General features: G+C 32.5%; 6 protein-coding genes across 7 annotated transcripts; 5 read left to right on the plus strand and 1 right to left on the minus strand.

Annotated features, from left to right (window-relative positions):
• The first annotated feature begins 3,900 nt into the window (after positions 1 to 3,900).
• On the plus strand, positions 3,901 to 6,164 carry LOC133670948 (transcription factor MYB16). Its single transcript, XM_062091547.1, has 3 exons — positions 3,901 to 4,172; positions 4,321 to 4,450; positions 5,096 to 6,164. The coding sequence occupies exons 1-3, from the start codon at positions 4,040 to 4,042 to the stop codon at positions 6,042 to 6,044; spliced, it is 1,212 nt and encodes a 403-aa protein (XP_061947531.1). The 5' UTR covers positions 3,901 to 4,039; the 3' UTR covers positions 6,045 to 6,164.
• A 27,956-nt stretch (positions 6,165 to 34,120) lies between these two features.
• On the plus strand, positions 34,121 to 38,485 carry LOC133671008 (cystathionine gamma-synthase 1, chloroplastic). The gene is made up of 11 exons (XM_062091625.1): positions 34,121 to 34,678; positions 34,762 to 34,865; positions 35,029 to 35,102; positions 35,202 to 35,370; positions 35,822 to 35,881; positions 35,986 to 36,189; positions 36,292 to 36,378; positions 36,502 to 36,609; positions 37,430 to 37,525; positions 37,628 to 37,746; positions 38,143 to 38,485. Exons 1-11 carry the CDS (start codon positions 34,186 to 34,188, stop codon positions 38,273 to 38,275), a joined length of 1,647 nt encoding a protein of 548 aa, XP_061947609.1. The 5' UTR covers positions 34,121 to 34,185; the 3' UTR covers positions 38,276 to 38,485.
• A 1,233-nt stretch (positions 38,486 to 39,718) lies between these two features.
• LOC133671191 (SPX domain-containing protein 4) lies at positions 39,719 to 43,028 on the plus strand. The gene is made up of 3 exons (XM_062091852.1): positions 39,719 to 40,196; positions 42,024 to 42,189; positions 42,328 to 43,028. Exons 1-3 carry the CDS (start codon positions 39,882 to 39,884, stop codon positions 42,810 to 42,812), a joined length of 966 nt encoding a protein of 321 aa, XP_061947836.1. The 5' UTR covers positions 39,719 to 39,881; the 3' UTR covers positions 42,813 to 43,028.
• A 385-nt stretch (positions 43,029 to 43,413) lies between these two features.
• On the minus strand, positions 43,414 to 49,158 carry LOC133671190 (phosphate transporter PHO1 homolog 9). 2 transcript variants are annotated; one of them, XM_062091851.1, is made up of 13 exons: positions 48,428 to 49,147; positions 47,831 to 48,170; positions 47,686 to 47,734; positions 47,537 to 47,608; positions 47,311 to 47,440; positions 46,972 to 47,092; positions 46,557 to 46,815; positions 46,311 to 46,415; positions 46,186 to 46,230; positions 45,800 to 45,949; positions 45,341 to 45,655; positions 45,111 to 45,250; positions 43,414 to 43,816 (listed from the first exon to the last, which is right to left on the minus strand). In XM_062091851.1, exons 1-13 carry the CDS (start codon positions 49,005 to 49,007, stop codon positions 43,726 to 43,728), a joined length of 2,397 nt encoding a protein of 798 aa, XP_061947835.1. In that variant the 5' UTR covers positions 49,008 to 49,147; the 3' UTR covers positions 43,414 to 43,725. The 2 variants fall into 2 exon arrangements, 1 of the variants encoding a protein (XP_061947835.1); XR_009834222.1 differs by lacking the exon at positions 43,414 to 43,816 and having other exon boundaries at positions 45,341 to 45,480; positions 48,428 to 49,158.
• A 5,435-nt stretch (positions 49,159 to 54,593) lies between these two features.
• Positions 54,594 to 57,616, plus strand: LOC133670442 (transmembrane emp24 domain-containing protein p24delta9-like). Its single transcript, XM_062090938.1, has 4 exons — positions 54,594 to 55,025; positions 55,356 to 55,565; positions 56,573 to 56,649; positions 57,010 to 57,616. Exons 1-4 carry the CDS (start codon positions 54,822 to 54,824, stop codon positions 57,152 to 57,154), a joined length of 636 nt encoding a protein of 211 aa, XP_061946922.1. The 5' UTR covers positions 54,594 to 54,821; the 3' UTR covers positions 57,155 to 57,616.
• A 135-nt stretch (positions 57,617 to 57,751) lies between these two features.
• LOC133670441 (pentatricopeptide repeat-containing protein At5g66520-like) lies at positions 57,752 to 60,023 on the plus strand. Its single transcript, XM_062090937.1, has one exon. It carries the CDS (start codon positions 57,927 to 57,929, stop codon positions 59,316 to 59,318), a length of 1,392 nt encoding a protein of 463 aa, XP_061946921.1. The 5' UTR covers positions 57,752 to 57,926; the 3' UTR covers positions 59,319 to 60,023.
• Positions 60,024 to 69,575: the final 9,552 nt, after the last annotated feature.

Genomic DNA, 69,575 nt, shown 5'->3' on the forward strand with positions numbered 1-69,575 from the left:
CATGAGTCATCACTAGTATTATGATCACTACATTATTAATGCAACAAGTAATTTAGTTTCCCTTTCTTAGTACTACATTAATGCAACATTTCATTAATATATAATAATAATAATAATAAAATATAAATACACATGTTTTAAAATATAATTAAATGCACATGATAATTTATGACTAAGAAAATTCCATATAAATATTGTTGACATTTTTTTTTGTAACCCGGGGAGTCCGGGCCAGCTTACGCGCACCACAACTAATCACCGGGCCCACTGAACATCCTGCAAGCCCAGTGAGCATGTAAAACACCGCGAGGTGACAGACGTGCACAGTGAAACTCGAACCCTGGTGCAAAGAAAGGGAACAAGCCCCTTCCACTGCTGGGCCACAACTTCAAGTGTAATATTAGTATTGATAACACCATTATTTTGTTATCGACAAAAATACAATTGAAATCACCATATTCTAGTCACCATTGTGTCTGATGTTATTATCAGCAACATTGCCTTTCCATTAACCATTTGTTTCATATTTTTAACAAATAAATATCTAATTAAAAGACAATAAGGGTATATATAAAAAATTTAATTTAATTCATGTGCAATAATAAATTTTTCAATGACTTTAGGGATTTTAAGATAGATTAACCCCATATTTTATACTTTTCGGTTATTTTTTCTTAGTTTGAACTTAATATAAAGCTTATAACATGATCTTTAATTTGATTTAAGAAAAAATAATTAACAAATATATTGTAAAAATATATCACTCAAAGAATTTCATTAAAAAAACAAGTAATTTAAATTTTTTTTATTAATATGGATGTCCGGGTTAGTTTGCGTGCACCTCGACTAATAACACGGGCTCTGAAGTTAACGATCATATAAATCTCCAGTGACCATCACATTAACAACCACAAAACTCAAATTTAATTTCTCTTTCTTAATACTACATTAATGCATCAATTCATTATAATATATAACTAATAAAATACAAACACACATTTTTAAAATTAAATTAAATACACATGATAATTTGTTTTCCAAGAAAATTCCACATAAATATTGTACACTTGTTATTATCAGTCATTGTCGGGATCGTCTCTATTAACATCACTATTTTGCTAATACCATTGAAATCACTATCTAGTCTCATTGTGTCTGATGTCAATACCAACTACAATATTGCCTTTCCATTAACCTTTTGCTTTTCATATTTTTCATAAAAAAATTAAAAGAAAATAATGGTATATATAAAAATCTAAATTTTAATTCATGTGCAATAACAAATGTTTCAATAACTTCAAGGGTTTTGAGATAGATTAACCCCATATTTAATACCTTTCAATTATTTTTTTTATTAGTTTGAACTTAATAAAATAACATGCAATACAAATTTTAATATAAAGCTGACAACTGATTTAAGAAAAAATAATTAACAAATATATATTGTAAAGAAATTCAGTCTGAGATTTTGATTAAAAAACAAGTCATTTAGTTTCTCTTTCTTAAATTATGCTCTCTTCCTTGACGTTTTAAGTTCAAATTCTGATATCAACAATAAAGAAAAATTAGTAAAAATTTTAAAATGCAGAAGGGGAATTAACTTAATTGATGTTGAAATTAACTCAAGAATACCTCTTATTGTCCATTGAAAAATCTGCCACATTCAACATCATATGGCATATAGTAAGTTGTTTATAAGCAAGAAAATGAAATACAAGAAACTAATAGAATAATGTAGTCATTTTTGTATCATAAGCAATGATGTTCTAAGTATCCAAAATATTAACAAAAAAATATACTCATATAATATTATCTATTTTTGTGTAGGATGAATTATTATTATTTCTATATTACTACAAGAAGTATGAAACTCATTGTTCATGTGAACACTTAACTCTTTTTTTTATTCAGTCAAATCAACTAGGTTATATCAGAGACAACTTCTACATGGTTTAATTTTAAATCCAGGTTAGCCAAGAAGTTTGGTCAAGATGTATTTTTTATGTTAATTTCATTATTGTTTCTCAGTTTTTTCCTTATAAGTTTTTTAGTGGTTGCTTGGGATGTCTTTAAACCAACCAAATCAATTGAGTCATATTGAAAAAACTTCTACACGATTTAATTCTAAACTTAAACTAAGCAAAGAGTAAATTTTAATGTTGACTCACTAAGCTAATTATAATAAAAATATCAAATAATTCTCTATATTTTGTATATATTTAATTATATTATTTTTTTAATCTAATCTGTAATATAGTGCAAGCTTGTAAATTAGTTTTAACAAAGTTATAAGTAAAACAAAATGGAAAAATCCATCGGTATGTATTTTTATAATAGAGATAGTTTATAATACAAAAATCAAGTTAAAAAAACCCTAAGTTTTTACTCAAGTCTCCAATAAATCATTCTATTGGTGATATTTATTAAATTTAACAATATATGAAGAAAACATTATTAATACCCCTTGCCTACATTAATGAACAAAAAAAGCACATGAAATATGAAAAAAATCTTAAAAACACTAAAATTAATTACGAGAAAATAGATCTTAGAAAAAATTTGGAAAATAAATCCAAAACTTCAAAAGAAGGAATTTGGTTAAAAGTTCCTTAAATCATCACGCAAAATCAAAATAGTTAAATATATATAAAGTTGGACTCAAATTATGAAAGGGGTTTAAAAAAAGAAATTGAATATATATATATATATATATATATGGAATTTAAGTTTCATTCTTTTTATTTTGAAAATAGTTTTATGATTGTTTTGTACAACCCGTTTTTCCTTTTTATCTGTTTCTAACATTTTTTTTAAAAAAAATCTCACGTGGCAACTAGTTTTCGAGACTTATTTTAACTTTGAATTCAAATTTTTGGGATCTTTTTGTTATCAATTTATGTCTATGGTCTTTTGAACATTTTAATAACAAATTTTTTGGATTTAATAAATATTACTAATGGTAGAATTTAGAGACTTCAGTAAACTCTAAGTTATATATATATATAACTAATATATTTGTTTAACCCCAAATATTCTTCTTTATTCCCCCCGAAGAATTGGAGTCATTTTTCTCGATCTTGATTTCTCCTCCGATACTTTGGACTTTTCATCGTCATCAATCTCTGCAATTTATACAATTTTTTGCATATAATTATATAGTTTTTCCTTGTATTTAATTAAGCTTTGACACTTGAACCTCATTAAATTGTGCTATTAGATTTTAATTGGAGGGGGGATTGTTGGCATGATTGGAATACATAGTCACTTGAAGAAGCTTCAGTACCATATTTAAATAAATAAAAAAAACCCAACAACTTAATTAATCCTTAATCCAGACTGTTAAGGAAGGTCTAAAATAAATTTTTATATTAAATTAACTAAGAAAATAACTTATAAGTGCATATATATACTCCTTTATTATTACATAAGATTCGAGTCTTTAGAAAGGTTATATATAAGAATTTCTTCTTTTTATTATTTAAATGCAATATTTTGGACGTAAGAATATAAATGACTTTCTTAAAATTCAGCAAAATTACTTAGTTTTTATACGTCAAATATTTTAACCTAAAAATACCATTTTCTTTGTAAAAAAAAACTATGAAAAAATTATACAATTGTTTGCATATAATTATTATCCATTTTCTTTATATAAAAAAAAATATATGAAAAATTACATCTAATAGAACCCTAAAATCATTAATTACTACGTAGGGCGGCCTATAAAACAAGTAAAGGTACGGAGTACCAAATGGACAAAAGCTAGCTAGTAGCTACCGTATATGTAGCTTGAATTTAAGGGTATCCTGCTGTCATGTGGCTTGTACACATAATACTCTGATCAAATTAATTTTTTTTTTTTATGTCATTTATTTCGCTGACCTTTCTTCTATGCCCATATATCTTCCTTCACATACAACAAAATCCTCCTCTCTCACACCCAGCTACTCTCAACAAGTCGAATTCATTTCTTGTGCTATATAAAGAGCCTAAAGAACTACCCTCCTTCTTTGCTGATCATTTCACTAAGCAAGTTACTATGGGTCGATCACCATGCTGTGACAAGGTGGGCTTGAAGAAAGGGCCATGGACACCCGAGGAAGATCAAAAACTCCTAGCTTATATTGAAGAACACGGTCATGGAAGCTGGCGTGCCTTGCCCGCTAAAGCAGGTGATTTATATACTCTAGCTAGCTGGCTTCTTATAGGCTTGCTCGCCTTAGATTTAATTAAGAGATGAAGGGTGTAAGCCCAACAAGTTCAATGAGAGTGTATAGACATGTGTATGTGTGTAACTTTTTAGTCTCTGATGGTTTTTAGGTCTTCAAAGATGTGGAAAGAGCTGCAGGCTTAGATGGACTAACTATCTCAGGCCAGATATTAAGAGAGGAAAGTTCAGCTTGCAAGAAGAACAAACTATCATTCAACTCCATGCCCTCTTGGGGAACAGGTATATCTACTATATCTGCTGTCACATGCTTTCTTTTCATGTGATGTTACTGTTGTTATTCTTTTATTCACGGTTTTTGAATTTTCCACGCGCATGATTTTCCAAGAACTCATTTGTTCACATGAATTCTGGTCTCATCAAACGCGACTAATTGCTACTGTGAAGTTTCTTGAACTTTGTGTTTCTTTGTTTCCATAGTCTTTGGTTCACAAATATTTGCTGACTGGAACAACCACTCTCTTCAACTGTAACCTGTTTCCGATGTAATAGCCTCTCTTAATCACTCTCAACTACCCACTAGCTCTAAGTCTATAACCTACCATCTTGACAAATCCTCTTGACCAACATTTTGAACAGTAGTCTCTGCTTTACTGTTTTCGCCATTCAATCAAAGTATCATTATTGGTTGCCATTAAATGCTGGGTGCATGTATATCTTTAATTTTCTTTTCAGCAGCATGACAGGGAAAATGAGATTGATTTCTTTTTTTCTTTTTCATTTGGCTTTCCAAGTTACTTTATTTGTCCATACTGATCCGTTGAATATTTTAGAGCACAGAAATGCTTGTAGTAGACGATGGTAATTTCTAGGTTTTGTTTTGTTTTTTTTTTTTTAAGGTCTGTCTCTATGTTGTCTTGTCTTCAGGTGGTCGGCTATAGCCACTCACTTGCCTAAGAGGACAGATAATGAGATCAAGAATTACTGGAATACACATCTTAAGAAAAGGTTAGCCAAAATGGGGATTGATCCGGTAACTCACAAGTCGAAAAATGATGCTTTACTTTCCATTGACGGTCAATCCAAGAATGCAGCAAATCTTAGCCACATGGCTCAATGGGAAAGTGCCCGGCTCGAAGCTGAAGCTAGATTGGTCAGGGAATCCAAACTACGTTCACATTCAATTCAACACCAACTTAGCAGTACTACTCCAGGTTACTTTCCCGGTTCAGGTTCAAGTCCAGGCTCAACTTCATCAACTTTGGCTCAACCGCCGCGGTCTCTTGATGTGCTAAAAGCTTGGAGTGATGGTTGGTCAAAATCAAGTGAAGGTAACGGTGGTGGTCTAAACATGGGAATTGGAGATGTCCTTGAGTCTCCAACATCTACTCTAACTTTCTCAGAAAATGCACCACCGGTCATGAATTCAGGTGCAGTTGGAGAGAATTCAATTTCAATGATTGAGTTTGTTGGGACTTCAGGGTCAACAGAGACTGGAATTATCAAAGAAGAAGGTGAACATGATTGGAAAAGCCTTTCAAATTCAAGCCATTTGCCCGATAATTCAGTATCCCTTACATCAACCCTTCATGACATGACAATTTCTATGGAAGCACCATGGAATCCAGATTCTTTAAGGGCAAATTGTGACAATGTTCATGTTGGAAAAAATGTCATGGAAGAAGGGTTCACTCATCTTTTGCTTAGTGATTCTGCTGAGAGGAGTTTGTCAGACGATGGCAAGGACTCTGACCATAGTGGTGGCAGTGGCAGTGGCAGTGGCAGTGGTAGCAATTATTACGAAGACAATAAGAATTACTGGAACAGCATTCTCAATTTGGTGAATTCTTCCCCATCTAATTCACCCATGTTCTAATGCAATAAGATTCTCTAAATTATTGTAATTAGAAAGTGATTCAAGAGCTTTATATTATTTAAGTATTCTCCCCCCATTTCTCAACCTAGCTAATGTCAAGTTCCCTTGATTTTTTTCCAATGATTCTCATTGTTATTAGAATATCACCACACAAACATACCCACAGGAAAATTCTGGTTGCCTGCACAGATTTCAAATCCTAACCAGTTTGAAATTAGATGCTCCAATAGTGTTGTTGTGGGAGTCACAAATGAAACGTGAAATAGCTAGGCTGATTCCACTCTGATCAGCTAATATGTTACAGTGGAACAGAATTGATCAGCTTGTATGTCAAGTTAACGACATATATAATTGGCATGCCTTCTTTTGTTCCTATTATCTCTATGCTAACATCTAGATCTAAGTTCTCAATCCATGAGATATATGCAGAGTCCAAAATGTAAGAAATTGATTCTGAATGGGCGTGAGTGAATGATTAGCACCCAAAAATCTTTTCTCCCCGTAATGCTCTATACTACAGACAGCATATTGCGGACTTGGACTTGTTCAATAAGCTAGAGGGTATTTATGAGTCTTTATTGCTGTTAGTTTCATGTCACATTCTGCTTACTAGACTGAAAGTTATTTTGCTTAGTTGCCGTGATAGTAAATGAATTAAGAATAAGGAAAGGAAATGAATTTCCTTTTCTCGTTTTTTGGGATTAAAAAAAAAAGATTAAACGTGACATACCGGAAGCTTAATGCCTTCATAAGGAGGATTCTCCATTTTTGAGTCAAAGAAAAATTAAACGTGACAGCTTTACAGCAAGCATCAAAAGCATTTCTCATCATCAATCACCTGTAACCGTTTTCATTCCAAAATTCTTACCTCTGTGCTTCTCTTGAATTACTCTCACCTTCAATCTAGTTTGCTCTATCTTGAAAAGTAATTTCCCATGGGCCAAAAGGAAAACCCTGGCATCAAAACACTCTTAAATTGTGAAGCAAGATTTGTCAAAGTGTAAAGAGTAGCTCGGGAAACTGTGGAAATATTAATTGATGGACTCCAACATGAGGTACGATGATAACATCTTTTGAAGATGTATACGACTGAATGCTCATAATTTGAAGGGTACCTATCTAACACACTTCTATTTAGGCTATAAATGTTCTTGATCTTTGATTAACAATTTTATTTATGCGACGTCCTTTTCGGCAAACCTACTGCATTTTTCTTCAAAACACTTAACATAGCATCATTTAGGTGGAGCTTTCGCTGCTATCGATTAGAGCTTGGTGCCTGCATGTGTATCTAATTAATGTCTTGCAGTGGGGGAGATCAAATTGATCCATATAATCCTCTAATTAAGCCATATTTGATGAAAGCATTTTGTTAGTTTCGGGAAAAAAGAAGATGGACCATGATCCTCCTATCAAATCGTGTATACAGACAGTGAACTATATATATTTAGTGTAATCTATCCTAGCAAAAAAAATATATCTTTCCTAGTATTGTCAAGGCCAGTTATTCCTTTGGCAATAAAACACCAGGAAGGTAGCTTGCATCAAGATGGCTAGTATCATACCTGACAATCTAATTAAATACGTTCATAAGGTATTAATTATGACTTCTAAGTAATTGAACATCTTTTTAATAAATTCCTGTCTTCTGAATAATATTTCTATTTAATATGTATAATCAAATTTCTTTTTTTGAACTATTTTAAAGATGGACATGAAACTAGTGTATTAAAAAATAAAATTTCTCGAGATACTAACAATGCGCTCGGGAAAAAAAATATTTTTTAACCCATCAACTTAATTCTTTAAGGTTATTGAACACATTTTTATATTGAAAATATTTCATTAAGGAGTCACTTGGACCTACACATATTAGAGCTTAGATATATCAATGAACTGCATCTTTAATTAAAAAAATTAAATAACTTATATTTCATTCTTATTTATGAGCTATTTACTTTTCGTGTTCTTTAAGTTAAATTTTTCATAACTCACATTTGCATATCTGATATACCTCAACAATCTCCTTCTCATATTTGAGTTTCATTCACATTGAATACACTCTTCCAACACAAGCATCATCAATATCATTGGTGCAATAAGCACCACCTAAATATTATATTGTTATCAAGAACTTAATTATCACTTGAGAATGAGCAAACCACCACACTATTAGAGGTGAAGAGATATTTTATTTATAGAGAAGTACATAATTGTACATGAAAAGAAAATAAGGTACAAATGGAAACAAATCATGCAATGAATAATATATCTCTGCAATCATGAGTTAACTGCTACAATCATAAAGAGAATTGCTCAATATCAGGAGAGGATTCTTGAGTATCCTTAACATCCCCCGACAAGCTTAACATGGGATTAGATCATACACGAAGCTTGGAACAAAAAAAAAAGCAACCGAGAGACACTTTTTTTAAAAAAAACATTAGCAATTCGCAAAGAAAAGGGAACATGCTGAGAGCATACGATACCAACAACAATGAGTTCATGAAGAAAGTGATAATCCAAAACGATGTGCTTGGATTACTTGTGAGAGACAGGGTTACAATTGAGAGAAAGAGCATTCTTGTTATCATAAAGGGGAAGTGGTAGAGTAGGGGTAGTGATATGAAGATCACGAAAAAATATTGCAACCAAAAGATCTCAACGGTAGTGGTGGCAAGGGCACAACAGATTCAAAGCTAGACCTAGAGATTATGGGCTACTGTTTTTTACTCTAGGACATAAAATTATCACTAAGGTAGATGGAATAATCGGTGATGGAGCAGTGAGTATCTAAGTAACTAGCCCAATTAGCATCAGAACAGGCAATAATAATGATAGAGAAAGAAGCTATAAATGTGAGGCCAAAGTGAAGATTACCCTTGATATAATGAAGTATAATTTTGATTAGGGGTGAACATTTTTGGTTCGATCCGGTTTCACAAAAAAAACCAAACCAATTTTTTTAAAAATTAAAATCAAAACCAGTTCAAACCAACTAGTTTCGGTTCGGTTCGGTTAATTGAAAGGAAAAACCAGAAAAAACCAATTTCATCTTGACCAGGCATATCGAATAGGTTTTTTCTAAAATTGAAAATAAAAAAGCCAGAAAGAACAAGTGTCAGGTGAAGATTTGGAAAAAATAATTCTCACAACATCTATGACAGTAGTCGCAACATAAGCATACTATGGCAAACCAGCAACCTTGTAAATAAATATAGGAAATGAATATATAATATATCTATAGAAATCAGAAGAAAAGTTAGTAATTGCTTTGAGCAATCTAATAAGTCTCCTTCTTGTTAAGATGAATCTCTAAGAACCCGTGCATCTAATAGTGAGTGGCTACATATGTCAGTTTGATTTAAATAAAGTGACAAAAAGATTGAGAGATGAGAGATGAAGATTGAATAGAGGGCTCCAGGGTTGCTGTTTGGTTGTTTAATCCATGGGCTCTCCTCTTCAGCAGTCGGCTGTGCTTAAAGAAAAGGATAAAAAGATTGAGAGATGAGAGATGAAGATTAAATAGGGGGCTTCAGGGCTGCTGTTTTGTTGTTTAATCCATGGGCTCTCCTCTTCAGTAGTCGGTTGTACAAGAGGGGCATCTAGAGTTTAAAAAGTAAATGGGGGAAAGGTATTTATAATACCTCTGATTTTTTTATTTCTATTTGAACCGGTTCGGTTTAGTCTAGTTTATTTTGTTTTAGCCTTTTAAAACCGAAACCAAACTAAACCAAATTATTTTTTAAGTTTTTCTAATCGGTTTTATCAGTTTATTTTTTCACGATTTGGTTTTATCAGTTATTTTTTTTGATTTTCTTGGTTTTTTGGTTTTTTTGCTCACCTTTAATTTTGACAGCATAAAAATGTATCTCAATAGGAGTATGCAAGAACTGACTGATATAATTGATAGAGTGAGTAAGATTAGGCTTGGTGATAGTCAGATACTGTAATGCACCAACAAAAAAGTGATAAAGAGTAATTTTAGAGAAAGGAGGACCAACAAAGAAGAAGTGTTGTTCAACTACCATGGGAATAGTGACAAGTTTACAATCTAAGAGCTGAGCCTGAAAAAAGAATGTCTTAGGCATACTTGATTTGATTGTGAAAAGGATTGTTCGAAAAGCAAAGTGGAGGCTACAAATGTAGGTTATGAAATTCAGCACCATCATCACTTTAAAAAGTTTCAATTTCATAAGAGTACTGATTTTCAACAAATTCTTGAAATTGAAGAAAAATTTAATGGAAATTAGACTTTAACTTCACATGATAAAGTCAAGTAAATCAAGAATGGTCATCAATAAAGAGAACACATAATATGAAAAACTCATTATTGATTTTACTAGAGAGGAGCCCTAGATATCACAGTGTACGAGACCTAAAATAACATTAGATCGATTAGCATTTGCTAAAAATAAAAGTTAATAGCTCTTGGCAAGTTGACATGTAGAACAAAAGGAATGATTATGTCATATGGATGTAAGATAAATCTGTCTTTTATTATTTAATAAAGAAATAACAGAATGATTAACATACTTAAGACATGCATGTGCCATAAATCATAGGATGCTTTAAGATTAGACTTATTAAGGACAAAAATAAAGGTAGCTAGCATTGTCATGCTTCAATATGTAGAGACCATCATCATGCTTTTTAGTTGTCACCGTCTTTCTTGAGATGCGATTCTGAACAATAAAGGAAGAATAAATGAAGATAACTTATAAATGAAAATGCCAATACGGGTAATGGGTAAAAAGACCTTATTTCCTGCAACAATATTGTTCTTACCAACATATTGTTCAGAGGAGTCCAGAGATGCCGAATTTGGTGTCATATGAGTATAAACACCAGTGTTAAGATACTAATCAGAAGAGGAGGGACCATCAAACAAAGAATAAGAACTTTAATAAGCCTCAACCAATTGTGCTAAAGGACTTGAGTGATCATAGTGATTCTTACACATATCAGCAGTATGGTCCTCAATCATACAAATTTGGCAATTTGGATTATAAGGGCATCAGTTACAACTAGGTCCAATGGTGTGATGATTGACATTGCTAGAGGGATAGTGTCATAAGATCCCATGAAAACCACCATAAGGGTGATGATTTGAAAATGATGTCCATATTATGATAAGGATGAATATTGTAAAAGTTGCAGAAGATAAAAGAGTTGGATTTCAATGATTTTTGGAAAAGATCACAATTCTCATCTAATGGAACAATATCATGGAAATGAGGTAGAGAGGAAAGTGCCAACTGTATGGAGGAGAAACTAGCAAAGTTAGTGCCAAGTCCATAGAGAAACTAGTGAGATTTGTCAACTTCATCCATGGAACTTCTAATGGTTAGCAACTGTTCACTAAGAGATTTAAAATCTTAGGAAAACTTAGCAATGGACTGAGACCCTTTCTTCATCGGTTGTAACTCATCTTTGATACGAATCTCACAAGTCTTTGATCCATAATTGAAGACACGCTAGAGCAAGCCAAACATCACATGAGTTAAGGAGACTTATTGTGATAGCCATGACTTCTTCAAAAAGGGAAGAGAGAATGAGACTTAGAATTTGCTAGTCTTTAGCTTTATATTATAGAAATTTAAGATTTGTTGTTAGAGATTAAAAGTTATTTTATAATCATAGAGATAATTGCTCATCAGAATTCTTGAATATCCTTAACATCACTTTTAAGATAGTTTGTTTATCTAATATACTAATTTATCAACAAATATTTGAATTACTCCTCAAAGAAGAAAATTGAGAAATCATGTATTGTAGTTTTATTTTTAAATGAAAATAAGAGTGCTAATGTCGGATTTTTTACCATTTTACCACACTAAAACTATCTTTTTGAGTAATTTTTATTAGATAAAAATTGATATTAGATACAAAATGATTTTTTTTTAAATTCACCAACTTAACTAGTTATGTTTGAGATTGTGATAGCAATGATTTTTTGAAGTGCTTTTTGTTTAGAAATGCATCAAATAAATTTTTTAAAAAAATTTTAAAAAAATTAATTTTTATATCATTACATTAAAACGATCTAAAAATATAAAAAAATTTATTTTAAATAAAATAAAAAATTTAAAATTTATAAAAACATGATTTACATGGGGTTTCTATACACACCATTAGTTGCCAGTTGCCTGATATCTAGGTAAAGTCATACTCGGGCCAGCTTGAAAACTACATGAATGATAGCTCATGTCTTTTCAAGCATATATTACACTGTCTACCGCTATGATTTTGCGTAATCAGAGAATGAATTTCCAGGAAAAACTAACAATCATAACCGAGATAGACTATATGATAATTGTAATTCTTCAAGATTTTGCAAGCTGCAAGAACTGTAATTGTCAGCGAGGCATTTATGATAACCTTGCTTCGGGTCCACCCAAAAAGTGGCTTTTATTTTTGCCAGCAGCAGAAGCACAATTTAATCCTACTAAGAGATTGCCAGTATGGTCCTTCATCTTGGCTTGATCATTGATTTTTATTTATTATGAACTGGGACCAAGGGATCAATCGACCTCAATATTTTTGAAAAATCAAAAACCTCTGCTGTAGATCTTCTTGAATATGCTAAATGGATGGCTCTTAGAGCTTCCACGTGCTAGCTGTTCGTCTTTGAAAGCTTCACAATAATGTATGGAGACAGGCTAAGGACAAGATCATGGTGCCATGCTTCATGGTGCAGAAGCAGTGCTTTCATGGTTCCCATCAAGATCCCTGTGCTCTTTTCTCTTTCTTTTTCTTTTTTTTTATAAACTCAAGATTCATATGCTCTAATTATCCGACACTAGGGAATGAAGTAGCTGATGATGCAAGTATGTGAGTGTATGACATTGTTCCATCGGAAAAAGAAGACCATTTAATCATATACTTAAACTTGTAGTAAATATCATATTAGTTTTTTTAACCAAAAATCTTGGGATTTAACTATTAGAGTTATATAGTTTATATTATCAGACCATCTAAATCTTTTTATTTAAGTAGTTAAGAGTTCAAATTCTATTATATTTCTTTCTTTTTAATTAGATTTTGTTTTTGAACAGAACAATAATGGACTTGTTAAGTAGAATTGTTTTTTTTTATCAAATGTAAAAATATAATAGATAAAAAAAAATAGATCAGGAAGCTGGCAAGTCATATATACACATGTACAAATCAGAAGCAAAAGAAAACATGCTCTCATTCATAAAAAATACAAGGAAATATCTACCTAGAGAGAAAACCAAAAGTATCACATCAGTTAGCTAAGAAACTCAAGATCCAGTAGGTGCCAAAACCAAAAAGAACACCAACAAAAAATAATTCCAACAGCTAACATTATTTGTAGTTAAGAGAACCACCAACGGTTACTGAAACACACAACAATCATTAATAAAAAGCTTCTAATCCCATCAGCAAAAGCAAAATAAACTCAACCAACATTTAGTAGAATTTTTATTCTTCTGAGTGTGTGTAATGTTATGATATCGAGTTCTTACTAACTAAAATTATTTAAATTGTTTTTTTATAATGGAATTTAAAATATATTATTGTTTTTAATTAAATTGCTTATTATATAGTGATCATCGCCGCACCTGATTTTAAACAAACCTTCAATATTTTTTTTAAGGTAAAAACTAAGAAAAAATTCACATTAGTTCTAAGAGTTTTAACCAATGAGAGTTTCTTGCACAACTAGTCAAAGTCATACCTGTAAAAAGAATCATCTGGTCCTGATTCAAAAATAAAAATGAAAATAAAATAATGGAGCTGCCTTCGGTGTCAGCTAGCTAGTGATGGACTTGATGGCACTGGGATCGTTTAGCCAAACTGCTCCTACTGGTCCAGTGCTTGGTGGATATATAAAGAAAAATGTCTTAGGAATGAAAAATAAATATAAATAAGAAAAATCTGAGGAGAAAGCAAAACAATTTTAGGATGGAGGGAATAAACTTCAGGGAAGATTTGAGTTATTCATGCATCATTTATCGCCGGTTATTTTATACTCTCAAAAGATAAAATCTTGAATTATTGATAAAATTTGGACGGAAATCAAATTTATTGGAGGTAGAACTTGGAGGGATTTATTAATTTATAAATAAAATTGAAAGTATTTTTTAATGATTTGAAATTAATTTTATTTTCTGTTTTTAGTTTTTTTAATATGGTTTTAGACAGAAATAAAGATGATATTTTTTTTCTTAATTATTTTTTATGGAATTATTGATTTAAAATTCTTAATTTTTTTTATTTTTTTCTGAATTATTCTAAAAATAGCAAAATCTTTACATTGCAAATTTAACAAGTCAATAAAAAATCAAGTTTCTTGAAAATAATTTTGTTGGAAATAATTGCAAAATAATTTAAGCTCAAAACATTGGTCAAGATTCATGGAAAAATGCAAAGACTATTATTAGACAAATAAAATGCAATGACTCCAAGTGCTTCATGAAAAAAAAATTACTCTACTGATCACAACCTCTTAATTTCAACTTTTAATTCTTATTTTAATTCTCTGAAAAGTTCAACATCATTTATTATCACTATATATTTTCCTATGAAAATTAAACCATATATTAATCTTGAAGTTGATAAATAAGAAATGATCACAAGATCGTTAATAAAACATATTAAGTACAACATCAAGAGCCAGTTTTGATAAATTTATTCTATGTCTACTCTTAAGAAAAACACATTTAAAAGTATGATATAGAAAGATAGATAAAATAAGTCAATTGACCCTTAGAAGATTATAAAAAGTCATTTATTTTGTGCTCTTTCTACCCAAATCCTCCTAAGAACTTTTGGGATTGATATCGTTTGAATTTCTAGTAACTTTCTCACGTCCTAAAATTAGATTTTCCATTCTATCTTGTAGCAAGTAGAATGGTCCAAGCAATATAACTTGAAATTGTTAAGGTTAGAGAATAATATAAATTATATTCTGGAATCTTACCTAACAGCTTAAACTATTGGGTTGAGATGGTTTTTTGATATGGTATCAGAACCTTAATGACCAAGCGGTCACAAATTTGGATCTCACCATTTCTATTTATCTGATAAAAATTAAGAGAGCTTTGATTTAAAAGGGTATGTTAGAGAACTAATTAGTCAAGGGACCAACACTATGGCTGGGATTCACATGGTTCTCAATATATATTTTTCTAATAATATTATCATACATTAAATTAAACGTGGAATATATTAAGGACGATGGGCAATAATCTCCGATTTTATACATAGAACTGCGATACCAGCATAGGTAAAAGAGTCTTCAAATGAATTGACATCAATATAAATATTATTTATATGCATCATCCATTATTATTCAGATATTTGATAAGATGAAGATAAATTAACATTTTAAAAAACAAATCATCCGACAAAGTTTTAATTATATTAGTTCAGTATCATATTGCTAGTTTTGAACAAATTAAACTTTGATGCATGGAATTTGTTTATTTTTATAAAGAATGGTTCAATAAAGACATAATATAAATGATAATATCATTCTTTACTATTTAAAACCTCTTAATTTCCATTCATTATTGTGCTTAGATCAAGAAACTCATTAAGTTTCAATGCATGAAATCGGTTTTTGAGTTTGAGGAATGCTATTAATTTCCTTCCATATTAACCATACATATTTTGAAATCAATTGCAGATAATTTTTCTTAAGAAAAAGTCATTAAATACATGGATATGTGCTTGACGTCTGTGGATATTCGCTACGGCACAGCCCATCAACATTGAGATAACTTGCGCCAGATAGACACCATCATCATCTGCATAAATTTCTTCCCTGTCTTGTGCATGAAGACCCAAAAAAATCACATGGCGAATGCTGCAATCATCTCACAAATTACTGAACAGAAAAACGGAGAATAATGGGTGGCATAATTTTCCCATTAAATGAGTGGATCATGAAGCAAGCCTGTGTTGAGAGTTACAGTCCATGCAATAGTGAAATAAAGACCACGTTATCTGAAAAGGATATGTGCAGGTTTTTCTCTCTTTTAGTGTACAGAAACAACATTTATTTCATCATATCCTCGATCACATGGATCTTAAATTGCCTGTGGCGTCGGTGCTTATTGAATGAGTTCTTCATCTTTCAAAATAGAACCATGCATGTCGGTCCTACCAAACTGAAAACTTTGCATGCATTATGATATGTTTGCCGCAAATGCATCACTTCTGTACCTTAGTAATTTGTTGGAACTATGCCCTCTGGTTTCAATATTCTCTCCTCGTGAACCAAAATCAAATGAATATTAAACTCATACAAGCATATATTAAGGCTACTCTGGATCGAAGGAAACAATTAGGTATGATAACCCCACCAAGTTTTCTTTTATTTATTTTAAACCACCGCCCATGTTTGTGAAAAAAACTATACCTAGACATCTTGTCAGTGATAAACATGAAGAGGTGTATAAAATCAATGCCTAACAAGCATATGTCAAACACCACTAGAAAAATGAATTATACCAACTAAATATTATGTCCTTTCATTTCTACCCTTGGAGCACTAATTTGTTTTTCAACCGACACTTTAAGGGATAATGATTGATGACGTGTGTAGGAGGGTGAAGTGTCTATGGTCAAAATACTACAATCTAACCTCATATCTTCAGTCATAATCATAAAAAAATAATAAATCTGATTTTTATCACATCCACTAGTTGCTCTAGCCTCCAACCATAACTCTAGATCATATTCCAGATGGATTGAAAAGTCCTCCTCGAGTTTAGCTAGCACGAATGCCATTGTTATTTATTCATACATAACAACATAAACAGTCAGAGATATAGATAAAAAAATATTAGTCTACACAATATATAAAAGGTTAAAACGATGACTTACAATAAACGCACCATCGACTGTCCATGAACTGTTGCATCTCTTTTTATCTATCCTCTTTTCATATATGTGTTTCCATGTATAACTCCATTGAAGTTGGCTTGCTTCTGAGCTATATGGCATATAAAATAAATCCTTGGTTAAACTTTGTCACAAATAATAAATATCATTTTAAGAAAAATACTTAAAATTAAAACATGGTCTCTTACTAGGCACTTTACATGATTGGTATCTTACTAGGCACTTTACATGATTGGTAACAAACAGTGACCTGCTAGTATGCTTGCCAATGGAATTATGAGTCTCTTTGTTTTTTTTCAAAGACCCACTCCATGAATGCCTCATAAAACCTTACGACGTGAACAACTCTAGATACCTCTCCTATTTGCTCTCAATGATGTGGGGAGATTTACAATTCTTCCACTTTTCAAAGTCATCATACTCGGCATATTTCCTAGTATAGATGTGTGTGTCATACTAGAAATTACATAACTTAGTTTAAAAATCCATTAAACAAAAATATATAACCAAAAAAAGAATACAATTCAATAAATAAAACTTAAACTTTACACGTTAAAACTTACTTAGTTGCTTTATGATTTTCCAAGACTTGTTTTTCCACCTAGCTAATAGTTTGCCTAGTCCCACCAAAGTTTTTTCTTGTAATAATTTTCGTAAAATAATTAGTTTATATATTAATTTAAAAAAACATATTTTATTACTAAAAACAAGTATTGATTGTATATGTACTAACCTTAAATTTTTCTCATCAAGCCTCAACCACGGGCATTCATTAAAGATGCTCTTTAAGTTGACTCTATTGAAACAAGAGAACTTTCATTGATAATTTTATCATCAATGTTATTGTTTGCATAACTTTCATATTTGTAAACCTGAAAATTAATTAATTAACGGTTGACTATATAAACATGTAATTAATAATTTAATGGAATGTTTGAATTAAACAAATTTCCTTTCATGTTTAAATCCAATTTCTCTTCCGCTATTAACTTGCCAGAATATGGGTCAATGATAGATTGGACACCAACAAACTCCTTGTAATTTTCCGATGATCGTATATTTAGTTGGTAAAACCATCGAAGAATAAAAAAAAATTTCCTTAATTCTTCTTTGTAATTCTCTAATGGTATTGTTGTTTGTTGGTGATTGTGTTAGTATATAACATCACCGATAAAAAATAGTCCATCATATAATCCTTTTATTAGTTTACATTCCTGAATTCTTCCTTAAATTCTTTGTAATTCTTTGATGATTTTATATTTTGCCAATAAAAACATTAATGCATTATCTTAAAACATAAATGGGTAGGTCTGCTTACTTGGTATATGGAACATTTAGAAAAAAAATGGTATTAAGATATTGATGTTGACACTACAGAGTATTGAGTGGTTGAATTTGTGATGATGAGGCCTAGATTTATGGAAAGATAGGTGGGAGGGGCAGCTATTTTGATTTCCAGTTTCAGAGAAAGAGGAGGAGGAAGAAGAAGTAGGCTAATGTCATTTATAAAAAATTTAAATTTGCCGATGAAATTTTCAATGGAATATTGCAACGAAAAATACCGTTAATAAATTCATTGGAAAATGATGATATGTCATATTAATAACGAAATTGTTTCTGTTGGTAATTACGTTAGAAATTACGGATAGAAATACTAAATCACTATTATAATTGGACATTACCGATGAAAAATATCATGTCAGTAATTTCATTGATAATTTACAATTTTCTTGTAGTGGAAGTTTTTGATGATCAAATTAGTCTCCCAAGCCAACTATTATGATGAATTTGAACAATTCATACAAATGTTTTGTACAAAACAACTATTACATGCCAAGATTGTTTATTCAAAGTTTTGAACCTTAATTCATTTGTATGCATAGCATTTCTCCAATCTCGTAAACATATTTCACCAAACCATGGAGTTTAAAAATAACTTGGTAATTGTCATGCGTTGCACTGTAAGTCAAATTAATTTTTTTAATATAAAAAATATGTAGGTGTTGCTATCTTGGTTTTAGCAAAACAAACATTTAACTAATCAATTTAATAGATTCAAAGATAACTTAAATGACTATTAAAAACATATTTTGACTAAAACAAATTTCAAGATATATTTTTTTATATATTGAGATAAAATATATTTGATTGACCCAGGTTAACTTGAATTAACCTGTTAAATCCACAACCTGATTTATAAGTTCAGGATAACCCTATAGAAAACAAATTAAAACAAATTATGAAACTCAATGTTGAAGAATGGAAGTGAAAGGAAAAATTACTTAAAAAAGATCAAAAAACAAACAACTTACGTAAACCTATGTTAACTTTCCAAACTTACAACTTGGATCATGTAACGAGGATACCTGAAGCAAATTGAAATAAATTATAAATTTCAATTCCTAATCAATCTAATATTGAATGATAAAATTAAAAAAAACAAAGATTAAAAATATAATTTGAGTTAACCCGGGTTAAACCATCAAACTCGCGACTCGGGTAATGAAATTAATATCAACTAATAGAAAACAAACAAAAAAAAATTATGAAAATAAAGATAAAGCTGAAAAATTTGAAAAAAAAAACTGAGTTAATTTATCAATCTCGATTAAAATAAAAAAAATCTTGTCTTTAACAATAAAATTGAAATTAAAAAAAAATATATACCTTTTAAAAATTATATTATTAAGTAAATAGTGTTTTGTTTGTTCAAGTTAACCGTGCTTTAGTGCTTTTATGAGGAGAGTAGTAATAATAATGAATTCCCTCCTCATTTATTTATTTATTTGTTAAAAGAAATTCTTTTATTTTTTATTTTATTTTTTAAAAAGATGTTGTCATGTATTCAGCCATTTGATTTTGTACCATCGTTTCAATCAATCAAAGTGCAAAACGATCCCATCTCTATTAATGAGTTTTTTTTTTTTTTTTTGGTGTCTCCTTTTTCCTTAACCTTTTATGCTCTTCATCATTAATTAATCTATAGGCATACCATAGGTTGTGTAGTGTCTACGGCTGTGACATCAAGCAACCTACAGTGAATTTCTCGATAAAAGCAAAACCTAATGGAATTAATAAAACCCATCGACTTTTATGGATAAAAACTCAATTATTCGCCTCTCATCTAAAACGTTATAATTTGCTGCATTAAAGATTTCTCTACTTGTCGACCAATTATGACATGACCTCCAACCATCAAATTTAACATAAAAGCATAGGTTGGGCATGCATCTACGTAGCCAACACATGCATCATGGACCGAAGAAATTATTTTTGTTTTATTAATCTGGATGTTTGGATCAATTTAAATGAAACTTAATTAATTTTATGAATTTTAAAATTAATAATAATATAAATTTTCAGTAATTTTAAAGTTTATAAAACCCAAACTGATAACCTTTAAAAAACATATTTAGAACCTAATCATTTGAGCAAATTTAAAAAATTAATTCATATATCATGTAATATAATAATTTATTATGTTTTCATGTCTAGCTCGTAAATACATTACATTGAGTGTATCAAATATACCATTATTGTATTTTACAAAGTTCAACGAAATAGAGAAATCGTCAAAATTTTAATGATCAATTTATGTGTGAGTCGAGCAATTTTACAAGAACATGTAGACATCTAGTTTCTTGTATTTTACTTGTTTTTTTTTTTCCCTTCCTATTTGGCAAAAAAAAGCACTTATAGCCGCAGTGTTTATTGCCGAATCCTCATCTTTTGTTTCTCAATTTCCAACACGATCGAGAGAGCCTCTCCTTAACCCTTGCTAGCAGCCTTGAGGTTTTCTTTACCATGCTTTTGTACTGTCCTTAAACGTACTTGGCTGCAAGCGATATACAGTACTCTTATTATAGCAATTAAGTTCCCCTTACCTGTATCGGAGGTGAAGTAGAGAGGCTGGGCAGCCCTCGTAACCCTCCAAGGTATGAGATTAAACCGAGGGGCCTCTCATACTACAGAAGAGTAGAGATGGGACTCCTTAACTACCATTTAACTACAATTCAAGGGATAACTTCAAGCAATTCGAACTACTCAAGGGTTCTTTTCGAATTGCATAGTCTAGTTCCCCTGTACTACGGGAATGGTGCCTGAGCTAACTCGTATAAGCGATTTCTCAAGCGGTATCTAGTAACTCAGTAAGACAAGACGGTAATGGTTGCTGGGTATAAATGGGGGATTCATGTGGCGGGGTGGGATCTACGAGTCCCACTCGTAGATCTCACATGTTTCTCCTTCATACTTTTATTATACATGTCTCGTATGGTGGAAAGTATTCTTTAAAGATAAAAAATATATTAAATATTATTTATTTAAATATTATTTGATTTAGAGGTGTACATAACCTGTATTTTTATAACTATTATTAATATTTTTATTTAGGAAAATAAATTACTCGTAGACTAATTGAAATATTAGGGTTCTAATAAACCCCAATGGAATAAAATCGATCACTTAAAAAAGTAGGGTTTCTAAGAATATCAATGGATCAAAATAAATAAAGAAGAGGTAATTAATTAAGGTTTTTAAGATATAAAACCCTACTAAACTACAAAATATTTTTAGTAGAGAAAAACCTAAAACAAAACTAGATATTAAACTGAAAAAAAGGTAAAAAAAAAAACAATAAAGAAAGTAGTAAACTTACAAAAATAATTTGCATGAAAGATTAAGCATTGAGATTGAGAGAAAAACTTGAATAGAAATTTGTGTCACGAGACAAGCTGAAAATTACAATGAAATTGATTCTATATTTAGAGGAAATATTATACTTAATATATCACCAAATAAACTTGAAAAATAAGATAGACTAAACAATTTGTAAAGAACTTTGGGATCGTCTTTATCTTTATTTCTTCCTTCATGTTTCTCAAATATTTGAATTTCATCTATGACTAATAAAAGTTTTGCAATTTGGCCTAATTACATATAGTCAATTGAAAACTTTTTATTTTGGATTAGGGATAAGTATTTTTAGTCCGGTTTGAATATTTATTAAAAAATCAACCAACCTAATTTTTTAATATATAAATTTAAAATTAGATAGAATTAGAAATTAATTCAAACCAACTGGTATCGACTCGGTTAAGTTTTTAAGTAAAAAATTGACAAAACTTGTGATTTGGGCTTTTATCTTTTTACTAGAGTGTTTGAATTTGATATTTATGGGTTTTTTATAGCCAATTTCAAATGAAATTTGATTTTTATGGGATTTTTTATAGCCTAATTCAAATTTTAGTCTTTAGACGGTCTACTTGAATGCACAGTAGATTAGCATTCTGAAGTTACTTTAACTACATTCAATATACTTTCAGAATTACATAGAATAGCATTTTAATACAGCTCCATGATTTCAATCAGTGAAGGCTCCTTTTCTTGCATTTTTTATTTGCTAGCTTGATTTTCTAATAGTAAGGCAGCAGAGAACCCACCAGCCGGCCCAGACTTGACAAGATGAGAAATAATCGGTCATTAGAACCCGCATTCATGCTCTTCAATTGTTCGCTAAAAAAACTAAAAAGCTATTTTGATCTCTATGGGCATTTGTTTTAGAGTAGAGTAAATCATCAACTTCATGATCATGATAATGTTTCCTCCCCCAAAACTCCAGAACATACATTCATATTCACAAATCCAAGAAAGTGTTAGATTGTATATAATCACAACTGGAAAAGGTAATTGAATCATCTTAATGCAAACAGTGAATAACTAGCCTGCTTGATGGATAGATATGAGGTATGGATATTACTTCATTGAAGTCTCCTGCTTGTGGAAGATTTGTAGGATCTCCTACGAATCTTACGAAATGGCATAGCACAAATCTACAAAAATTGGCATTTAACACCTAGTTCTGTCAGCTCATATCTCTATTATTGATCACTGGCTGCTGCCTTGAATGTATCTTTGCTGCCGTCAATGTTTGGAACAATAGCAAAATCACAAGGAATTAAATCCAAACTTCTTGGTACACCCTTTACAATTTCAGAATATTGACTTCAGAAAAAACAGTTCTTGCAGGCTTGCAGCTATATATGACTTATACAGAACATGGATTATCTGTAAATTATTTGTATTGCATGGCAGAGTCTATACATAGATAATACAAATGCTAGCAAGAATTCTGGGTACACTCCTATGAAACTCTCTTTCCTTGCCCTAAGAAGCCTAGAAAAGAGAAACAAACGAACCCATTGATGACTTATCTCGAGTCATGGAACCCCTTTAGACCATTCAAACTTGATATCAGTTTCATGGTAGTTAATTCTTTGTTCTGACCATTCAAATTTGAAATTGTTTTCTATGGTTTTTGGTGACATTCTCCATTCAAACACAAACGCCGTTTCACTGATCTGCATATTCAACAATTTCAATTGTATTAATTGTCTTACAAGTAGCAACAATCCAAGGCAAGAAATACGACAGTTCTGTACGAAAGAGCAGCGTAAAATATAGTGGAGCATACGAATGACTGTAAAACCACTCTAAATAGTTTTAAATTAGGAAACTACGAAGATTGCATAAGCTGCATATCTCTATCAAACTACTTGATCTCAGAATTATGTCGAGAAACTCGACACAATGCTGGCCACGATCATAGCCAAGTATGCCAAAATTTCTAGCCGAACAGTTTCTATAGTCGTGATTTTCATAACCTCCGGCACAATATTAGCCACGATTGGGCTAGCCACTGGCTTAATATTCTATATTGTTGTCGTGACCGAATCACCATCAATATTGTTTTCGATCATGGTGATGAGAAAAATAAGATTGTTCATTATGGCTCTTTGTTGGCCATTTAGTGAGTGAAGTAATTTTGCTCACATGAAAACGAGATTTCCCTCCATTATAATTAGACATGAGAGAGTCAAATTGCCTGTTAGCATGACCAGAAGTATGAGCATAATATATAGAAGTAACCTCCTGGGTGACCATGTGTTGAGCACTTGGTTGAACAAATGAAGGATCGAATTAAGTCCATACGTATTCTGATGTGTTTGAAAGTTACACCTTAATTATTTGCTCCTAAAGGAGTATACAAATTTAGAACATCTAGGACTCGTGCATTAGGGTAGTGTTTTTTTATGCCGAATAAGGATAGACTGGACATGTAAATTCTTTTGTGATGTTGTTTGGTGAATATTTGGATTCTATAAAAATTAATTTTTATCGTGTTCAAGGTTATTTTAGTGGAGAAAATTTTGTCACACTAGAAAAAAAGGGCAACTTATCCAAAATCTCTACAAAAAGAGTTAATCTGGGCTAATTCAAGTCAATATAAAAATAAAAATTATTATGATCATAGTTTTAAAACTCGATTAAGGAGTCAACCCAGGGCAAAGTCCAAATCATATATAGGATTGATCATTGATACAAATCGATGTAAGGATAAAAATGGTTATTATTATATTTTTAAAACCTTACTCAGGGGTTGACTAGAGGCAAAACCAGGGTCATGGATTGGGTTGGTCATTGACCCGAGTCAAAATAATAAAATTATTATTAACATAATTTTAAAATCCAACTCGGAGATCAACCCGGGACTAAACCCGGGTCAAGTTTTAGGTTGACCATTGACTCGAGTCAACGTAAGGATAAAAATATTTATTATCATAGTTTTAAAATATGACTAAAGAATCGAACTAAGGCAAAGCCCAAGCTACTAGTCTAGTTGACAACTGACCTGGAATAATGTAAGGATAAAATAAGTTATTATTATGGTTTTTGAACCCGACTAGAGGGTCGACCCGAGGCAAGGCCCGAGTTATGGGTTGAGTTGAACTAACTCAGGTCAATGTAAAGATAAAAGTGATTATTATTATAGTTTTAAAAATCAACTTAGAGGTCAATCTAAGTCTAGGCTAAGACCGGGTCACGGGTCAAGTTGACCATTGACTGGAATAATATAAGGATAAAAATAGTTAATATCATAATTTTAAAACTCTACTAAGGGTTCAATTTGAGGCAAGATCCGAGTCATAGATCAGGTTGACCATTAATCTAGTTCAATATAATGATAAAAGTGATTATTATCATAACTTTAAAACTTGACTCAGAGGTTGACTTAGGACAAAGCCCGGGTCACGGGTCAGGTTAATCATTGATCTAGTTAATGTAAGGATAAAAGTGTTTATTATCATAGTTTTAAAACTCAACTCAGGGATCAAATCGGGGCTAGGCCCATGTCACGAGTTGGGTTGACCATTGACCTAGGTCAACATGAGGATTAAAATAATTATTATCACAGTTTTAAGATCCGACTAAGAGGTCGATCAAGTGCAAGGCCCGGGTCAAGGGTCAATTTGACCATTGACCTGGGTCAACATAAGGATAAAAGTTGTTATTATCGTACTTTTAAAACCCGACTCGAAGGTAAACCTAGAGCAAGGCTCGGGTCATGGGTCAAGTATATCGTTGACTTGTATCAATATAAAGATAAAATTGGTTATTATCATAGTTTTAAACACGACTCGGTGATCGATCTAAGACAAGGCTCGGGCCACGGGTCAGGTTAACCATTGATATTTTTAAAACCCGATTTGGGGGTCAAATCGGTTAAAGGATCATTTCACTACTCGAAGAGTCAACCTAGTTTGACTAGAGTCAATGTATGGATAAAATTATTATTATCATAGTTTTAAAACTTGACTTGGGATTCGACCTAGGACAAGGACTGGGTAATGGACCAAAATATTTTAAAAAAAAAAATCAAAGCAATCTTATTTTAACAACAAAAAAGTAAAAAAAAAAAAAGTCAATGAATTTTTTATATGGTCAAGTCAGATCAATTCTTTCTCTATTTTTTCTTTAAATTCGGACTAGTCCAAGTCCCAGATCAACCATATCCTATGTAGTATTTACCACATATGACAAAACAATTATTTGTTCAATCAATATTATCCTATCACACTAAACACTATCTAAATATATGTTAATATACATGGATTGCCATGTCTAATTGAATTTATCCTTAAGTTGGAAAATTTAATTTTGTAACAACTAGTTGTAGTCGATGAACTTCCTACTTGGAACTCGAAGAGTTATTATTTGGCCCTTTAGTTTGCCAATAGACATCATTAATATTATGAATGTGTTTTTTGGTATTATAAAATTTAATCCGGAGTGCCTGTATTGAGGTAGTGTTACTAAAATACATGTATGATCTTAATTTTTTTTTTTTAGTTTAACGTGGGTGTCCGGACCAGCTTGCGCGCATTTCGACTAATCTCACGGGCCCTGAAGTTAACAACCATGTAAGCCTCCAGTGGCCATCATATAAGCAACCACATGGCTCGAACCTGAGACCACAGAAAGAGCAAACTTCTTGATCCCAATCTGTTACTGCTAGGCCACCACCTAGATGATTATATGATTTTAATTTAGCTTCACTACAGCTGGACATGTGGACTTTGGTTATATAAATATTAAAATTTAATAGCTACAAATAAAAAATATTATCATTTTCATATATAATACCAGTGGCAGGGCCATGCATTTTTGCGGGTCGGATTTAATATCTTATTCTTATTTCTATTGGCCGGGCTAATTATATATTATGATTGCACTTGTTTAGATTTTTAGCCTTTCTTTTGAGTTTCTTAGTAGTTAGGATTAATTAAATTAATTATATTTTAATTAATTATGATTAAAGAGAGATAAAAAAATAATTGCAATTGTGAATATTTTAAAGTGTGAATTAATATATATTTGCATGGTGGATGTTGACTTAAACAAATGTTTGTTCTTTTGATTAATTTAATATTTTAATTTCAATAGTTTCTTAATTATTATTTTTAAATTGTTTTTGTTATAAACTGTAGGACCGGGCCGGCCTGCACTCTACTCAACCAAATTCTTTAAGTGGACTCTTGGCCTTGGTAATTGACTCTGCCGAGACCCTCACAACCTACTCCATGCAATTTTTTTAAGTTTTATGTACTTTGATTTAAAATAATATTATTTTAATTCTTTTTATAAACAAAGTATTTCTTGGCCTTGGTAATTGACTTTACCGAGACCCTCACAACCTCCTCCATGTAATTTTTTAAACTTGTATGTACTTAAGGTTTAAAATAATATTTTTTTTAATATTTTTAATAAACGAAGTATTTTTTTATTTTGAGTGGATGGTAAACTTCATCGACTCTTACCTCTTACCTGGTTTAACTTAGAATTCAGCTTGACCTAGAAGTAAATAATTAGATTGAAGGAATGTTTGTTATTATATTTTAAAAATATTTTTGAAAAAAAAATTATTTTTATTTGCTTTAAATTATTTTTTTTTTGTGATTTTAGATCATTTTGATATATTGATATTAAAAATAATTTTTAAAAAATAAAAAATATATATTATTTTTATATATTTTTAAATAAAAAACACTTTAAAAAATAATCACTACAACATTCAAAAACATGTCGACTTACCTAGAAAAATTAGGTTTAATAACAGCCTTCGGTCTTGTTTGTTTTTACATTTCAAAAATATTTTTGAAAAAATTTAAATTTTTTTTACTTCAAATTAATATTTTTTTATATTTTCAGATATTTTGATGTTCTAGTGTAAAATAATTTTTAAAAAATAAAAAATATATTATTTTAATATATTTCAGAGTGAAAATTATTTTAAAAAACATTTTAATATGCTGACTTACCTTGAAAGACTGGGTTTAATAACAGCCTTCTGTCCTGTTTGTTTTTACACTTTAAAAATGTTTTTGAAAAAAATTGAAAATTTTTTATTTATTTTACTTTAAATTAATTTTTTTTATTTTCATATCATTTCAATATACTAATATCAAAATAATTTTTAAAAAATAAAATAATATTTTTTTAATATATTTTTAAATAAAAATTATTTTAAAAATTAACCACAATCATATTTGATTAAAAGAAAAAACCATACCGTCGTTGTCGCAACACGTCTCTTTCTCCAGTCCCACGACAACTCGCAATCTTCCACTTTTTCCATGGCTGAACCAGTCCGGACTCCAAGCTGACGTGTTGTCCGACTGTTCCCCCAAATCACTCCAAAACAGAACAATACAAAGAAGAATTTAGCACCAAAATTTAAGAAAGTGGAAGGAGAGCCTTCACATCTCCTAACTTACAAACTACCAAGCATAAGAACAGCTCATACAAAAATATTTAAAAAAAAAGCTATAAAAGAAAAGAAAATTTTTAAAGGTTGTATAAGAAAAATGAAAGATAAATTGCAATAAAAAAAATAAGTTGCATAAAGAAATTATGTATATAGGGTTGATACTCCTTTCTAGTCAATGGATGGTCTTTTATATTATTACAAAGATTAAATTTTACATGAACAATAATTCCGAGCCCTCTACAATTTTGTTACTACATATAACGAATTTACATAATGAATTCAAATTCATTTTGAACTTCTATTTATGCATGTTTATATATATATAAACTCTAGTTAAAAATAAAAAAACAAAAATCAACGGGTTGCAACCGGGTCGCCAGGTCAACCTGTTGGGTTATTTAGGTCACCTCGGGTTTTTTCTTTTCCTATTTTTTCTTAAACCCGGCCCAATTCTAGCCCTGGATCGGCCGGTCCCGGGTCAACCTGCCGGGTCGGACCGGGTTTCAAAACTATAATTTTTTGTTAATCATATTTTCTAACTCTGCTAATTCATCATGATTTTTATCTCTCTTAGTTCATCGCTTTTAATCTTTCTGGTCTATTTTAGCGTTTCTTTTCTTGTTTGGTATTCATAAACACCTACTATTCTTATTTAGTTAGATTCATAGATGTTTGTTTTGAGTAGTAAACAACTACTCATGAGATAGCTTGAGATACTGTTGGTGTTCAAGTTATCCTTGAAACCCTAGTGCGATTTTAGATGCTGGATGCTGTTAGCCACACCAAAAGATCTGCTCCTCGCCTTCCACCCTTTCAATCTGTTGTTTTCTTGACAAAAAGGACTCAGATTCTTGTGGCCATCAATCTTTCTTTCGTGCGAGGAAACAGTTAAGAGCAATTATTAGACAATACGAAGCACCTACTCATGTGCAAGTGGAAGCGTAATATGACAGAATTATTGCTCAGAGGCTGGTCCAACCAAAGCAGAGGATTGCTGGTTCCACTCCTCACCAGAAACAAGGCTTAGCATGAACTGTCTCTTTCCGAAAACGATATTTTTATTCTCCGTATTTTTTTTTAGATTTTATGATAGTGGTTTTAAAATGTTTTTTAAAAAATAAATATATTAAAATAATACCTTTTTATTTTTTAAAATTTATTTTTAATATAAACACATCAAATACATACAAAAATACAAGAAGCAAAGCTCTTTCTCTCCGGTTTTTCTCCCGGTTACAAGCTTAAATCTTTTTAACATGCCGATTAGCATAGTCCTGCTTTACCCCCTAAATTGTTGGCCAAGAATCAAAACAATCCTGAGAAGAATGTCAAACTACTGTAATATATTCAAGTTATCCCCAGCCGTTTTCTCCTATTTCATGGTTATTACAGGACATTAGAATACGCAGTACGAGGAAACTTAAGATAATTAAGAACATATTAAAGATGAAATTGTCCAAAATAGAGCCTAAGTGATAAATGACTCCAGAGAAATCAGGTGCAATTTCAATTGCACAGCTAGTTCCAAGTTGGTTTCAGCTATAATCCATCATGTCAGCTGTATTCCAGCATTCTAACCCTAAAAATATCTTTACATAACACAAGGTTTCATCAACCATTGGAAGTATCTCTCGCTGTTGAGATCTGCTTCAGCTATTCATCATGAAGTTAACGCATTTCAGGATCAAGTTATTGGAGTTCTAATCAATTCAGCGGCATAAACAGTTAGGAGGTCAACGACAGCAGGTCCTATTGCTGGCCTCCTATTCTTCTCTACCCAAAAGTCTACTTTTTGTAGTGAGAGATCATTCAAATTCTCTTCTGCAAATGGGAAATCATCCATAGTCCTTTACAAGATAACTGATCCCAGAAGACATTTGCTTCATTTCTCTCTCATCTCTTCTTCACAGAAGTTCTTTAACGTTTCAAATGTACATTCTACGGGTGTTGATTCGCCTCTGGAAGCTAAGAGTGAGAATGTAGAGAAGCCATCACAAAAGGTATATATATAGAAATAGTTATAGTAATGATTTTGATTTCTGGTTAATTTAAGGGTTTTTCAAATTATCAAACAGCTTTCAAATATCTTCAGCTAGCAATCTCTCTAATATTCTATCTAATAACATATTGAAGGGGATATTATGAGAAGGTATATTTAAAAATAATATAAATTATATTTTAAAATTTTATTTAATAATTTAAGTTATTGGGATGAGATGGTTTTTTGACATGGCATTAAAGTCTTGATAATCAAGCGGTCATAAGTTCAAATATCATCATCCCTATTTATTTGAAAAAAATTAAGCCAAAGTTAATATGAACCTGTGCAAGTTTTAAGCTCAAAGAGACTTCACTTTAAAAAATAATATAATTCATATTTTAGGACGTTACCTAACATCTTAAACTATTAGGTTGAGATGATTCTTTGAAATGGTAATAGAATTTTGATAACCAAGTGGTTACGATTTCAAATCTCATCTTCCTCATTAATTTATTTAATAAAAATTAAGCATAATGTAACGTGGATCTGTTCAAGTTTTAAACCTAAAGAATTTTTATTTTATGAAGTATGTTATAAAATAATATAAATTATATCTTGGGACGTCATCTAACGACTGAAACTATTGAGTTGAGATGGTTTTTTTGACATTTTCATAAACAACTCTATTTCAGCAACTAAAACAACATCAGATTATGTAATCTGATGGTGGCAAAATTTCCATCCAGGAAATTTTCAATTGGTCATAAGCCCAGATTATATAAAAGGTTTGGTGCAATTAGTCATTTTATTAAGGATGTGATTAGTCCACAATTATTTTGGTGTTAATAAATATTGGGTAACGTTATAAGTTATATGTAGAGATCTTTATAAAAATAAATAAATTATTATAAACTTCTCTACAATATACAAAATATCATTTTAAGATATTAAGATATAGATTAGCCTTGCAACACGAGGGATAATGACTAGTGTTATATTAATTTTAATGAAGCATAAAGAAAGAGAATGCTAAGAGTGAGAAAAAATTCTGTAGCTCTAAATTTAGGAATATTATTCACTAGAATAGTGTAATAATGATTTTACTTTTTAATTTAAAAAATTTAACATTAGTTTTCAAAGGTATTAAAATCTTTTTACGTGACTCATTAGTTGTTAGTAAATTGACCAGGGATAAATAAATCTTTTTCTATATAAATTGTATAGTGAAATGTCCAAAATACCATTAAAAGCAAAAAATAAAATTAAAACTAGCCTTAAGAGATATTTTTGTATTTTACAATGATTTTTTTATTATTATAATATCAGTTGAGAGACAATTTCTTATCTGACAATTAAAAAGGATAGTGAAACGACCAAAATAACTTTAAAAATTTAAAATTTAAAATTAGATTTAAGAGGTTTTTTCATCTTTTCACAATGGTTTTTTTCATTATTATCATGTTAGTTTAATGGTAGTGTGGCGTTTAATTAAATATAAAAAATAAAAAACAAAAATGGACAAGTACTTGTATGGCATCGAGAGGCATATGGGAGGTGCTCGCGCACTTTGGGTAACACGTGTAACACCTTCTAGCATCCAAAAATATCTTTTTATCGTATAGTTAAAAGCAACATTGTGTTCTTTTCCATGTGGAGTGGTGTGTGTATGTGTTAGTGATTTAATTTAATTTGTTGCCAATGAGCTAATTTTTTTTTTCTCTTGGTCTTCCACTGAAAAATACAGTTTGACCCTTTTAGTTGTTGGTATTTCATCTTTAATCCTTATTATTTTGATTTTAATTATTTTTACAATTTTTTATATATTTAAAAAATTTAAACCGGCCCTTGAGATTACATGGTTTGAGTCGCTAAAGTTTATTTTGTGGGATTTCTAGTGCAAGACACATGATAATTACCATAATAATTTATTTACTCGTTCATCTCTTCTCTGTGCACAGATTGAAAATTTTAAATTTTCTATAAATGGATGTCTTTTTTTCTTCTTGATCACAATGGTACGGTTCTCTCCGATGAGGATGGAAATGTACATCCATTTTAAAGAAAAACAAAAATCCCTCAGACAAAGCATCTGATAAATATTTCTTATAAAATAATCTAAAAGAAAAACACATGACTAAGCATGACAACTAAAATAGCAATGCATTACAAGTGTTAAGTAAAAACTATGGTTACATTTATTCAATATCTATCATGAATATATTTAACAAAATTCTAAACTGCATTGTGTTTTTATTATTGTAGCTTGTAGCAAATAGATACGATGTACTATAGATTGCTATAGTAAAATTACTTATTTATTTTTTAGTAGGAAAAACTAAGCCTTGAGGCTGGTTTTTTTTTTTTCTTTTTTACTGGTCTGTTAGCTATTAAAAGATTGTTTGAGGATGTATATGTTTTTTTTAAAAAAATTTAAACAATAAATAAACTTTTTACTCACAAAGTCAATAAAATTTAAAACTGTTACCAAGAGATTTCTTGACTTTTTACAAGTTTCTTCATAGTAAAAATACTTCTTTACTCGTAGAAATAAAAAATTGTTAGGCTACTGGTCAAGAATCCTTTTTAATTTTTTCGTTGTCCATATATAGTACAAGTACAATTTTAACCTTGGATTTGACAAAAAAAAAAAAAGCTTTGCATTTGGAGGTATTTTTATACTTTCACACAGGTATTTTGTATAATTAACGGAGTCATGAGAGATGTTTTGGTATTTTCATATTTACTTTTGAATATTTGAATAAAAAAACTAATGGCGCCTGTTGATCACGCTCCGGCGAATAGATGACATCTGTGCCATTTAGGCAGAGTGTGTGACGCCACTTGGTAGTCAAATCTGCCCTTCCATCAACTTTCTAGATGCACAACTATGTCTTTTTCCACATGAAGTGACGCGTGTTTGCTTATGGTGGCCGGATTGTTACTGGTGGTAATTTGTTTTTTCCCCTTCTTTTCTTTCTTTTGACAGATGAAGTATACATTGAACCTTTTTGTTTTTTGAACCTTTTTGTTTTTTGTTTTTCATTTCAGTCTTCTTTCTTTTAATTTCTTATTTCATTCTTATTCCTTTTATATATGTTTTTTCTTTTGCAATTTAGTCCTTCAATTATATTTTCTCATATGTTTTATTTTAATTTCAGTCCTCATTCTTTTAATTTATGATTTTGTTCTTATTTCTTTTATAGTGTCAGTCTTTATTATTTTAATTTCTTATTTCATTCTTATTCATTTCAAAGAAGTTTTTTTCTTTCAATTTAATCATTCAATTACAATTTATTATTTTGGTTTTTTATATAAGGAAACACATTAAAGCAGCCTGCATATCTAATATTTTTTTTTAAAAAAATTATAACTCGTGATAGAATGCGGGTTAAATAACTAGTTTTAATAAATAAACCAAGTAGGTTTATTAATGGAGCTTTATAATCGATTTGAGTTAATGCTCATAAAACCACCATTTTCTCAATCTTGATTCACATGCTAATTCAATAATTTATAATCCCAATTCATTTTTTTTTTGTTTTAATAATGCTGGTTTTGAGAAGGAGTGATGATCTATTATTTATTCTCTCTAATTTATTTTGATTTTTGATTTAAATTCTAATATTTATTAAATATTAAAAAATTAACTATGAGATTTATTATATTTTTTTTATTTGTAAGTGAAATCTATGGGTTAAAAAATTATCGATGAGATTTATTATATTTTTTTTTTATTTGTAAGTGAAATCTATGGGAGAAAATTACAGCAATCAAATATACTGCGTGCCAGCTATGAGCTGATCTATTATTAAGTTAAGCATTGACTACAAATAAAAAAAAAATAAAAAAAGCCACGCACTCCTAAATTAGATCAAACACACCTCTTCGAATAAGGTAGAATCTCTTACACAAATCCAGCAAACATCGAGAAATAGCCTCCTCCAACCTGTCCCACCCCCTTATTATCTTTAATCACCCATTATTTACTCAATATAATATTAGATACCCTAAACTCTAGTTAATTAAAAACTAACCCAAACCTAATTAGGGTATCTCATCAAACAAAACGACAAAACTCAACGCCTACTTATGTGACCATTTCGCTTCCCTTAAGGCCATTTTTGCTTCTTTTTCCTTTCCAGTGAAGCCAAAGAGAGACCAAACTTCTCCACCTCATGGCCGTCTCTTCTTGTCCGTGTCCTAAGCTCTTCGTCGCCTCCTCTTTCGAGTGCCGTTCCGATTCCTCCTCAAGCGCGGACCAGCCCAGTCAAGGCCGATCCAACTCCGCTCGCCATGGAACCACACCCTTTTTATCTGGCGCCGGCATGTCCTCTCTGATTCTCAAATTTCCTCCCAACTTCGTTCGCCAGCTTAGCACCAAAGCTCGAAGAAACTGCAGCAACATCGGCGTCGCGCAAATCGTTGCTGCCTCGTGGTCTAACAACTCCGCCGCAGGTGCTCCCTCCGCCGCGGCGGCTGCTGCAGCTGCAGCTGCTGCCTCCGCAATTTCCGCAGCCGATCCGGCCGAGACCTTGGCCGGGAATGAGGTGGCGGGGATTGATAGCAGTGATAATAAGAATGTAAGTGTTGTACAGTTGGAGGATTTGAGTAGCGATTTGGAATACAAGTCGTTTTTGAGTTCTGATGGAAGCATTGCAGTTCACGCTGGTAAGCATTCAAATCTGATTTCGCTTTTCTTTTTCTGAATTTATTATTTTTATTATTATTAATTTCTTTATGGTTGTGTGAAGGTGAAAGATTAGGTCGCGGTATAGTGACAGATGCAATCACGACTCCGGTGGTTAATACTTCTGCTTATTTCTTTAAGAAAACCCAAGAGCTTATTGATTTCAAGGTAATAATAATATCATAATTATGCATTTTAAGGCTTCCAAGTTCTACGTTGAAATTATTTCTACGTGACGTTCCCATTTGTATTAATGAAATCTACGAGATTGGATTAATGATGTGCTATAATGTATTGATTAGTTTTGTGGTAATCTACGATGTTGTTACAGGAGAAGCGTCATGCAAGTTATGAATATGGTAGGTATGGAAATCCGACCACACAGGTTTTGGAGGACAAGATAAGGTTTGTGTTTAGTAGTTAGTTTGGGGTTTTGTTAGACTTGTATGATTGCATGATGATTAATAAGAGTGTGTCTGTGTCGTGTTTGTTTTTTCAATTCAGTGAGCTTGAAGGAGCGGAATCAACATTGATTTTGGCATCTGGGATGTGTGCTAGTACTGTCTTGTTGTTGGCGTTGGTACCTGCTGGTGGTCATCTTGTGACAACCACAGATTGCTATAGGAAGACTAGGATTTTCATGGAGACTTTTCTTCCTAAGATGGGGATCACGGTATGGATTCTTTCATTTGCATGCTGTTGCATGTGTGCTTTGGGGTTGTGAAAACTTGTTGTATAGTTTATTTTGTTTCAAGAGAACAGATCAAGTATTTAACTATTCTTTTTGTAGAATTTGTAATAACGTGTCCAAATTTCTTTTCTAATGTTTGGAATTAACTGCAGTTTTACAAAAGAATCTTAATGCATAACTTTTATTTTATCATGTTTCAAAAATATGTACATTTGTATCTCTGAATATAGGAGTTCCTTGCAATCTGTCTGTACGCGAGATTATTTGAGGTTAATGATAAATAGATCCACTCCTTCATGTTTGGTAGATCCATGCCAAATTTTGCACCTTATTTTCTTTAAGATTTGGTTAATCACACGTTTTGCTTGATATCGTTTTTTGGGGATATTGTGGTGTCATTCTGCTATGATTTTGATCATTATTCATTATGCAGGTTACTGTGATTGACCCTGCAGATGTGAAAGCTTTGGAATCTGCACTTGAGATCAACAAAGTCAGTAGTGTAGAATAGTTTATTATATTATTAAAAGTCTTCTTTGAGCATATTACTTTAGTGACATGTCATCCTAAATTGCATGGCATAATAATTCTGTGCAGGTTTCTCTTTTCTTCACCGAGTCTCCTACCAATCCATTCCTGAGATGTGTTGACATTGAATTGGTTTCAGAGCTTTGCCACAGAAAAGGAGCATTAGTCTGCATTGATGGTACCTTTGCAACACCTCTAAACCAGAAAGCCCTTGCTCTTGGAGCTGATCTTATTCTGCACTCTGCAACAAAGTTCATCGGGGGACACAATGATGTAGGTTTGCGAAATTGGTTTAATCATTTAATTAAATTTTGTCAACAAATGAACTGCCAATTTTCTCCAACTTAAAGCATTGGATACATACATCTATTCCAGGTCCTTGGAGGATGCATAAGTGGTTCCACGAAGGTAGTTTCAGAGATTCGTAATTTGCATCATGTTTTGGGAGGTACACTCAACCCGGTGAGTACTTTGATTAATTAAACTTCTGGATGATATATATAATTCAGAATTTTATATATAAATTCTTCCTTCTACTATGAAGAATAACTTGAGGTTCCTTTTTTTCCTCTTCTTTTTCAAAAGAATGCTGCCTATCTGATCATCCGAGGCATGAAGACACTGCATCTTCGTGTACAGCAACAGAACTCAACAGCATTGAGGATGGCCAAAATTTTAGAGGCGCATCCCAAGGTATGTATATTATAATGTACTCTAATTTTTATATTTCTCTGTCCTCTGATGAAGAATCCTCTCCAGTGACATTGGTATACCTAAATATTGTATAGAAAATACTGAAGGGGATTTTATATTTTCCACACATTGTAGGGATCATCATTGTTAAAACTTTCCGAGAAACATCAAGCTATACGTTTACCAAATTAGCTTCTTTTGCATTTGATCCATTTAGTCGTTTTATGTTGGATATGGAACTTGAGTTTACCTTTGTAAAGCATGCAAGCATGTTGGTCCCTTGTCTGTATAATTAAGCAGCAAAGTGGTTTTGATTGTGGACGAAGAGATTCTTACTGAATTATTTAGTGCTTTTAATTCTAAAATGTTTTCTTCATGCAGACCTATATAGTCCTCTGGTAAGAAAGTGGATCATTTTTCTCTTCAATTTTCATTGAACTGTTTGATATATATAACAAGTGTATAGCAAGGAGGCCATAAGCATACATGATATTACCTTCGTTCCACAAGTGTCTTCCTTGACTATGCACACATATTAAGAATGACTGATGGATTTTTTGTGATGTCATCTCTTTTTATTTGGTTTTGAATATTGTCCTTCCATGTTGAAGGCAGTTGGAGAAAAACTGTTGAATTTAATTTAATAAAAACAAAATAGGAAGTTTGAGATAATGGATATAAATATTGGGATAAACAAAAAGGGAAATGAGGAGGACATCCTTTTGTTGGAGCTGAGGGAGCATATGGTTTTTGGTTTTGAACACAAAGCTTCTATATTGTGTATCAGAACTCAGGAAGACTCATGCAATGATACTTGCAGGTGAGGTGCGTTTATTATCCAGGCTTGCCAAGTCATCCTGAACATCACATTGCCAAGAAGCAAATGACTGGTTTTGGTGGTGTGGTGAGCTTCGAGGTGGGTGTTCTGACTGCTTGAGTTGAATGTGTTAATGGCTTGGCAGCGCATCTGTAATTGTTATATAATATTCTTAAGCACGTTTCCTTTTTGATGTTGCAGGTTGATGGAGACTTGCTCATCACCTCAAAATTTGTGGATGCATTGAAAATTCCTTATATTGCCCCTTCTTTTGGAGGCTGCGAGAGCATTGTGGATCAGCCAGCCATCATGTCTTACTGGTATGTAATTAATTTTCCTCTTGTATATATCCTCGTGTTCCCTTCTGTTGTGGGTTTGCTGACAAGGAGCTTAGTCGATCTGTTTAAGAAACAAAAATAAACTCTTTGGTCGGAAGAAAACCACAATCTAGAAATTTTCTTGCATTAACATAGAGGAGATATTTCTTCTCTTCAACCTAAATGAAAATAATACTTTTTGTTTGTTTGTTGAAGCAGCAGTATATATTTAGAAGGTTTATGTTTTTACACAAGCCTTTATGTGACAGTTTCTGGTATATGGAAAGGGCTAACAACATAGATGCAACTGTTATAATTCTTCTTGGAGTTAGGTTAATGCTTGCTCATGGTTCTATGATATCTCTCATCAATTCATTCTCCCCTTGAATTTGAAAACAGGGATCTGAGCCGATCAGAGAGAGAAAAGTATGGGATTAGGGACAACTTGGTTCGGTTCAGCTTTGGAGTTGAAGACTTCGAAGATTTGAAGGCTGATATACTTCAAGCTCTGGAGACCATAGAGAGTGCTTGAAGCTGCCTGCCTGGGAGCAGTTGCTTTGAAGGCTCGATGCACTGTTAAAGCTTGGAGACCATAGACGGCGCCTCACCTACCCCTTTATTTTTATTTTTTTTTAGTTTTCCTTTCGTAACTGCGTTTGATCACCATATTTACAGTTTCTGTTCTGTTGACGAAACACTGAAACCTTTTATCTATTAGCCATATTTCTATTTTCTGCGTTGACTCCTGCGTGCTCATATTCTTGGCTAGAAACAATCTTTGTTTTCCTTGTTTGAATCATTGATGAACCTTCTCTCAACCGATCCAGGTGCATAGAGCCACGGGCTTTTTCTTCTTGGGAAACAGCTGGATGGCATTTAGTGCTCTCTTTTTGACATTTAAAGTGTACGACAGCCATTTCAACGGTGGAAATCAAAACCCGACTGTGGCCACTATCTAAGCACAAAAGACAGCATTCTTTTGAGAGGATATTATGAAGAGAGTGGCTTGCAAGGCAGGCAAGATCCACGTATGATTGAAGCAAGCAGTGGGCCTGGGCGAGATCCGTTTTGGGTAAAAACCAAGTGACAAGGCTGAAGGAGCAAAAAGCTTGACGTCACCAAGGCCGAAAGGAGCCGAAAAAAACCTGGCTTTTTTCTTCATGCAAGTTGTACTCGCACTCGGCTCAGGAGCCATCGATCGATGGCGATTTGGAAATAAGAGAGAGCTGACGATAATTTTGGTGAAGTGACGGTGATTCTAATGTGTATTTAGTTTACTTCAAAATATAACACACACACACACACACACACACACACACACACACACACACACACACTTTAAGAACAAGTCAATACTATTATTTAATTAACAAGGTTTCTGTCGATTACATTAAATTATTAAAAGAACATGACCATTAGAGGAGCGAGGAGCGGTTCCTCCCCTATTTTTTTTAATTTTATCTTTAATATCTTTTTAATTTTGAATTAGTTATCACAACATATTTGTATTTGATTGATGATCAATTTACAAGTATATTTTTATTATCATATTATCAAATAAAAATAATTAAAAAAATAACGTTGTTAAAGTTAGTGCAGTCCGTGATCCAAATCACAAGTCATAAAACTTGAGTTGATTTAATATCATTTTAATAATAAAAAGATATCATCTAATTTTTTTTAAGACCATATTACTATATTTAAACATGTTAAATCAATTAGATTATATTAAAAAAAACTTTTATGTAGGTTAATTTTAAACTCAAGATAAACAAAAAATCAAATTTAATCTATAATAACAATACTACACAATTTTTATCAAAACATTTTTTTACATGTTATTTTATTTTGAACAAGTCTCATCTATTATTTAATCAATATATATATATATATATATATATATATATATATATATATATATATATATAAAAATAAAAGGCCTGCATATTCCTCTAATCTTTTTTAAGTCACATCTCCCATCCACTTTCCAAATATTCCAAAATTCCTCCTTACCCTATAAGATTCTTTTCTCATGGTTTTTCCCCCCTTACTATATACACTTTGATACTCTTTATCTCTTTGTTTTACAAATACATGGAATGCAGCACAGCACAAATCTATAAGCATACCATCAAGCCATGAAGTTTGGAAAAGAATTCAAGACCCACCTAGAAGAAACCCTTCCTGAGTGGAGGGACAAGTTTCTCTGCTACAAGCCCCTCAAGAAACTCCTCAAACAATTACCTCCCACCGTTGATTCTCTCAACCTTGATCGCCCCATTAATTTTCAACTCCATCCACACCCTCCTCCGCTCACTGGTGATGTTCATGGTAATACTAATAGGCCTTTGGTGGATTTGCAAGAATGGTTTGTTAGAATTCTTAATGAAGAGCTTGACAAGTTCAATGATTTCTATGTTGATAAAGAAGAAGACTTTGTTATACGCCTTCAGGTTTCTTTCTTGATTTTTCTTTTCTTTCTTTGTTTTACATGTTTATAGCTTTGTGCATATGGGTTTTTAATTTCGAGGCTTTTGTTTATTATAGCTCTGGGAATTTAAGGTATTGTCGTTTGATGGTGGCTTTTAAGGTTTTTCCTATACGCATGTCTTGTAAATCCGAACTCATAGGTCTGGTTTAAGGGTTTTGTAAGTTTTTGAATAATCAGGAGAGAGTAGAATGGAGAAGACATCGTGACTTCATTGGAACAGGAGAATAGTGGGATGTCAAGGAAAAAAGACGCATAAAAGTGGCTTTCCTTTCCCTGGTAGTGCTGGGTAGTGTTGTCAGACAGTATGTGAAGAGGAGATTGTCGATGGGATTGGAGGGGCTTGATAAAGTTAAGAATAACTTTTCCAGTTTGTGGAACTTGCTGAAGTAGAGCAGAGTATTTTGTAGTATAGTTATAAGGCCAACCATCGTCAATTATAGCTGACAATGGGATTTTTGGAAGTCAGTTGAGGGAATTGAGGGTGCTGAAATGAGGATATTGAAATGAAATGCCAGGTCGTCAATATATGAGAATTCTGATCATGCAGAAAAGATAACTGACAGATTGGACTGGATCATTTTTCCCTTTTCATTTGACAGCATTTGTTTTGAGATTAGCTAGGGATAGTAAAGTTCCTAAGAGGGCCAGCAGATCGCAAATGAGAAAGAAAAAGGGGGCGGTGAGGGAACATGTTGTATGATAATCTAGAATAGATCAGGTTGTGATTTGTGAATATTATTAGCAGTCACAGAAGAAACTCTGCAGCCAAACCCATGCAGTTGGGAGCTACAGTTCTTTGTTTTATTTTTTAATCTTAGTTTCAGTGTCTCTGAAACGTAATTTTGTATTTATCAGTATTAAAAGCATATGCTAGGTTTATTGCTTACAATTTGATGTCTTTAGAATCACCTCCATATCGTTACAGAACTAGCCAGGTCATATCATGCTCATACTGCATGAAGTTGTAAGCAGATGCCAACTCGAGGAGGGTCCTTTGATGTTAAGGTGCCTGATGCATTCTCACAAAACTATGTGACTTTAATGACCAGGATTCAGTTTCTGAGCAGGTTTTTTCTGATGGGAAAATGCTTCTAATCCTTTCTAGTGTCAAGCATGTCTTTTCATAATGTACAATGTCCATTACTCGGAAGATTTTCCAATATTAAACAGAATACAGCTGGTCTCAAGATTTAGCTAATTATATAATCATGATGAAATCATAGCACAGTTTCGAACCATCACCCTTCTTCGCTATAAAACAGTGTTAAGACGATGCAGAAGAGATGGATCATTATTCTGGTTTGTTTGAACTGAAACAGGAAAAATTATCCTAGAACCAATAAGATCTCTAACTTGACTCCCTCCCTCCCTCCCTCTCCTCTCCTGCGTGATAAGTCATCCTTTTACCACCTTTATGGCCAGGTTACTCATTATAGTAAATTTACATAGCACGGTGTGATAGTCATATTTTTTATACTAAATATTTGAGCACTTTTGCAATAAAAATTAGGTAGATTCCTCTTCTAGTTATCACATGCAACAAAATCCATATATTCAGCTCTAACTAAATCTTTGTTTATGCCACTGGGATGCTTGAAATACCAAATTTTTTCTGTACATTTATTAACGACTTATTTAGAAAGTCTTCATTGCCAAAAAAAAAAAAAAAACAAATCGCTGAATGAATTTTGTGCATGTTTATACGTGACCTGTCTTGTTCAGAGTTATAAGTTGCTATGCACTCATGCTGGTGTGTTTCTTTACTGAATCGTATATTTGATTTCAACAGGAGCTGAAGGAAAGAATTGAAAGTCTAAAGGAAAAGAGCAGCAAGGATGGAGTTTTTACATCAGAGAGTGAATTTAGTGAAGAAATGATGGATATTCGTAAAGACTTGGTCACCATTCATGGAGAGATGGTGCTTCTAAAAAATTATAGCTCCTTAAATTTTGCAGGTATTGCAGATGCATTTATTGTTTTACACCTAGCTCTCTACAAGCAATGTAGCTAATGACTTTTGTATTGTATCAAACATTATGGGTTAAATATAGATTGGTTGCTAAGACCATATTCATGTTTTTCTCCTTTGATAGGGTTAGTGAAGATTTTGAAGAAGTATGATAAAAGGACAGGAGGATTGTTGCGCTTACCTTTCACGCAACTTGCCCTTCATCAGCCTTTTTTCACTACAGAGCCTCTAACAAGGTTGGTCCATGAATGCGAGGATAATCTTGAGCTCCTTTTTCCACTGGAGGCAGAAGTCATTGAATCGACCAACATCGTACAAGATCAATCAAATCCATCTCTGAATAACACAACAAATATCTCACCTGGGCCTCCGACAACACTCGGGGAGGAAACCATCGACATATATCGCAGCACCCTTGCAGCCATGAAAGCCATACGAGGCCTTCAAAAGGCAAGCTCCACCTCCAATCCACTATCATTTTCATCTTTCTTCATGATCCAGGATGATGAAAGTACTGGTGCTGTAACAGCTGCAAACTCAACTTCAAACTCTTCAGCCACAATGCATGATGGAGAAGAGATTGATCAAGAAGATGTGCATTCTGTTTAACAATATCCTGCATTGTAACCTCCTTCCCCCCCCTTTTTTTTTTTGAAACAAAATTTTCAATTGGTGGAAGCTGGATAATCAACGTGTATCATTATTTCCCAGATGCTATAAGCTGCGAACAAAATATAAAATTGTAGATGTTTTTTCTTCGCGCAGATAATCTAGCGTGAGAGAACAAATTCATGTGTTAAGGGAGATTCTGATATTTCCAGGAAACTCGAGTACATTCTGGTCTCAAATGCAGGATTTGATTATCGTTTGCTGCTTCCCCTGTCACTGGGTCTGCTAATTTATGTTTGGGAAAAAAGCCATCAATTGTTATGTCCATTATCATGCCACTGCACATTCTATGGCACCATTCTCGTCACCCATGTTTTCTCCTTAATTTTTTTTTTAAAACTGAATATAGGAATTCCTCTAGACTTGTAGGATTTGCTTCATTAGGGTGGGCATATCGAGGCAAATCAAAAAATAATCATAGAAATTAGCTGTCGTATGCATCCACTTGTTCCTGTCTGTGGCTGTTCTCTCAATGTTTCCCTTTCTATCGTACACCTCCATTCCACTGACGACACACACAAACAACGTAATGGAGAATAAAAGAGCAAAATGGTGGGGTGTATGCATATGATTATGGTACTTGTATTCAGTCCTCCATCAACTATACATCTACTTTTCTTTGTTCCTCCAAACAGTGACATTCTAACTAAGCTACCAAAAAAAAAATGGATTTTTTCTCTCAAGATAATCCACTGAAAAAAAGGGTCCATAACAGTCTTTTTCGGTACAATAAAGTTATATAGTATCTATCTTTCATCGATAAGGGGTATTTCATGAATTTATTTTGATATTTTGTTCATACTGTTGTCTTGAATGATCCCGGTCGTTTGCTCTTTTCTTTGCTATGCATGTTTTATACACGCTTGTCTTCGTAGTAAAAAGGCAGGGGTACCGACTTAAATGCCCGATATTTGCCGACGTTGTTCAAGTGCTCATTCTCCAGCCTGTTCCATAGAAACCAAAACATGTATCAGAGATCATGGATTCAGTGGTCAAATGTATCACCGCGTTCTTACATAATTATAGATTATAGAATACACTAAAAGGTTTTAGTGTGGATGAATTACTTAGATCTACATTGTTTATACGCTTGCAAAATACTATGGATTTATTGTTTATTTTCTAACCATTTATTTTGGCTCTAAAAGATTTTTTAGATGATTTAATTTTAATTTAAGTCCAATTATTTTTTAAATAATAATAAAATTAAAAAAAAAACTAAAATAAAAAAAACATCAAATATCATTGGCATGCTAGAAATTTTGCAAAACACACGTTTCGATCCTCAATCTTTAAAAACAACACAATTTATATAATTTAGATCCCTTTAAATTTTCAAAATCTACTTTTAATATAAAAATTTATTTATATTATTTTTAAGTCTCTAGTTACAAAGAAATGAGTCACCAAATTCCTTTTTTTATTTATTTAACCTTTTTTAATAGTGATTGTTTTTTAACTATATTGTGTGTATAAGTTTTTAAGAAGTTAGTATGATACACACACGTGTGTGTACTTTTATTTTTTATTTTATATAGATTAAATTTATTTTTAAAAACAATAAAAATTTATTTTTGAATAATATTTCTAATATTTGAAGTCTTGCACAATATTTTTCTTCCTTTTATTTTATTCAATCAATTTTATATGTGTATCAGTTTTTATTATCATTTTATTTAATAAAAAATAATTTTAATAAATAAATTCATTAAATATAACCGGTTAGATAGCTAGTGTTGCAAGATTAAATATCTTAATTTATATTTATCTTTTAATTTTTCCAATTTTATTTTATTTATTGTTAATAATTTTTTTTTCTCATTTATTTATACAATTGATTCTTAATTTATTTAATTAGATGAATGTACAAGTTTTTCTTATTAATAATTAAAAAATATTTTTATATAGAAAAACACGTTGAAAAAATTTACATGGTCAATTATTTTATTAGTAAAAAAATATTTTATTAGGCAGGAAAATGGGGTACATTAAAAGGTTAGTAATCTTAGAAAAAGCTAACTTAAGTGTTCATACATTTGCAAGAAAGGCTTCTGCTTCCCACCTAATTGTTTAAATTCTTGTCACAAATTAGGCCACCTAACAGTGAATTCCGACAACATTGAACCTAAGAAGTAAAAAATCTAACCACTTTTATCGCAACTTCAACTAGTTATTTTTTTTCTTCAATTTCTGGTGGACAATAGCAAGAATGGAGGACTAGGAAGGGTTGAATCATACCTGAAGAAATTCCAAATGCCACGGCGTATTATCTCCAAGCATGCAACAATTGCTGTCAAGGCTTTTCTGTGCAAGAAAGGTGTTTGTCTAAAACCTAACACTGTCTGCATCCATGCAAGTCTTAAGACAACATTCAGCACCTGTAAATCTCCCATAGGTTAAGGTTACTTAGGAATGAAATGAGTAGTCGGTAGGAAGAAGATGGACATTTAAGCTATATAACATTTTACCATTGCTACAAAGTAAACACTTCTGTTAGGAATAACAAGTTTATCTCTCAGCCATGGGTTTCTTGAATCTCGCTGAAGAAGTCCCCAGTCAACTACAATGTCCCAATATGTAGCCATAATCGTTGCAGCACCTGAAGTGGCTGCAGCAAATATCTTCAAAGTCATTCCGCTTCTCAAATCAGATGCCGTTCTCAAATCAGATGCTGTTCTCAAATCATATGCTGTTCTCGCGGCCACAGCGATAATTATTAAGAAGTATTTTAGTCCATTGTATGCCTGCCCTGAGTCTTTCTCTTCAAACAGGCGGCGAAGGCACTAAAACATCGCAGTCTATTGTCAGAAAAAAATGTTCAAGCACATAGCATGATACATCAAGAATTAGAACAGAGAAGAAAAAGATGGAGAAATATTGGAGAAGAATGATGCTATAGATGAACTCTTGCTTCAACAGCAACATACCTGAAGGAACCGAAACCAATATGGAATCAGTGCTACAACAAAGTAGAAGCTTTCAAAAACTTTACTTCCACTACATGTGTTCGTCCTCGTTGTGAAGTCTCCCCAACCATAGTAGCAAATGTAAAACTCCAAATCCCTGAGAGCTTGTACCTGGTATTTGATAGAGAAAACGCTAACGAATTAGACCATATATTTTGAGAGGTTATGAAGAAAACTGCTTTGGCATCTGTCTAGGAGCCACAACCACATCTGTCGGTAGTTTGTCACCAAGTAATAAATGTAGTAACAACATCCAGACAACTTATCTAAAATCAAATCATGGACAACCTCAAACTATAGTGGAATCTAGCATCGAGTAAAAAAGAGACGGTAGGAGATATCTGCACCTGACTGGTAAGCTGATCGGCCAAGAAGAAATCTGGCAGGGTAACCTACAGAAGCAAAAAGGAAAACTTGAGTTTTGTAAGAGAAAGTATATTGTTATGCCTTTGGGATTTCTTAATCATGTTACCTTGTAAAGAGGAGCGAAAAGACAGTGCAAAGCACATTGGATCAGAAAGTACCGACTCGATCGATATATGATATTGAAAGGACAGAATATGATGACAAGCACAAGCTGCAAATAAGAACAAGGCTCAGGCTTGGAAAGAAAATGTTATTATATCACAAGTTAATCACAACATAGCATTTAACTAAGAAAGTTGCCCTCGAACAAATGAGATAATGAATCAAGTGCATCGTATAGATGATTACATACAGTGATCAAGGCTAGAGGAATCAATTCAGTAATTGCTGTGAAGCTTTTTGTTCTTGGGTCCATCTCCATATCCAAATTTGAGAGGACACCACCCAATGCAAGCACTGAAAGACCTGAAGCAAGAAGGAGGACTTCTCTATAGCCCAGTTCTGTTCCTTGCTTAAACCCAAATATGAACGCATAATTGATCCGATAACGCTTCCAGAAGTATATATTAGCAGCATACATGAGCATATGCAGGACAACGAATCCAAACAATCTGCAGTAAAGCAAAGCAAAATTATTATACAAAACAGAAAGAAACATACAAAAATCTTGCAAGAAAGGAGCATATGCATTCAAATGCTTGAAGGATGCCATCCTTTGGATGCGGGTGTATGATACTGTAATTTTCACTAAAAACACCACAACTTACGAGTAAAGTGGAAATATGCTGTCCATATAATTAGGACCTCCTTCACTATTGAGGATATCCCTGGCATGTATAAGCACAACGAGTGCTATCAAAAGCGCTGCTGAGCAGCCTGTGAAGAAACCTGCAGACATAGAAGGATTCAACTGTTGAAAAGCATATATGAAGGCCTATGTTTCATATTCAAGATTTTTGAGAAAAATTACGGAAGTGGCGATTGATCATCACTAGAAAGCCATTATTCATACAAGCAAATGCAAACCCTTTAGAGGTACTCTTGCGCATGATCTCAACCCTACATTAGCATCATGCAACTTTATAAGATTCACAAGCATATCTTACCCATTGAAAATGTAATTCTATGTCTATCCTTTTTAGGCTTTGGTCTTAAAGTGTTCATTCCTTTTCTATGATTCCCATTTGAAAAATGCTTGATGAAGGTTGCCTCCACTCTTTCCATGAGCTTAGTAACCTGTGCGGGGAACAAATTGAAGCAAAAAGAAAAGTCGGTGAAAATTCAAAAAAAGAAATCCACTAGTGAATAAACAGTATTCCCTAGTAGTCTAACCTCATCAGAGCTGCCAAGATAAGAATCGTCCACCATATTCAAGTAAGACTTGGATGCATTTCGCATAGTGATCTGAAATAACAAAGACAGTACAATTGATACCAAGAACTCCAGTTAAGATTAATTTCTGCATACAGAATCCACATTACCTTGTCATATTTTTTCATTATCTTGGAGAATGCTAATTGGTTCAAGAAGCTGTTACATCATTCAGTAACTCGGTCACTTGTGTTGAAAACTCAAGTATTATGTTTTCTGGTAACTCTATACACAGAGAGGAGGAAAGACAATTACCAGTAACTTTTTAGAAGTCGAAGCTTTCCGTAGAATTCGACAAAAGCATGAGTCATAAGTTCTTCTGCCTTCCTCAGCTCTTCCTTGCTGTACGACAAGTCTGATTTTGAACTTGAGATGACATTCTTTACTGTGGACACCGGAGTTTCAGGCTCAACATTGATCTTAACATGATCCAGAACTTCTAACGAAGCCGGTCTGAAGGTCTTCATATTTTTCTTGTATCCATTGGTTTTCCTCTGGGTATTGGAATTCTCATTGATGGTCCCTTTGTTACTATCCTCTGAATTTGCTTCTGCGCTCATCTCAACTTCTTGAATCACCTCCATACGTGACCATCCTTCACATTCGAAATAGTGTAGAATTTAGATTCAAGTATAATCAGTCATTTGGCACAAACAAAACCAAAATGTGCTCCAATCTATCTCTACCAACAATCTCTTTGGAAATTAAATTAAATATCCTTTAATGCTATCCATCTTTATTGAATATCAGGAAATCTTGGAACAAAACATCTGTTTCGGAGAAAGGAAGGGGGGATGGGGAATTATAGAAAACAGCTTAATTCTTTCAAGAATCAGCGCAGATCTCTCTAACCTGGGTTTGTGCTGTTGATGGGAGGATGAACAGCCGATGCGGACACTGAGGAGAAACCAGGGACGGCAAGGTTCGCAATATTAGACCCACCAACAACCGGATCATCCACCCTGATCCTTAGCGCAATCAAAGCATCCATTTGCTTACTCAAATCATCTGCCTCTCCCATCACTTCCTCTACCTTCTTCTTATAAAAGTTGATTACCTTGTTAAACTCATCATCAAGACGCCTAAAGAACACAAGCTCATACTCTCCTCCTTCATCTGATGCATTGAGAAACAAGGTCTGGTAATGCTCATCTCCTCCACTTTCTTGTACTGCACTTACTAGTATCACTTCATCTTCACTCTTTCTTGGTGAGCCTCTACACCGGCCTGTTAGGCCACTAAATGCTCTATAGAGTGATACCCTTCTCTTCAAAGAAACATGTGAGGTTGCTGCTGCCACAGTTGACGGTGCGCCTCTTAGCGTTCTAAAACGCAAGACATCTTTCAAGATTGTTTTGAGATGGTTGTAGTTCATGTATGCTTCCTGCCATTCTTGCACCATCTGTGCTGCAAATTCTTTCCCAAACTTCATCTTGTTTGGAAAGCAAAATGATTCTGCAGATGACCGATGTTGGTTCTTGGCCTATTGTCTAATGATTGTTACCAACTGATCAAGAGAAGATACGAAGAAGCTTCTGACACAGCAAGTACAATTTTCTACTCCCATTTCATATATATATATATATATATATATAAAGCAATTAGCGATAGCATTAGTCTTTAATCACGCAAAACTAGCAGGAAGTGCTTAAATGGTTTTATATATATTAATTTATTTTTTCCCAATGCCAGATTTTGGAAACATAACAAATGAAAATTGGAAATATTCCATTTGAAGACGAGACATGTTGGTCAAGGAAATCATGAATATTTAGCCTTTGATTACGGTTGAAAAATCCTGTTATATGGAAAGAAACAACTAAGTTTTGTCTTTTTTCTTTTCTTTTCTTTTTTCTTGGATTTTTATGTTCCTACTCGGTGGTCTCTTCCAGCTACCAAACAGCACATCCCCTTTCATGTTTCCTAAGATGCAAAAGCAAAGCATATACTCATTTGGCTTTTAAGATTTTACCTGTTCGAATTCTGGCATTCTGTTTTTGGTTAAAATCCTCCGTATATATTATTTAAGTTAGAAAACAAATTATACATTATTAAAACAGACAAGAATACCTCATTGACTTTACAATAGTAGTATCTAACTGTTATTTTTAAAATTTTTGATTTTTTTTTAAAAATTTTAAATTAATATTTTATAATAAAATATTGTGAAGAATTCAATGTCATGTTTGTACAAAAATTGGGTGATGATATTGTTTTTTTATTTGAGGCTGTATTGAATGTTTTTATTAAGACATATTTATTTTTGTATTTAAAAAATGTTTCAATTTATTTTAATTTAAATTAATATTTTTTTATGTTTGTGTATTGTTTTGATGTGATGATATAAAAAAATCAATGTTAAAAAATTAAAAAATATTATCTCAATATATTTGTTAAAAAATATATTTTAAAAAATAACCATTACGTAATAATATAATAATTAGCACATTGGTCTACGCTTCGCAACGGGTCAATAACAATTTTTTTTTCAAATGTAAAAATATTTGAGTTGGGTTAAAATCACGGAATATATTTGTACCATCACCATCTTTAAATAATATATTTTCTACAACAGCACTATGAATAGCGCATAACAGAACAACGTCCAATACATGGCAACCAATTTCTTTTCTTTTCATTTTAATTTTTTTAAGATATTTTTAATTTTAATTTTTTTCCTTCTTAATTTTTTCCTTTTCTTTTATTGAATTTTTTTTCATACTAATTGTTTTTATCCCCGAATAATTTTATAATAACTAATGTACTACGTGCAAAGATCAAATTACCTCTAAGTTCATCAATATTTTTTTATAAAGAATAAAAATAAAATTAAAAGCTTGTCTATAAAAGTTGGGTGGAGAATTACATTGCATATATCCAAGAGCTGCCAACAGCCTCTAAATTAACCAAGAGCATTAAACATACACAAAGTTATGAAAAATGTATACATCATGCAGAGATTATTTTTAAAATTTATTGGCTTGATTTATAAATAACGTGATAAATCTAATTTACTTGAATGAGGTGGAGAGACAGTAACCACTAGCAAGAAAACAAAAGGAAATAGCTAATTAATAGCATGCATGGGACCTCCCATGACCGCATGGAAGCCTCAGATTGAACAAGGGAGCATCTGTCTTCTGGGATTTCCTGCTTGTCATAAATGATAATGACATATGAGCAGTGTTGTATTAGGTGATATTTGAAAATTAATCGTTGACAATAAGATTAATACCTAATCCTGATAACGTTCTCTCTCAGTAACATGTAATTAGCCAGCTAACCAACCCTCTTAAATATAATTAACTTTGGTTTTGGGGGCATAATTAATGAGAAAATTAATGTAACTTGAACAATGTTTCCAGGGTCATCGATCAAGTGGATCTAAAGTCTAAACAACTCAAGTGCACATGAAGTTAATTAAGAGATATATAGACCTAATTAGCTTAAGGTGATTAGGGAGATAAATAAAAGATAAGGCACTTATCATTTTTCTATGTACAAGTCGCAGTCTTATGAACGAGTCACTTAATTGTTTAATTAAATGCTAATCATTCCTTTAAAAAAATAGATTGATTGGTTCCTTCGCTTAATTAACTTTTTTGTTTTATGATAACATGGGTATTAATTGGAGGTATATCTATCTCTATAGAGTTTTAGTACGTATGAGAATCATTTATTGCTAAAAATTATAATAGTGTAAGATTTGATAGAAGAATTGAGTTGACCATGGCAAAAGGCATGGGTCATCATGTTCCTTAGAAAATCGATAAGGTATGAATATTTGTGTGAGAAAGTCACACAATTACAAGTGGGACTGATATTGTAGATTTGGCATCATATTATCTTGTTAAATTTAATATTAATGAGGATAGAGAAAAGGCGATGACAAGGGGTCCTTGGGCTATTCAGGGACATTATCTTATTGTTAGAATATAGTTTCATGATTTTACGCCTTCGAAGTTGAAACTTGGCAAAACTCTTGTCAAGGTTCCTATATTTAAGCTTCCATTATCGTGAAATTCTTCATGCTATTACCTCCAGTATAGGTAAACTTGTGAAGATTGACAAGAACACTGGCCTTGCAACTAGTTGAAAATTTGTACAATTATGTGGAAGTGTTTGGCAAAGTCCGTGTTATTGGTAAAAGGGTTAAATGTTGAATATGAATGCATTCATACTATATGCTTTCATTGCAATTGATACAGATTGATGGTGCTTGTTTCTTTTACATAAAAACTCTAGCCATTTGGACCTAGGCTTAAATGACTAGACTCGACCTAAATTTTCTCTCATCTTCCCATATTTTCCCCTCTCCTTCTCACCACATAGGTTGTACAAACCAAACTCAGGCACACACACACCTAGATATATTTTTGAGTTTCGAGAAGCAAAAGGTGGCATCGCACACCATCCACGCATACAAAAGTTTTCTAAGCTTTAGTCACAAATTATTTGCAAGTTTGCCCTTTTATGCAGGGTTGGCACCACTTCTAACCAATGACACAGTGCAAACACCATCATATTTTTTGCAGTATATTCTGTGTGAAACATGCGCCTTCTTTCTTGTCAATATAGCATTAGCAATCGTCAAATTCTTCACCAACAATAATTGAGCAGACACTTTAACCAACATTTTACATTAATCTTTTCACCAATCAATTATTGCATAACTTTTCATGTTTTGAGGTGAGATAATATGATTAAGATCTATAAATATTTTTAATCATTAGATAAACATAAGATGTTCTAACTATGATTTCAACATTACAAATACATTACATATTTCTCTCTACACATATAATTTCTCTCATTTCTCTTTTATATTAATTATTCTTTTACATTTATTAATTTAAGCATTGGAGAGTCCCTTGTTCCATGAAAGATTTGTTTTTTTTAAAATAAACAAGTCTATATGTCTTGGCTCAAGATCGCCACACATGAAAAACATAATTTTTGTGTGAGGTTTTTTCATAACTTCATTAATAACGTTTTTTATGGGATCCTCTCTCTCTCTCTCTCTCTATATATATATATATATATATATATATATATATATATATATATATATATATATATATATATATATAAACCAGTTCATTCTCATTTCACACCTTTCACCAAATTGTTTTTTCATGTGTGATGATACTCTAGGGAAAAAAAAGGTAACTAATTTGCCTACCGTATGAATTTAGCTCTTTTAGGTCTCTAACAACCCTCCCATCAAGTGTAGATGCTCAATGATGATATAATAACTATGCAAATAAATCTTTACATTCTTTCTTATACATAAAAATAAGCTCTCATGTACTCACCACTAAATGCACAAATACAACTCTTCTTTATTAAAGAGAAAAAGCATAATGACATACAAGAAAGTAGGCATAAAGATGCTTGCACTCCTATACCGAAAAGGAGTTACTCTCATCATTCTCACAAGGCGCTCTAAACGAGGATCTATCTATCACTAGTATATTATCCCTAATAGAACTCTCTTTAGGGTAAAACATGCAATGAAAAAATATATAAGGGTAGAAGAAGTAAGAAAATGACACCCTCATTTCCATAGACTAGAGTCTTTACAATGTCATCGGTCTCCCACCAACACACCTAAAAAGGGCAGTAAGGGGTATAATTGTGATTGCTTGTGAAAATAGACCAATTTTAGAAAAGCACGGACGCTTGCTGAAATTCTCTTTGGAATTTAAAAAAAAACAAGTGACCCATAAGAATTGACCAATTTTTTGAAAGGTAGGTCACTAGTGATAATGAGACAATTTTTTTAAAAAATATGTAAAGTCTTTGGATGGGTGGATCATCCAGCAAGTCGAACAGACACTTTTTATTTACAAGATCACTATGCAAAACCTTGATGAGATTTTTGTTTTGTAAGCATTGTAAAGAGGAGGCATTTATTTTTATCCATTTTAACCCAAAAAAAATCAAAAAAAGGAAAGGAGAAAATAGAAAAAAAATCCAAAATATACAAGATGATACACACGAAGAAAGCCTAGAAGATTGCCTAAGTTTTTTATGAGGAACCAAAATGACAGGTGGAAAAGTCAGAGGACCACAATATACAAGAATTGCAAATTAGCGACTTAATTCTGAATAACAAAAGACCCTATTAGTGAGAATAATTAATTTGGAGTAAAGAAATATAAATTTGGATAAGTAAGGACTCAATGAGGATTTTAAAAGGCTTAATTAATTTTGTCGAGGACTTAATTGTTAGGAAAATCAGTTTTTTAAAGTCAATTTGGATGTTAATTAGAAGAAATCAAAGTTTGAGAACTGAAATTGACTTTGAAAAGTTTAGTTAGTTTAATCAGGAGTTTAATTGTAAAAAAATAAAGTTTGATAGCTAATTAGAGATTTGATTGAAAAAACTCAAAACCAAGGATCAAATTGTAAAAGACGTGAGACTTCAAGGGCTAAAATTGACCAAATTAAGAGCCAAATTGAAAAAAAATTTAAAGCTTAATAGTCAATTGAGGGTTAAATTGTATAAATAAAAAACCAAGATCAAAATGAAAAAGACGTTGAAAATACAGTAACAACCCTTGACCAAAAGCTTTAATTACTTGAAGGCATTTAAGTAATGTATTTAAATAAGAAAATCCAAAATTACCCCTAGATATCAGACATCATATATATAGTCTTTACCCTTATCAACCAAGATAAAAGTTATTTAATTAGGGGAAAAATAGTAATTTTACTATTGTAAGCTAAAAACTAAAAAGTATTCGAGAAAAAATATTTAGCTAGAAAATTCACAATGAATGTACCCTAAAATTTATAAAGATTGCCCTTTTCATATCATTGAAATATTTGTTGCTAAATAAATCTTTTATCATTAATTTTTAAAATAATAAGTTTTTTTTCCTTACTTTGAAATAACTTAAAATATACAATAACATCATTAAAAATAAACAATTAAAAATAAACTTATCCTCAATTTAAAGTAACACAATTACTAATGTAGAGTACACATGAATGCTAGCATAATATAGTTTTATGACTTTATCCTCTCTTTTTTTATGGTGGACAATAATAAGAAATTGAAATAACGTCGGAAGAGAGTTTGAGAAGCCGAATCCGGATTCCGGGCATTACATTTCCCAGACAAGACCCTTAAAATGACAAAAACAAACAGATGTCCAATTCTTTCAAAGCTTAAATAAAAAACCTGGAAACACCTCAAAATCCAAAATTCGAGCTCCCTTTTGCTTCTTTGAAAAGAAAAATGTCAAAATCAAATCTCTTAATGATAACAACTCTTGGGTTGTTTTTGATAATTGCAGAATCGATGAGGTTTGATCTGCAATCAGGACACACAAAATGCGTATCAGAGGATATAAATAACAGCGCAATTACTGTTGGAAAGTATAATGTTGTCAATCCTAATGAGGGTTATCCTCTCCCTGATACCCACAAGCTTAATGTCAGGGTAATCTCTCAATTCCACTCTCTTAAACCCATTTACAAAAAAAAATAAAAATGTTCTGTTAAATTTATACATATTTGCATTTTTTGTTCATATCTGGGTTTGTATCTGTAATTGCATATCTGGGTATGTGTCTATGTATTATTATAAAAATAAATTTAAAAAATCAAACTTTTTTATATTAGAAAGGTATCTTATCGTGGAGAAATTGCCATTAGATTTGTTGGGGACATTAGTGCAATGCTAACCAAGTAATAAATAATGATTGTTTTTGGTTTTTTATTGTGATTTTTGGCGTCAAATTTGGCGATGGTAATGGTGGGGGTGATACAGGTGACATCGCCATATGGGAACAATTATCACCATGGGGATCAGGTGGATTCAGGTAATTTTGCATTTACTGCAGCTGAGGCTGGTGATTACACTACTTGCTTTACGGCCCCTGATCACAAACCAGAAACCACTGTAGCCATTGAATTTGAATGGAAAACTGGTGTTGCTGCTAAGGATTGGTCTAAGATTGCTAAGAAGGAACAAGTTGAAGTAAGTGATTGTTTTGGCCTGTATTTTCTGTTTAATTTGACATTTTATGATAATTTATTCATACAGTTTACTCCTGTATATTGCTCCTGAAATGTTTTTTTGCATATTGCTATTTTTGTGTGGTTTTAGTGACAAAATTTCATTTTTGTACAGCTCTTTTGAATTTGCTGATTCATTATTGATGGTATTTTTGGTAAAATTATTTTATTTTTGTATAGCATTATCTGCTATACGAGCTGGGTTCTTAATTAGACCTGGGTGAATTGAGCATGGGGAGGACATTTTAAATTGAGATCATTCGGCAAGTGTTGGTATGGTAGTGGTATTATCATTCATAGAAAGGGACGAGTATGGAAGGGGAGGATCAACAATTTAGATATAAAGGCACTGAAAAAGGGTTAAGAGGTTGGTGTCTTATTTAATTGATGCTTCAAGGAATCCTTCAAGTACCTTCTACTCACGTTATCTTCCAACCATAACTGATAGGAATAAACAGTTTTGTCTGCTCTGGGTTATGTTCTGGAGTTATTTTTTTACTTTTGAAGGGGGTTCTTTGACTTTAATGGCACTGTCGATAAGTGATCAAGTTTTTTGGGGCCAAAGAATTTGAGTGTCTAATTGTTGTTAGGATGATGAACCATCAATCAAAAGTTAGTGACATGAAATAACAAGTACATGCAAAAAGGAATATACTAAAAGCCATGGGTCTATCCTCTGATGCCCAGTTTTGCATTTAAATCGCAAGGGGATTTTTAATTCTGTTACAAATGTTATCTTCTCAGGATGTCGAATGTATGCTATTGCTAAGAATGTACTTTGTGAATAACTGGCTTAGTTTTTGTATAGAATATTCTAATCTTCCATTGGCGGTGGGAACTCCATTCCTAAAATGTTATTTCTATCCTTGGGCATCCTATGGGAGCTACCGTTAGTAGTGGATTCAACTATATTTGATTGTGTATTCCTGTTAAACATGTTTGGTTGATGCATAATTTCTCTTGTTCTAGGTTATGGAAATTGAGTTGAAGAAATTACTGGATACTGTCACATCTATTAATGAAGAGATGTTTCATCTTCGTGTGAGGTATGAACGCCATTACTTTATTAAGCCAAGCCTTCATATCGTGTCTGGATAGGTTGGTGAGTGGTACTGGTTGTTCATGATACCATGCATTTCAACACTCTTTCTAGTTTGCTGTCACTGATATTGTTTTTCAATATGTTGCTGCTACATGGTCGATGCTGTCAGTTTTCCAATGAGAGAGTCCAAATAAATCTTTGGTTAAATTAATAACCCTCAGATACCAAAAAGAAAACTTTTTTATCTACTCTGTTTTCCTGAAAACGATTTTCCTTGGCTTTTTTGCTATACATTTGACAGAGAAGCATTACTTTTGCGCTAGATTTCATGTTCGCCTTTTCCTTTTCCCTGTTGGTGATCCAGGGAAGAAGAAATGCAACAACTTAATCAATCAACGAACTCCAAAATGGCTGGCCTTAGTTTCCTTTCACTTGTGGTTTGCTTATCTGTGGCTGGTTTACAGCTCTGGCATCTGAAGTCACATTTTGAGAGGAAGAAGCTGCTGTAGCTTTGCTTTTTTAATCACCCGTTTTTCTTATATCTCAAACCATTTATTCTCAGCAGTTAACTATTAACATTTTGTATCCTCTTATCTTAAACTTCAAGGACTGGCATCACTAACAAATTTGTTGATTCCATGCAGTTCTTCTTAGTGCTGAGAGATGTTGACAATAGAAAGTATAACCTCTATCACATTTTCAGCATGTATTTGAATATTAATTAGTTGAAAACCAGTGATGTAGTTGAATTGAAGGACCTCCCAAGTTTATCTACTTGAGTTGCAGCATTTTCTTTTGCGTTGGAGGAGGGAGGATTTGAATATGGGACCTCCTCTGACTGATGGAGAATGAATGACAACAATGAGAACTCGTTTTTATTTATTTAGGAGTTTTAATAGTGTTATTATTCTGGATTTTATTTTAGGAATTTATTATTTAGTAGTTAAATTATAAATTTAGTTTTTTTTTTATTGAAATAAGTTTTAATCGATTATGCTTCTAATTTCTTGTTTATTTTTGTGTTTTAAAAATATTTTAAAAAAATTAAATTTTTTTAATTTTTTAATTTAATTTTTTAATTTAATTTTTTATGTTTTTTTAATATATTAATATTAAAAATAATTGTTTAAAATAATCACTGTCATAATAATAAATAAATGCAAAAATACTTTATAAACAATAAACACAAGACTTCAAAAATAGATCCATGTTATATTTATATATATAAAGCTTTTACTCCCACGCAAACTTTCAAAATTCAGCTAATAGCAAGCCACCTAAATGCACCCGCCAAACAACCAACAATGCAAGCCAATACTCACCCTGGCGTCCACTCTTATTTCCATGGCAGAGGCTTGCAACTCTATGTCCCGCCTCAAGCAGATCCACGCCCATTCCTTACTCACAGGCTTCCACGACCACTCCATTATCCTTGCCAAGATGCTTCGCTTTGCTGCGGTTTCACCTTCCGGTGATTTAGCCTACGCTCAGCGTCTGTTTGATCAATTGCCCCATCCAAATACTTTCTTCTATAACACCCTCATTCGTGGCTACGCTAAAAGCTCTATCCCTTCTTATTCCTTGCATTTAGTTAATCGGATGAGGCAAAATGGTGTAGACCCAGATGAATTCACTTTCAATTTCTTGATAAAAGCGCGGTCAAGAGTGAGAGAGAATATAAACCGTAACCTCCCATTGGTCGTAGAGTGCGATGAGATACACGGGGCCGTGATAAAGCTTGGGTTTTCTTCGCATTTGTTTGTTCGAAATGCGTTGATACATTTGTATGCGGCGAGGGGGAATCCCGTGGTAGCCTGGAGAGTGTTTGATGAGACGGTGGGAGTAGACGTTGTCTCGTGGTCGGGTTTGGTTTTAGCTCATGTAAGGGCTGGGGAATTAGAGCGTGCAAGATGGGTTTTTGATCAGATGCCAGAGAGGGATGTGGTTTCTTGGACAACTATGGTTTCTGCGTATTCGCAAGCTAAGTATTCGAGGGAGGCATTAGAGTTGTATGTGACTATGCTAGATAAAGGAGTGAGACCAGATGAGGTCACTCTTGTTAGTGTGATTTCAGCATGCACTAATTTGGGTGATTTGCAAATGGGGTATAGTGTGCATTCTTATATTGATGAGAATGGGTTTGGATGGATGGTTTCACTTTGTAATGCATTGATCGATATGTATGCAAAGTGTGGGTGTATGGATAAAGCGTGGCAGGTGTTCAATAGCATGAGCAGGAAGAGTCTGGTTACATGGAATTCAATGATTTCTGCATGTGCTAACAACAGGAACCCTGAAGATGCGTTCGGGTTATTTAGTCGCATGTTTAATTACGGGGTTGCACCTGATGGGGTTACTTTCCTAGCTGTTTTAACTGCATACGCACATGTGGGGTTGGTAGATGAAGGGTACAGGCTTTTTGAGAGTATGCAGAGAGACCATGGAATTGAGGCAAGGATTGAACATTACGGTTGCATGGTAAATATGTTAGGTCAAGCAGGGTGGTTAGAGGAGGCATTTGAATTAATTACCAGCATGCCATTACCAAGCAATGACGTTGTTTGGGGAGTTTTGGTTGCAGCCTGTAGAAAACATGGCGATGTGTATATGGGGGAGAGGGTTGTGAAGAAGCTATTAGAGTTAAAACCAGATGGAGGGTACTATACTTCATGAGACTTATGCTGCTGCAGGTCGAACAGGTTAAGTGAATCGGATGCAGCAAGCGATGATGGTAGGTTTAACAAGAAAAAATCCAGGATGTATTTGGGTGGGGGTGCACTTCACATCCTGTTAGGAATGTAAAGATACAGGAGATCAATAAATCATGCCTAAGTTCAGCTCCAGTCCTGTAGCAATCTCAACAATTTTGACTGTGTTCTTGGTAGGTGTTAATCATCAATCAAAAGGCTATCTGGAGCGAGGTTTCTAATAGGCTGACATCTTTGGGATCAGGACTGTTGATTTTGGAAATAGATCATATGAGGGCTATTCTGAGAATGAAACATAATGCTTGAGTTCTGCAAACACTATTGGAGAAGCTGCTAGATCAAAGACTGTATGTCATCCCCGCATACATGTTGTTCTCTCTCAAGAAAAGAGCTCTAGAATCCAGATGACAAAGACAAAGTACACCAACCATCATTTAAGATACTCCTTGTGGGCATAGGAAAGATATTCACGGGGCGAAGGTTAGGAGTGAGGCCATTGATTCAAGTGTGGGAGACTAGCTAAGTAAACTTTAGGCATCCATAGCCAGTCAGATGTTGTGGATGCCCGTGGTCAAATTTAGCAATGTAGGATCAAATAATCGTCGATTTTGTTCCTTTATTTAAAAGATTTTAACAACTAATATATTTATCCCATCTTCTTTATCAATAAGGGGAAGGAAAAAACACCGATAAGCAATTTTTATTATCAGAATGCATTTAGCATGATCTGTTATAGAATTAGGAAAGTAAAACAGAGAAAATGGAGTAATAATGAATCAATTTAGTGACTAGTGATTGAGATTTTGTCTAGTAGTCAAGGTTAAAAAGTTTGTAGTCGTAGTTTTCATGACAAAATGGGATTAAATTGCGACTGAAAAGATTAGTTTCTGGAGGGTACCACTATACGAAGAGGTATGTATGTAAACAATTGAATACATGAAATGTTACTTGCAAAGTATCATCTGTGATGGTGGTTTTGTCAAAAGCACTGGCGGCGGGGGCAATAAGCAGAAACCAAAACGGAGAGGTTCCATATGGATTCCAAGCAAGAGGCAAAGATGTTTGTAGCTGTGGTATCTGGAAATGAACTTAGCTTTCCTAGGGGATGCAAAAGTGATTCATACCACTAGTTCCAACTCATTGAGAGCGGAACCCAATGATCTTACAAGATGTTGTATAGCCTGTGCTGGATGTCCGCGGGTGCTACGCCTCGCGTGTAGAAGATAATGTTTAGTTTCCACGATCACGTTTAAAATAAAAAAAGAAGTAAACTCAATTACTCGGATTATAGCCCCTTAAATAAGTTGTTTTGTTTTAATCAGAAGAAAAAAAATGGCAACAATAATAAATGGGCAAAAATTAAATAAAAAAGACCAAGATAACTTGGGAAAAAAATATTTTTTCAAGAGCAGAAAAATGATGTTTAGTTTTTAGCCAATTAAATATAAAATGATAAAATTAGATAAAAATATGATAAAAAACCGGTACAAGTTAGTCTGAGTTAGCATAATAAACATGTAATATCAATAATAGAAGCTAAGTCTACTCAAGTTGACCTATTAAACTCGTATCTCATGTTATAAGATCAGAATAATCTAATAAAAAATAAATAAATAAAAAATCATAAAGCCAATTTTTTTTTTAAAAAAAACTAAAGTTGAATAATGAAACCAAAAAAAAAGAAAAGAAGAGGATGTTAATCCCCGTTAACTTTTTAAACTCATGAATCAAGTCATTTCAGTGGAAGCACCATTAATAATAATAAAAAAACCTTGAAACCCAATCTCTAACAAATCAAACGCTAAATGATAAAATAAAAAAAATAAATCACACAAGAAGATCTAAAATAAAAAATATTAATTAAAATAACGAGGATAAAAACCAAAATAAAGAATAAATTAAAGGGCAAATACAATTCTTTATTTGGGGGTGAAATAAAAAAAAATTTAAAAATAAAAATAAAATTAGGATTGAAAATTAATAAAAATTTTATAAAAAAGTCAAGAAAAAAATTGAAAGAATAAAGATATACTTGGAAAAAAAATAATATATAATAAATTAGAATTGAATGATGAAATTTAAAATAAATAATTTTTTTTATAAAAGGGATAAAAAAATAAAAATTAAAAAATAAAAATTAAATTTTAAAAAATAATAAAAATTTTGATTTATTTAAGATCCCTTGTCTTGAAATGAAAGAAAAAACCATTGATTCCTCCTCCTTGCCGATCATCGATCGGGTACGGTTACCTTGTTTTCATGCTACCTTCTTTTTCTCCCCTCTCCAAACTCATAGGTCCCACAAAAAGGAATGTACATGGAAGCCTCCTCACCATAGGTTCTACATCCGCGGTCCTAATGGCGGATACTTCGGATATGGCGCAGCTCCTCATGGATGGTCATCGGATTGAAGATTTTCAACAACACCCATGGGTCCCATGTTAAAGTCAAACATTCCGAAGGATTCCTTTCAATCTCTTTATTTTATCATGTCATTGGAAATCAGATAAAGGCAATTCCTATTTAATATAGTTGCCGATCATCGATCGGGTACGGTTACCTTGTTTTCATGCCACATTCTTCTTCTCCCCCCTCCAACAACACCCATGGGTCCCACAAAAAGGAAAGTACATGGAAGCCTCCTCGACATCCGCGGTCCTAATGGCGGACACTTCGGATATGGCGCAGCTCCTCATGGATGGTCATCGGATTGAAGATTTTCAACACAACTTGTTTCAAAAAATCACCCTCACAATACTCGCAACTCTCGTCGGATGCAAGGCTATGGGGTCACATGCCAATTTCCTTTTGCCTTTTCCAGCTAGCCGCTCAAAGGTCACAAGCAAGCACGACATGAGTCTACAAGTAACGTGTCCCATATTTGCATTGGGAACACTTGTGTGTTCTTTTGACAGAATCTTTAGAGGAGAGTTCAGAACTTCAAATCTTTCATAATATTTAATTATCTTAATTGTAATCCATCCATTCTAATTTCTAATTAAGGGAAGTATGTTACCTGGCAACATCCATCCGCTCAATTAAGAACAAAAGCATTTAAGGGTTTGCAGCTCAGTGGCCATGGCAGGCTTCGCCCTGCCTATGCGTCCTGAGTTCGAGTCCTCGAGTGTACCCGCACTTGAGGGTTTAGCTGCTGTGGTCAATTCGTGTGACTTGTTCCGCCCCCGTCCCGGGTTCGACCCTCTATGTGTACGCCTGTCACCCCCGCGGTGCCTTACATGCTCCTGGGCTTGCAGGATGTCCAGCGGGCCGTGGGGAATAGTCGTGGTGCGCGTAAGCTGGCCCGGACACCCCACGTAAATCAAAAAAAAAAAAAAAAAAGAACAAAAGCATTTAACAATTAAAACAAGTAGCTAGTAAAATCAAGTTAGAAGTAATTTGAAGTAGAAGTGCTTCAGTTTGTATTGTTTTGAGATCTCTTGCTATGAAGAAACTAGATCAATTACAAAGTCTGTAAAAATATGGTTAATGTAACAAGTAGCTTGGTTTAATTTGGTTGACGAGGGTTTGGACATGTAATTTTGAAGTCCCAAATTATGTGTAGCTCTTAATTATTTAATTAAATTCTCTTTTTTATATTTTACTTTAATCAGATTTAGTAAAATAATTATAAAAAAAATAGATAATTGTTTCCTTATTTCCTTCATTTCCTTACCCTTGCCTTTCTTTCGAGTTGTTTTAAAAATTATTTTTCGTATCAGTATATTAAAATGATTTAAAAATATATAAAAATTAATTTTAAATAAAAAAATGTTAATTTTTATAAAACACCATTTGAAATGTAATTTAAAAAAGCAGCATCCAATTAAATTAAATAAAGTAATAAATTGCTTCATTTTACACCGGTCTATCTTCCTTTAACTTTTCAAATTATATCACATATGTTCAATACTCCTGTATCAAAAATACTTTCAAAATCATAATACTTTGTGCCATAGCACGCACGCGCGCACTTAAAAAACTAGTCCTCTTCTTGCCTTTGCCATGTGGTCATAGCAAAAAGAACCGAACATGGAAGAGTCGGATACGTAGAATGGCTTGTTGGCTTCTCGGATAGAATGGATGAGATTAGTTCATTACCACCAATGACGACAATAACCGAATACTGTAGGCAAATCTGCTTCTTAATTTGTTTCTTTCTTCCACTGCCAAGACCTTTTACGTTTGCCGCATCAACATATTGATTCCACTCTGTTTCTTCGAACTTTCACGCAGGCCAAGACTTAGTAATGTTAATTATGGTGCCGATTTCGTCAGCTTCATGGTTCTTGCAGTAAGATCCGAGGATATGTGAGACAGCACGTTAGATCATAGTTTGTTTTTTACATAAGAAACGAAATAAAATACCTAGGCAGAACAAGCTGTGGTACCCAAACATATCCCTATATATTGGGCTCCTGAATGTGTGCTTTCAAGCCTTTACTCAACTCAACTCATCAAACACCCCACCTCGTTCTCCTGCCTTCGATCTGCAGTCGAAATCACAGGGAACGCGGCCATATCCACAAACCCCTCTTACCATCACCCAAAGATCTCAAAACCCAGAAAACCAACCTCTGCATTTTGATAACATAGCCCAGAAATGATGCAACCACCACTTCAAGCACGACAACCATCACATACACCACCTCCTTCTCTTTCCATAAACCTTGAATCCCAGTTAACAGAATCGCTGGCACAACCCTCTGTTACCATTTCTAATCAAGAATTCTCTCAAAACCAAGAAACACAATCCTCACATTTCACAGCCATCAACACAGAGATATTGCTGCAAACAGAACAATCACAGGCTTCTCAACCTCATTCTACTATGGAAATAGAGCTACAATCACCACCTCCACCACAACTGACACCTTCCCCTGCCATCAATCCACAACAAACCAATATGATCGTTGTTAAACAGTTCACTCTAGAATGGCCTAACATAATCATGGCATTCTGTTTCGAAGCAGCAATTCAGATAGCTCTCCAATACGAAAAACCTCAACGTTCCAAAGTCCCTGTTTCCTTTTTCTTGCTTTCTTTAGCCATACTACTTACCTTTTGTTCTCTTCTTGTTTCGCAGTTAATTAGCAATAGGTTTCCTGAAGTATCCAAAGTATTGGAGAAAATTGCAATATCCCTTGCCGCCATTGCATTTTTCACCACCATCGCATCTCCATTGATCCATAGCCTCAGGTGAAATGCCAGTAGTATTGCTCTACCCATTGAGCGTCTAATGCTGTCTTGTGCTGGAGAAAACTGCATTGGAGGAGAGCAGGGTTGTAAGATAGTGATCTTTCTGCATGTTGAGAGTGATTTTAATGATGTGTGGTTCTTTTCCTTAGGCGAACAATAATGAAATTCAGGTCTCAGAAAGCTAAAGTACTGGAGTTCTAGTAGTCCTTTGCTGGTTGAAGCGGATCTTCCTCCTTTCTCTGCCTCCCGATTGCTTCAGATCTCAGCTGCACATGATGACTGTCACAAACAGAATTTGTAGACACGATAGAAGCAGAAAATGTGTTTGATTACTTTAATGAAAGAAGAAATACAGGAACTTTCTAGACTAAACTGTACTTTGACGAAGAGAAGAGTTAGTAGTTGCAGGATTCTCTTAATTGTCATGCCTAATAGATTTGTTAGGCTGTAATTGGGTTAAATAATACAGCTAAAAAAATATTCACAAGCCTCACTTTATCGTAGCAAACCAGTTCTGCAATTTTAGGAAGAAAAATCACACACACGCTCACAAGGAATCACAACTTCTCTCTTTCTTGTGTGATTGTTTTTTCAGCACACCTGTCTCTGCTCTTTTTGATTCAACATCCTCCCTAGCTTAAATACTAGATAAAACATCACAATGCATGCCTAACCCTTGGCACTACAATACATATCACAGGTTAGTTAACTTAACAAACATTAAACTAACTTTAGTAATTATTGCCCAGCACATTAATACCAACAAGATTTGCCGATAAGCTAACTAAATTATAGCTAATATTCATGAACTAATAACTATTTTGTTTAATTTGTTCATAACATGACATCTTTTATACAGTGAGGTAGATGGAGTCATGATACATCATTTCAATGATGAAGCTTTAAGTAGTTTAATATGATGCATTTTTAGTTTTTAATGGAATAATAGAACATATATCTTGACTTGTGTATAAATAAATTTGATCCATTTAGATTTATTTGTTGTATTGTATTTTTATTAACCAGTCATTTTAACAATTTATAACTTACCTCTAGTAATGTATTTGAAGCTAGAAATCATATTTTTATTTATGATTATTGTCGATTTTTACAATTCTAAAAAGCACTTTAAAAATATCTAATTATATTAAATAAAATTATAAATTAGTTCATTACGCACCTCACCAGTCATCTTAATTTTACTTTTCCAATTACATCACATACGTTCAATATTCCCGTATCAAAAATACTTCAAGAATCAAAATACTATGTGCCATAGCACGCACACGCACACTTGAAAAACTAGTCCTCCTCTTGCCTTTGCCATGTGGTCATAGCAAAAGGAACCGAACATGGTAGACTCGGATATGTAGAATGGCTTGTTGGCATCTCGGATAGAAGGGATGAGATTAGTTCATGACCACCAATGACGACAATAACCGAATACATTAGTATTGTTCTTCGAGGAAACTCTATTATTTGCAACAATTGATGACAACCTTTTATGGTGATCTCAAGGACCAATCAGAAAAGCAATAATTGTAATAACAAAGAGTTTTAGCTTTATGCCTTTAATTAACCTGAACATTCAAAGGTATTCAACGCAGTTATACAGCTATGTAATTATGTTATGCTTTTACAATTTTAATTCAATCCTGTAGCAAAACCAATTACACGCAATCTTGACATTCATCTATGATCCAATGCATCATATTACTTAATCTAGTGTAGTTTGGTACTCGATTGGTCGCCAATAGGCTGAGCCAAAATCTTCTTAATATATATAAAAAAAGAAGATGATTTGATGCTATTATTTAAAAAAAAATACAAGAAAAACTCAAGATTTTAGTCATTGACTCGACTGAATTCAATAAACTTGATTTATTTAATAATATTATTAAAAAAACCAACAACAATAAATAAACCAAACTAAACTAAACAATTAATAATGATTAATTGTAAAAATGAATGCTTACCAATACAATGAAAAATATTTGGCTAATTTTCTTAAAAGATCTCCATCATCTTATTTAGAATTGTTAAAAAAGAAAAAAAACTAGGTCATATGTAGTATTTGCATTATCCAACCTCACATAACCTATCAAAGTCGGATAATACAAATATTATAGAAGATAATAGTTCAAAACACCTAATAAATGAATATCATGGATCGGGTGTGGGTTAGGATTTTTGAACCTAGCGCATTTAACCCAATGTAAGTAACCTAGTTCTTGGTATAAATAATATTTTTTTCTTCTCTCTCTTTGTTTTCTTTCTTTCTCGCCTTCACACTCATAGTCATCTCTCATTTTTTTTTTATCTTTTTCTCTTTAATTGTGTCCTTCAAACCTCATATACTTAATTATTTATCAATTTTTTTAATATCTTATCCATATAACTAATGCTCTTGGCAAGTAATGAACTTGAAGTTTCTTTTGAAGTTTGATCTAATGAAATGATATTGCGTATTACAATTTCAATATTTTCTATTTGGTAACATAAAGACCATGAGAAAACAAATGAAAAACTGTGAAGCCCAATCCTAAATAAATCAAACATCAAATGATGCATCCGAGAAAAAAATTAACCACATAAAAAAAAATTAATTAAAAAATAAGAGTGAAAACCAAAATAAAAAATAAATTTAAGGACATTTAAAAATTAAATTGCAAGGTTAAATTGAAAAACAAATAGCAAAAGAAAAAATAATCAAAAGAATGAAGGCTAAATTGAAAAGAAAAACTTAAACTAATTTTTTTTAAAAAAAAAACCAGCATTTCTTTCTTTCTTAAGGGACACATATACACTAACTGCTACCTCCTTTATGTTTGGTTTTTATTTCAATTCCAATGCAATCAAAATTTACTTATATGTTTTAAAAATCAACAAACTAATTTAATTATAAATTACCAAGTTTCATATAAAACTATTCAGAGTTAACATGTTCGTTTTCCTACCTATGCCTTCTTCTTCTTCTTCTTCTAAGCACAGGCAGTATAGCATGTTTTTACCTTTCAATCGTTTAAATATGACGAAATTTTTTTTAAATCTCGTATATTTGTTCAATAGTTTCAAGTTGGAATAGTAGTCGAATTATACTTTATATGAATGAATGGGGAATTTTGTATTTTCCATTGAAGTCGCCCCAACTAAAACAATTTGTTTCAAGTTAATATTATTGGAGTCTCTACTGTCTTTTGCTTGTTTTATTTTCTGTAATCTATTTTGACGCCCACCCTCACCTTAGTAAATATACATAATATATATTACATGTTGTTTCTCGATAAATAAATAAAAAAATTAATGGGTCGGATTTATATTTTATAAAATATTAGAAGTTAGGTTGGAAACAATTATAGATTAAAATTTGATCCACTATATCCGTGAACACCCATAATCTTATTTGATAACAAACGAAAATTAAATGAGAATGGATAAGTAAATAAAAATAAAAATGTAAACCCCCCCCCCTCAACTCAATTCCTATCAAATCAAATGTTGAAGGAAAAAATTGAAACAAATTCTTAAAAAAAGGACAAAAAAAACCATTCAAAGTCTACCCTAATCAGTCTGCCATATCTACAACTTATCATGAGACTAAGATAACTTCATATAAGAAAAATGAATTAAAACACAAACCTCAATTCTTAAAACAATCCAATATTGAAGTGAGAAATTAAAAAAAAAGAAATAAAAAAAAATCTGAGTCAACTCAAGTTAACATGCCAAGCCTATGACCTAGAACATAAAATCGAGATATCCCTATAGAAAGAAAAGTGAGAAAAATCATGAAGCTTAATCCCCAACTAATCTAATGTTGAAGGAAAAAATTGAAAAAAAAAATCAATTATGAAAAGGATCCAAAAGAAAGCAAATAACAATAAAAAAAATGATGATCAAATTCGATATAAAAACTAAATGAAATCAAATACATAGGGATGAAATTAAAAAAAATCAAGTAAAAAAGGATTCAAAACAAAACAAATAGTAATAAAAAGAATAAGGTTCAAATTTGATACAAAAATAAAATGATAGGACACCTCTCAATTTTAACAGGCTGACATGAATCCTTCAAGAGGAGAGAGAAAACAAAGGCTCATTGTTGCTTCTTCGCTCACACGTGTCAGATGTCAACAAAAAGAGCTCGACATGCAACTTCCAACACCACCGCGGAAGTTGGTGTTTAGTAACTAGAGGAAGCCACATGTGCCATTAGAACACGGTGGGATTCCCTCAAAAGCTAACATGTGTGTTGCATGTACTAACTATTTTTTTCATAATCGTTTACCATAGTCCTCATATTTGTTTAAGCTTCAATTTTGATCCCTTAATACTTAATTATTCTAAATTAGCATAATTGTGTTTTATTTTGTAAAACCGAGCATCAAGCGAACACTAAAAATTTCTTTCAATATTGCAAGATCCCCATATCAAGGGAACCAAAACAAACTACTAAGAGGAAGCCACATGTGCCATTAGAACACGGTGGGATTCCCTCAAAAGCTAGCATGTGTGTTGCATGTACTAACTATTTTTTCATAATCATTTACCATAGTCCTCATATTTGTTTAAGCTTCAATTTTGATCCCTTAATACTTAATTATTCTAAATTAGCATAATTGTGTTTTATTTTGTAAAACCGAGCATCAACTAAAAATTTCTTTCAATATTGCAAAATCCCATATCAAGGGAACCAAAACAAACTACTAAGTTAAATCTCAAATAAAGCTAATGTGAAGGGATCGAATTAAAAAAAAAAAGGTTAAGGGATTGAAATAAATAAAAAAGACATGAACTTATTCCATGACTGTGTAAATCAATCCCTAATGTTGAAAAAAAAGGGATTGAACATTTCTTTAAGCTTCAAATTTAGTCTCTGAAGCTCTAATTATTTTAAATCAATGAAATAAAATCTTGTTTTTTCAAACCTAACAACAAAATATTTCCTCAAAACCCTGAGATCCTCAAAACCCTGAGATCCTCATAACTAGGCATGAGAAATAAATCACCAAAACCAATTACAAAT

The sequence above is a fragment of the Populus nigra genome, chromosome 13 (assembly GCF_951802175.1).
Source record: "Populus nigra chromosome 13, ddPopNigr1.1, whole genome shotgun sequence".
Taxonomy (NCBI): Eukaryota; Viridiplantae; Streptophyta; class Magnoliopsida; order Malpighiales; family Salicaceae; genus Populus; species Populus nigra.

What these genes read in the sequence shown, in the direction of transcription:
- LOC133670948 (XM_062091547.1), top strand. Translation starts at nt 4,040, where the DNA reads ATGGGTCGATCACCATGCTGTGACAAGGTGGGCTTGAAGAAAGGGCCA. An exon ending in TGCCTTGCCCGCTAAAGCAG is followed by an intron (nt 4,173 to 4,320) that starts GTGATTTATATA and finishes GATGGTTTTTAG; the next exon opens with GTCTTCAAAGATGTGGAAAG. An exon ending in CATGCCCTCTTGGGGAACAG is followed by an intron (nt 4,451 to 5,095) that starts GTATATCTACTA and finishes TCTTGTCTTCAG; the next exon opens with GTGGTCGGCTATAGCCACTC.
- LOC133671008 (XM_062091625.1), top strand. Translation starts at nt 34,186, where the DNA reads ATGGCCGTCTCTTCTTGTCCGTGTCCTAAGCTCTTCGTCGCCTCCTCT. An exon ending in GTTTTGGAGGACAAGATAAG is followed by an intron (nt 35,103 to 35,201) that starts GTTTGTGTTTAG and finishes TTTTCAATTCAG; the next exon opens with TGAGCTTGAAGGAGCGGAAT. An exon ending in GTGGTGTGGTGAGCTTCGAG is followed by an intron (nt 37,526 to 37,627) that starts GTGGGTGTTCTG and finishes TTGATGTTGCAG; the next exon opens with GTTGATGGAGACTTGCTCAT.
- LOC133671191 (XM_062091852.1), top strand. Translation starts at nt 39,882, where the DNA reads ATGAAGTTTGGAAAAGAATTCAAGACCCACCTAGAAGAAACCCTTCCT. An exon ending in ACTTTGTTATACGCCTTCAG is followed by an intron (nt 40,197 to 42,023) that starts GTTTCTTTCTTG and finishes TGATTTCAACAG; the next exon opens with GAGCTGAAGGAAAGAATTGA. An exon ending in TAGCTCCTTAAATTTTGCAG is followed by an intron (nt 42,190 to 42,327) that starts GTATTGCAGATG and finishes CTCCTTTGATAG; the next exon opens with GGTTAGTGAAGATTTTGAAG.
- LOC133671190 (XM_062091851.1), bottom strand. Translation starts at nt 49,007, where the DNA reads ATGAAGTTTGGGAAAGAATTTGCAGCACAGATGGTGCAAGAATGGCAG. An exon ending in TAATGAAAAAATATGACAAG is followed by an intron (nt 47,609 to 47,685) that starts GTAATGTGGATT and finishes TTGTTATTTCAG; the next exon opens with ATCACTATGCGAAATGCATC. An exon ending in GGCATTTGGAATTTCTTCAG is followed by an intron (nt 43,817 to 45,110) that starts GTATGATTCAAC and finishes TCTATGGAACAG; the next exon opens with GCTGGAGAATGAGCACTTGA.
- LOC133670442 (XM_062090938.1), top strand. Translation starts at nt 54,822, where the DNA reads ATGTCAAAATCAAATCTCTTAATGATAACAACTCTTGGGTTGTTTTTG. An exon ending in CCCACAAGCTTAATGTCAGG is followed by an intron (nt 55,026 to 55,355) that starts GTAATCTCTCAA and finishes GGGGTGATACAG; the next exon opens with GTGACATCGCCATATGGGAA. An exon ending in ATGTTTCATCTTCGTGTGAG is followed by an intron (nt 56,650 to 57,009) that starts GTATGAACGCCA and finishes TTGGTGATCCAG; the next exon opens with GGAAGAAGAAATGCAACAAC.
- LOC133670441 (XM_062090937.1), top strand. Translation starts at nt 57,927, where the DNA reads ATGCACCCGCCAAACAACCAACAATGCAAGCCAATACTCACCCTGGCG.